We start from the raw sequence: 72,089 nt of genomic DNA, 5'->3' as shown, positions 1-72,089 counted from the left end.
CTTCTCCGGTGGAGCCTTGATGCTTACAACAATGGATGGTGAAGATTTTCCGTCCCCTGTTAACTCAGATGTAGTCAAAAAATACTTCGCATAAATTGACCCGCTGGACAAAAAGAATAAAAGAGTCCAGGCAAAAAAGGGCATCCCGGCGAACCAAAAAACAGAAAGAAAAGGTTCGGGCAAAAATTAGGGATAAAATGAAAAAGGTTGTACACCCGGTAAGTCGAAAACCCACAAGGGCGGCTTAGGCAAAAATGGGTATCCCGGTGGATTGAAAACCCGAAAGGGCGATCCAGCCAAAAGAGGGATTAAAGAGAAGACTTCAGTCTGAGTTATCTGTACTTCATTGCGCTTCGTCGTCTGCCATCTCGAAAGATGTGATCGGTCCAGTCATTCTTCTTAGAAAGCAAGGAGTTGGGAGGAAAACTGATGATCTGTGAGTTATAACAGGATTGGGAAATAGTGGATGCCGTATTCACATTGCCATTAGGATAGATTTTCCCTTTTGTGCGCAATTTCCTCTTTCTAGGAATTGCTTCCCAATGTACTCGCCTTTTCAGGCACATTTTCAATCAATAAAAGTCGTTATTCAGATAAATAGCTCTCTTGTTTTTATTTTTTTGTTTTTTTACTGTTTTTGTTTGCAAAAATGTCCGAATTTTTGATAAACACTGCATATAAAAACATGAAGGCTTAACAATAACGTGCCGAAAGATAAAACATTTGAAAATCATTTTGAATGTTGAGGACACTTGAGCATATCTTGTCCATGGATCCCTGGGGCATGTTGTTGTGTTGTTTTGCAGATCGTCTGTGAGCATTTCCCAACAGATACTATTCCTGAGCAAGTTTGAGAGCTGCCAGAGCTATGTTCCCCTGCAGAGGTGTTTGTGGATAGTATCTTCTTTCCTCAGCAGAACTAAGGATTGCATATCCCCAACAGGCCTGTGTTTGCAGATTCCTCGGTGGATGTTTTCCCCCAGGAGAGTCCCCCAGCGGAGTTTATCGATGGAATGTTGTTCCCCGACAGAGTTGTACTCTTCCTCAGCAGAGAGGTGGGTTATCCCCAGCAGGTTGGCTTTCCCTAACAGATCTCCCGAGCAGAGATTGGTGTTGACAGATTTTCCTCAGCAAGTTCCCCGAGTGGAGCGGGTTTCAATGAAATATTTCTCCAGCAGAGTTCATCCTACCAGCGGATTGGACGAGTTTTCATAGCAGATTGATGTTTGCATCCCCAGCCGAGTTTATTCTACCTGTAGATTGCGTGGGTCGTCCCTAGTGGAGTAGTAGTTATTCCCCTGAGCTATCCTACCTGTGGATTGGTTGGCTTTCCCCAGTGAAGTCGCCTGGTTATCCCTATCAAAGCTCTATGACTCCCCAGCAAGTAGTTTCCCAGAGAGTCGCCTGGTTTACTTTCCCCAGTGGAACAGTATTGATTAATCCCCGAAGAGTTGCCTGGTTTGTCCCCCAGCGGAGTATCTGTTTGCTTCCCGAGCGGAGTGGGCCCTGTGAAGGATGTTCCCCAGCGGAGTCTATCCTTTCCCCGACAGTAGTTTTGTTTTTCCAGCATGAGTGAGAAGTCGGTGCTTCCTCGGCAAAGCAGTCCACGATAAGGCTCTCCCCGCAGAGTATTCTCTAAGCAGAGTCTCCCCGCTGAGTCGGAGTATCTGATCATTTGGCTCCCCAGCCGGAGTTCATTGTGCATTTTGCATGTAGTGATCATTGCATCATCTAAATCGCGTAGCATTTCCATTCAAGATGGAGCATTACGCCATAGAAAAATTCAAACATATGCATTCATGTGTTAGAAACCCCATCAGAATGTACCCCCGGCAGAAGCGGATATTTGTTCAACCTGTACGGCACATTTGCTACAGTGGCTCCAGTCAACTGTTGATGTTGACAATCCCCACAGGGGTTTGTTTCCTCATCCGTTAGTGAAAGGAAAGCCTGTTTCTCCCGAGTGAGACCCCCTGCAAGTGTCCAACCTTGCCCCGTCATCTTGTAGATGTCAGTATCCCGTTAGCACCCGCGTGTGTTATTTCCTTGGTGTCGGTAAACACCATCTTTCGGTGATTTCCCAGTCATGCGTGAGTGTCTGGCCTTCTTTGGTGTCGGTAAACATCATCTTTCGATGTTCGTAACGTCGTCCTCCTTCCCTAGTGAAAAGTTCCTCCTCTCCGTTGGTGTCGATAAACGTCGAGTTTTTCCCAATTATCCGTTGATGATTTGGATGTGTTCTCTCTCCCCAGAAGAGTTTCCTCCTCTCCGTTGGTGTCGATAAACGTCGAGTTTTTCCTATGCGTCCGTTGGCGTATAGTTGATATCTTTCCCCACAGGGTCGTCCCCAGTTGAATCTCCTCTCCGTTGGTGTCGATAAACGTCGAGTTTTTCCTATGCGTCCGATGACGTATAGTTGCTTATCCCTCACAGATCATTCATTCATGACTGTTGATTCCCCTCAGAGTAGTTCCTCCTCTCCGTTGGTGTCGATAAACGTCGAGTTTTTCCTATTCGTCCTATGACGTCTAGTTGTACCCTTCCCCATGCGGATTTACCTCTCCGTTGGTTTCGATAAACATTGAGTTTTTCTCATTCGTCCGTTGGCGTCTGATTGTATACCCTGTTCCCAGTCATTCATTAATGTCTGGTTGATTCCCATCCAGAATCCCCAGTAGACGTCCTATTCGGTTTCTGATTGTGGTGTCTTTCCCTCGTGAAGTGGCTTTCTCCTTCTCCGTTGGTGTCGATAAACGTCGAGCTTCTCCCTTTCGTCCGATGACGTCTGGTCGAGTCTTCCCAGTTCACCCGTCGTCCGTTGATGTCTGGTCTCCATCTCCGTTGGTGTCGATAAACGTCGAGCTTCTCCCTTTCGTCCGATGACGTCTGGTCGAGTCTTCCCAGTTCATCCATCGTCCGTTGATGTCTGGTCTCCTTCTCCGTTGGTCTTGGTGAACGTCGAGTTTTTTTTGGTTGTCCGTTGGCATCTAGTTGTGATTCCGATTCCCATTCATCGTGTTGAGATGTCTGGATGTGACTGTACCTTTGAGAAGAAGAAGAAACAGAAAAATCAAAATCCTCAGTAATAAGTATCAGATCCTAGTGGACGTTTCCGTTGGTGGATCCCAGCAGTGTGCAAATTCTACGGTTCTTGGTATTCAATCCCTGTTTACCCTGAAAGTCTAACAGTCGTTGCTCTCAGCCATTCGGGTTCCCAGTTGATTGAATAGGGGCAGCTGTAGCACCTCAAATTTGCACCCTCCTTGTGTACATACATTTTCATGATTAGGTCATTAACATAACATAGTTCATTGCATAGCCATTTGCCCAAGTGCAGGCTCAGCTGAAGAATTAGGTCAAACTGGTCAGGAGATCAGGTCAAACAAGCAAGCATGTGCCATTTCCATTGAGACAAGGCCCTGAGGTTGGTTTATCAAGTTCATGTGATTATGTGATCATTGTGAAGTGATTTGGCCAAAGGTTGGATGATCAAAGTTCAACAGTCAAGCTGAATTTCTTTAGAAACCCTAGAAAGTCAACTGAGGTCAACTGGGCCTGATTTTATGGATTGGAAGGTGTGAGATGGTTTGAAAGGCTTCATTCATGTCCATATAAGTCTCATTTGACATATCAAAGACCAAGGTTGAAGATTTGGGGCTCAGACAAGAAGTTTCCAAAATAGCAAGTGACCTGTAATTTCAACTGCCCAAAATGGAAAGTTTTTCTCCTCAAAATTACTTCATCATAAAAGCTTCAAATGGAATTTTGTCCAACATGAAAGTTGAAGATCTTGATCTCACCATTCCAAAAAGTCCAAGAACTTGAATTTCCCATGTGTGGTTGGCAAGATATGGTCCAATCATTTTCAGAAAATGCCCAAATTCAAAGTGCCATAACTTTCACATGGAAAGGCCAATTTGGTTGATTTTTCTTTGAGCAAACCACATTTCATATGATCTTTCATGGTGCATAATCACATTTCATCAAAAACTCTCATAGCAAAATGGCATTTTTTGAGTGAATTCATTTGCATTTTTGGCATGACATAGTGATTTTGAGCAATACATGGCCTATGCACATGGGACTTTTTCCAACACCTCACAAATGACATTTTAGACTTGCTTGAACTCAATTTGGAATGATATATTGGCTGGTTTAAAAAAGGGCATTTTGGCCACTTTGATTGAAAATGCATATTACACTAACCATTTCAATTTGCCTAAGCATGATTAATTTTGGATTAGTGTGAGGTATAAAGAGATAATTGTAACTGTTTTTCATAAGGAATAATCATTTTTTTCAGATCCAATCACAAAAACTCACAAATTCTCTCAAATTTTCACATTTTTTTACATTCACTTTTTCTTCAATTCATCAAGATTTCACCAATTTTTTTTGCAAATTCTTTGTAGATTCTTCATGTGCAGGTGATTCTAAAGTTCTGTTTGGAGCATTTGAAGCAAGAATCGTGACCAATTCCAACTGTTGCAAAGCTCACTCTCACATGGCAGTTGGTGAATCTCATTGATCCAAGCCTCGTTGAGCTGAATTTTCATCATCAATCATCTTCTTGAGCATCATACCACATCTGTTTTCATAAATTGGAGCAAGAAACGCACAGATTCACGAGCTGCACGTCAATAAGGTTGGAAATCAAACTCGTTAATTCATGCAATTGTTATATGGATTCGATAGTGCCTTGAACGTAGAGTAATTTGGCGTTTGAATCATGCGTTTTCATCCACTAATCACCAAGATATTTGGAATCAAAGATTGTATGTCCAAACTATTTCTGTTCGATTCTCTTTGTACGTTCACTTATAGACAAAACCATGGCCATATTCGTGATCCTGAGTGAGAGACGGAGAGAATGGTATACGGTTTGTACGATTTGGTGCAAAAATGTTCATAACAGAATCTGGAATGAAGAACAAATGAGGAACGCGATGAACTTCTGCAATTTTCTGGAAAAATACCATGTTTGATCCGTTGCCATGGCCTTCGCGTTCAAATACCTGTTTCCCGCCGGAGCCGTCCATTCACATGAAGCCACCGCATTAATGAAGCTACGTCGTTTTGGGCCAGGGACTTGGATATTACAGTTTTGCCACGCTGAGTTAATTCATCCATTTAAAAACTTAAATAAATATTTCAATTTCTAACCAAACTTCAAAAAATCATAATAAATCCAATTCTAATCCAAATTGCATGGGAATTTTTGTGTTGGATCCCAAATTTTGTCTAGTTTTTTTAGGCATGGAAGTCCAAGTTGTGTCTGGTGATTTTGTTGACTTTGCCTATTGCCTTTGACTTGTATGCATTTTGTGTATGTTTCACCATTTAATTCATAAAATGATCATACCTGATCCAAAATAAATGAAATTTCACATGCTTGTTCTTGACTTTCTTCTGGTGATTTTGATGTATAGTCTTTGAATTTTGGATTTATGGTTTGCAAGATATGATGTGTTCAAGTTGAGTGTGACAATGTGTGTCACACTATGTTATGATGTGTTCATGAATTTTGTCGCCATGCCTATGCTTTGCCAAATGCTCCCAATTTTTGCATGTGATATCCTCTGTATGTCTAGTTTTGCCATGATTTTTTTTTAGGAATTGTTGATTCATTTCCTATTTGATTGGGATTTTTGCTTGCTGTTTAGGAATTTTAGGGTTTTGCTTGAGTGATTGCCTTATATGCTATGTGAAGTGCTCATACCTTATCATATGAAGATGAAATTTGATGGAGTGATTCCTAACATGTTTGAGTTCACTTTGGCTTTGGTCCCATTCATTTATTAATTGTTCTCACTGTTTTACATTTGATTGAAGTCGATGCTTATTTTGCTACCATGTGTTGGCTTGCTTGGATTTCTGTTGATTTTATGATTTTCATTGACCTACTTCCTCTTGTCCAAATGGCATGAAAATTGACATGTAGCTCATTGAATGTGTCCTGTTTAGGCTGGAACTTTTGTGGAATTTATTGAGCTGTTTAGGTATTTGTTTGAGTGTGACCATTCTGTTTGCTCATATGTGGTTCATAATTGCCTAGTTTGATTTAAATTGTGCATGAAATGAATTTGATGCATAGTTTTGATGTGAGACCAATTGGATTCTCTTTTTAAGTGATTAATCTTGGTTTTGATCATGTTTCACTTGCTGTTTTGACTTTTTCACTTCCTTTTGACCCTAGGCTTGTCCTAGTGGTCTTGTATCTCATGTTTGAATGTGATTTTCAGGTTAAGAAGCAAAATACCTTAAGGAGGTGGATTCACATTTGATTGAGTTGTCTCACTTGATATTGTATACTAACTTGTTTTGTTTTGTAGGATGCTTGGCTCCTTTGAGTTGGTTTGCACTTTGGTGCATTGGCTTGTGTTTGTCTGTGTATAGTTAATTGTGAACCATTTGCTGTTTGATTCTGTGATTGGTATACTGATGATATTTGATTGATTTCAGGTACATTAGTTGCTAATATTGCTTTGCTTTGCTTGATAAGCAATTTGCATTGAGGTAGACTCTCTTGTCTCCATGTAGTCTGGAAGACCTGGCCTGTTACTTGGCCAGGCACCTGTCTGAAGTCCTCCTTAAGAGGCAATGATTGTGATTGTTTACTTTTGTCCCCAAGCAGGTAAAGACCTCTATGAGGCAATTGGCGGATATAAGAGATATGCAATCTATATCCCGCTATTCTGTTGAGTCATCCCTCTGCTCACACCACTGTGTTGACGCATTGAGGACTGTAACCCAAGATCTTGTACAGTTGTACAGTTGAGTCAGAGTCTTGAGTGTAGAAGGGTTCCCACATTCTGAACCCACGCTCCTTTGTCTGAAGCTCTCCCTGACCAGGGATAAGAGCTGTGAAGTCTAATCTTCACTCACCTTTCATCTGGCTTCACCTTGACTCTCAATGTCAAGGTTAAGAGCTAACACCACCCCTGTACAGATGACTTGCTCTTGCAGTCTTACCCTTTGATTGAGCCCCATTTGTGTGCATATAGTGTGTGCTACTTGTGAATGCTTGATTTGCTGTTTACTTGTGTTGAATAGGATAGGCTTGCTTCCCGTGCAGATTAGCTAGAAACCTTGACTTAGGGACAATCTTGCATGATAACATCTAGGCTCGAGTTAGTCTCCCTAGTTGTGTCTCCCTCTGTTGTCTGGTTAGGCTAGTCTTGTGTCCCTCCGTAGGGGAACTACGTCGCCCTGATCCTCATACCAGATGAGGTACGTAGGCAGGAGATGAGCTGATCTCTCCGGGCGCCTGTGTCTTTGTTTTGTCTTGTCGTGTGCTTGGAAGCTGATGTAAGTCCATCGAGTGGCATTCGGGTTCCAGTGTGCGTGTGTTTTGGTTCGGATGCTGATGTAAGTCCAGTGATTGGCATTCAGGCTCCACGTTTGCCTTTGCCTGTGTTTGTTTGTGTGCGTGTTAGCCGAGCTACGGATGCTCTGATTCTCCTTCGTCCAAAGGAGATACGTATGCATAGGATGCGACATCCTAGCGAGCATGTGTCGTTTCCCCAGTCCGAACTACTTTGACTCTGATGTCTATGCCTGATAGACTAAGTAGGCCCAGGATGTGATATCCTGCCGAGTCAGTCATGTTTGTTTTCTTGTGTCTCTTTCAGCCAGTGTGTGTGTTTATGAGCAGTGTTTTAGCAACCATTTTCCTTCCTTTTGTGCGTGGATCCCGTCGAGTACGACGGATGCATAAGGGTGCTAATACCTTCCCTTCGCATAACCGACTCCCGATCCCATTCTCTTTGGTCGCGAGACCATGTCTTTTCCAGGTTTACTTCGAGCGTTTCCTTTCCCTCTTTTGGGATAAATAACGCACGGTGGCGGCTCTGTTGTTCTTGTTTTCCCGCCGGTTTTTCGCGTAATGCGACATGTACAACTTAGCAAGTCTCTCCATCTAATAATCCATCCTCATCGGGATAAAATGAGCACATTTCGTCAACCTGTCCACAACGACCCAAATCGCCTCACAATTACTCAATGTTCTCGGCAAGCCCGAAACAAAATCGATAGAGATACTATCCCACTTCCACTCGGGAATAGATAACGATTGCATCAAACCAGACGGCTTTTAATGTTCAATCCTTGACTTTTGACAAGTCAAACTCGAATACACAAATTCCGCTACATCCTTCTTCATACCTTGCCACCAAAACATCTTCCTTAAGTCTTGATACATTTTAGTAGCACCAAGATGAATACTCAGACCACTTCTATGCCCTTCCTCAAGAATCCTCTTTCTCAAATCCGCAACATCCAGAACATAAACTCGATCACGACACCTCATGATACCATTCCCATCAATCTGAAAGTCACCACCTTTGTCTTGATTAATCAATGTCATAACATCGACTAATTTCAAATCTGACTTCTGACCTTCTCTAATCTCGTCAATAATGCCACACGTAAGTTTCAACATACCAAGCTTAACACACGAAGGTGTCGCTTCACAAACCAAACTCAAATCTCTAAATTGCTCCAACAATTCAAACTCTCGAATCATCAACATAGACATGTGCAATGACTTCCTACTCAATGCATCGGCTAAAACATTCGCCTTTCCAGGATGATAATTCAAACCAAAATCATAATCTTTCAAGAATTCCAACCATCTCCTTTGCCTCATATTCAATTCTTTCTGATTGAACAAGTACTTCAAACTTTTGTGATCACTAAACACATCAAATCGCGATCCAAACAAGTAATGTCTCCAAAGCTTCAACACAAACACAACGGCGGCCAACTCTAAATCATGCGTCGGATAATTCCTCTCATGAACTTTAAGTTGCCTTGAAGCATAAGCTACCACTTGCCCTTTTTGCATCAGAACACCTCCCAAACCCAACAAAGAAGCATCACAATACACAACGAAAGTTTCTAACGGATCCGGTAAAATCAAAATAGGAGCCGTAGTCAATCTTCTCTTAAGCTCTTGAAAATTCGCTTCACACTGCGAAGTCCAAATGAAAGCTTGACCTTTCCTAGTCAACTGCGTCAATGGTAACGGCAACTTAGAAAATCCTTCAATGAACTTCCTATAATAACCAGCCAAACCAAGGAAACTTCTAATCTCAGCAACAGACTTAGGAGCTTCCCACTGAGATACAGCTTCAATCTTCGTAGGATCCACAGAAATACCACCACTCAAAATCACATGTCCAAGAAAACTTACTTCACTCAACCAAAACTCACATTTAGAGAGTTTAGCAAACAACTTCCTCTCTTTCAACACCGATAACACAACCTTCAAATGCTCGGCATGATCCTCTTTACTCTTGGAATAAATCAATATATCATTGATGAACACAACAACAAACTTATCCAGATAATCATGAAAAATTATGTTCATATACTCCATAAATACACCAGGTGCATTAGTCACACCAAAAGGCATCACGGAGTACTCGTAGTGATCGTACCTTGTCCGAAAAGCAGTCTTTTGAATATCCTCAGCCTTTACACGAATCTGATGATACCCATACCTCAAATCAATTTTGCTAAACACACAAGCTCCAACCAGCTGATCCATCAGATTGTCAATCCTCGGAAGTGGATACTTGTTCTTAATCGTCACTTTGTTCAGTTGTCTATAATCAACACATAATCTCATAGAACCTTCTTTCTTCTTGACCAACAGAACAGGTGCACCCCACGGAGACACACTAGGACGAATAAACCTCTTCTCGAGCAAGTCTTCAAGTTGATTCTTTAACTCTTTCAACTCAGAAGCAGACATTCTATAGGGAGCCATCGATACAGGACTAGTTCCAGGAACTAAATCAATCGAAAACTCAACCTCACGTTCCGGCGATAAATCAGTTATATCTTCCGGAAATACCTCCGTAAACTCACAAACTATTGGCAATTCTTCAACCGTCCTCTTCTCACGAATATCCAAAGTTGCCAGCAACATAAACAACTCGGCACCATCTTGCACCGATTCATCAACTTGCTTAGCAGACACAAGCCAATCTTCCTTAGCACCGACCTCAGGAAAAATAACCGTCTTCTCAAAATAGTTGATATACACCCGATTAAATTCTAACTAATTTATACCCAAAATCACCTCAAGTTGCTCTAAAGGAAGGCAAACTAAATCAATTCCAAAATCCCTACCAAAGATACTCAACGGACAATTCAGACACACATAGGAAGTAGAAACAGAACCCATAGCAGGTGTATCAATAACCATACTTCTACGCATCTCAGATAATATAAGATTCAATCTCTTAGCACAATCCAAAGAAATTAAAGAATGTGTTGCACCGGTATCAATAATGGCAGTCAAAGGGGTACCATTAATAAAGCACGTACCTTGGATTAGCCTATCATCGGTAGTGGCCTCCGCACCAGACAATGCAAACACCTTTCCCTTCGCTTGCTCCTTCTTCGGCTTATCACATTTGGTACTAATGTGAACTTTCTCACCACAATTGTAACAAGTCACACTCGAACCAACCCCACACTGGTTTGCTCTGTGACCACTCTTGCCACACTTGAAACACGTCACAGAATCCTTACTATAATCAACAGCACGATGACCTTCAACGCCACATTTGAAATACTTAAGTGGAGTAGAAGATCCTCCCCCACTTGGCTTCTTGCCAAAACCAGATTGTCTCCTCTTGTCATCATACGGTTTCGCACGATCCTGGTTTTTCCCCTTCAAACTCTTGTAGAAAGAAGCATTTCCCTACTATCCTCATCATAAATATGACTCTTGTTAACCAACTCCGCAAAACGAGTAATCTGTTGGTAACCAATGGCCTTCTTGATATCATGTCTCAAGCCATTCACAAACTTCAAACATTTAGATCTCTCAGCATTAGCACTATTGTAATGAGGACAATACTTGATAAGCTCCTGAAATCTAGCAGCATATTCAACAACAGTACCATTTCCTTGCTTCAATTCAAGGAACTCCACCTCTTTCTTCCCACGACAATCTTCTGGAAAATAGTTCTCCAAGAAGACATCACGGAAAAGAGCCCAAGTAACCTCAATGATGTCTCCTTCAAACCTCTGAAGAGTGTTACTCCACCAATCTTCAGCTTCCTTCTCAAGCATATGAGTACCAAACTACACTTTCTGAGCATCAGTACAGTTCATGACTCTGAAGATCTTCTCAATTGCCTTTATCAGGTTCATGCTCACCCTCAAAGACAGGAGGATTGTTCCGCTGGAATCTCCCTAAAGCACGGAACTCATCATCATCTCCATTTCGGTTACCAGCATTCGCTTGAGGGATCTGACCAATGGAGTCAGCCAACATCCTCAGCGCCTCAGCAATGGCATCATCATTCCTGCCTGCAACCATCATCCTGAACATCCCGAACAACTAAACAAACAGTATTGGTCGTGTCAGATACACAAATCAAATACAACAGGATTGGAAAACATTAACGACTATTGACCAACTGGTCGACCACGCTCTGATACCACTAATGTAACACCCCTTTTTCTACCCCAAAATACTTAACATATAATCAGAGTAAATAAGCACGCATATAAACAAAAGGGCGTCACATCGACATTTTTAAAAACTAAAAGCTCTCAAAAACCAAACATCATCCATCATCCATATACAATACACCTGGTTATTTAAAATAACACATTTCAATTATCATGAATATTCAAGAATATGCGTTCGTAGCGGAAAATAATGAATATCCATGCATTTCATAAAATGATTCATGTCCCATACCATGATCATCTCTCAATAATCTCTTCAAGATAAACTAAAACCATATCCATGATATTTGGCACTGTGGCCTCTCAAACAGCGAATTTCAAATAAACATGTTCACAAGTAATAACATAATACGTATCCAAATCAGATATGAGTTCAATACTACTAATCTACCCCGTGTTACATGACCAGAGCATTGACTCACTACTTAGTCTCTAAAACAAAGCACCGAAGCTCTCCAGCTAATCTCGAGTGAGCTACCGTCCACTTACTTCAGCAATACTACTCTGGAGTATCTGCACGATGCCATGTAAAGCAACATTCAAACATAAGGGTGAGAATTCAAATCATTATGAAGAAGTATAATAAGGCACAATGCTTAAATCAACAATTAACGGAATTCATCACACCTTGCATAACCATGTAAATAACACTAACCAATATTTATTTCACAGGTTTCAAGCATACATCAAAACTCAAGGAGTATAATATTCAAATCCAATATTATATTCCCAAATATACACACAACTACAACTATCACATAAGCACATATTTTGCCAAATTATGTATCCAAACATCACCAAATTCAATTACCATATCTCATACACACCTCACAATCACGTCAATGCATACATTCAATTATCACATAACTCTAATGTGACTCAATGCAAGACATGCGACTCTATGCATGTGGTACCGCAATGTGAACCCAACGTTTCACCGCTCTCCGATTCAATATCTAGAATCCAAGCCACGCTTCCGATCCGGACAAGATCAAAGCCACTACGTCTATTTCCAATTAAGGATCAACGTCTGCTACGCCTATTTCCATTCAAGGATCAACGTCTAATACCATGTGAACCCACAGTTTCACCGCTTCCGCCATGAAGCCGACCATGCCATGAATGTATGTACAAATACCAACACATATGCAATTAAGATCATCTCTACCATCTTAACATTCCACGTATCACCATAATTCAACTCTATGAATTATCCACCAATGGTACACATACACATTCATAAAAATATATCATTCACAAATATAGGCTAATTATCAACTACGCACACTTAGATTGCATTTCAAAATGAATACAACTTTTAAAATCTCAATTTTTTTCATTTTTCAACAGTGTTAACCGGTTAACACTCTTAGGGTAACCAGTTAACATAAAATAGAATCAACTTCTGGGCAGGTTTTCATCGTTGGAGGCCTTTCGGACCTCCGATTTCGATTCCGTAAAAAGTCAAACATTCAGAAAATTATAACTCATACAATACTCTAAGTATATAACGTTAATTTGCAGTTTTAACACAATCAAATCACCACAAATCAAGAATACTCATCAAAACCTAACAATTCCAAAACCATGAAATTTATGGATTTCAACGTAAACATATTTCTACCCATTGACCCAATCATGCTAACCCATAATAATAATGATTCTCCCCCTTACCTCTTCAATTTTCTGGAAACCTTAGTTTCTCTCTTGTTCTTCCCCTCTTCTCCTTACCTTTCCTCTTTTGTTTCTCTGTTGTCGTCAAATGATCAAAATAATCCTACTCCTCACTCTCCTCACCTCTTATATCCTAGTATTATATTTGGGCTTAAAGAATGATACCTCTAATTTAATTATTAGGCCCAATAATACCTAGTATTATAATATCTCTATTTAATTCAAATATATTAAACCAACACAATATACACACCAAGTTAATTAATATAATCAAGTATTCAATTATATCTCATATCAACTAAATAATTAATTAACACACCAAATCAATTAATATAATCAATGATTATACTACCTAACAACCAATTAATTACTTAACACTCCAAATAAATAAAATAAAATATAATAATAAAAATATAAGAAATAATTACTAAAATTGGGTTGTTACAGTCGCCGCGCTTTTATTGTTTCCAAGGGAAAAGGGAAAAGTACGAACAAAACCCAAAGATAAGAAGTTTTCAAATCAAAAGTAATAAAATTCCAGAGATTACAGGTAAGGGGGTTGGTTACACAGAGGGAAGTTATTAGCACCCAAAGTGTCCTAGGTACTCCTAGGGAACCCTTTTTATGTGTGTATGTGTTTTGGTATCAAATGATGTTTGCAATAAATAGAGTGAGGGGATGAGAAAATACTTCATTAATTATATATTTTGTGTTTGACAAAACCTTCGAACTTGTGCCTACATACCAACATAAAAATGAGGGATCAAAACCTCGTAGTTAGTGGTATCAATTTCAAAGTGAGCGAATTACTTTTAACAAAAATTTAAGTTTAAAGGAGTCACAAAGGGCCTAAAAGAGTTTGAATGAGTGTTAGTTCTTTTTTTCTTTTGAAACTTTAAGTCAATATGATTAGATTTATTTACAAGCTTTATTTAAGAAAAGAGTTTAAAAATGCAATGGCATAAGGCCAAAGTTTCTAATTTGCAATAAAGTCTAAGTTTAGAAATCACAAGCAAAGAAGGTTTTTGAAAAGAGAGAGAGATTTGAAATTTAAGAAGTGGAAGGAGATGAAGAGACTACTATTAAGCAAAAATGTAAAAGTTATGAGTTGAAAAGATCTGACCAATGGGATGCAATCCAATAGACAAGAATGTCATATAGAAACTCATTTTTCCCTTGGACTTTAGGATCAAGCAATATCAATACACAAATAGCAAGATGAAGAGAAAGGCAACAAATAAAGATAGCCACATCCAAGCTAGCGAATTCATAATCTTATTTATAATCTTCCCCATGTATCAGATGACATACTCCTTGAATGGCTCAGAATAAGGCATTAGACACAGGTTCAAAGTAACATTTGCATTAAGACCATGTAGAAGATGAACTCAAGTGGATCCCAATACTTGCATCAAATGAAAGCTCACTTCATAATGACTTGGTTTCAAAAATGTTGGCATTGGTCAAGTCCTTTTGCATAGGGAATATTGTCTAATTCTAAGTCCAAGTCTCAGATCAAACCCAACAGTCCACCAAAATATTTTTTAGGGTTTTTGTTGTTTATTATGTACTTTAAGGTCCTAAGACCACAAACACAAACAAAATACAAAACAAGTATATACAATCACAATATAATCACAATATATGGCTCAAGTGAGCAAAGTGAAAATGACATTAAAAAAAACAAGTTAAATGATATGTATAATGACAAATGATAAATGGCTTGAATTTAAAGTGCATAAAAGTAAATGACTTGAAATTACAAGTTAGTCAAATAGTTAGTGGATTAGAAGTTAGTGGAACTTTGATTTTCAATTGTTTAAGTCATTCTTCGGAGAATACTCAACCCTCTACTCACAAGCATGAATCCTTGAACCATGACATCTCCCAAAGGGATGAAAAAAGGCCAAGTTTCCACACAATACCATGAAAGGGGGGAGACTTACAATCTCACTTATTAGAATGTTATGCCTTTTGTGTCAAAATGCAGTGCTATGTTAAGCAATCGTAATTGGACTTATGTAGAAGCCACAACTATCTGAGGTCGGACAATAAAAAATTTGGTGTTAATGCATGTTAGAGATATGGTATAATGAACCATACTCCTATAACATACCACACACAAAAAGAAAATATCAAATGGTGGACCTAATCTCATCCATACTTGTATTGGTTTATGAACCAATTAGCCTTAGGATATTGAGATGTCATTGGCTAATGAGAGGAATGGGATAGAAAGGGATTGAAGATAACGAGGGAGGGGAGATAAGACAAACACAAATTGATCATGGGAGGAATTTTATCAAATTAAAATCATTCATTCATTTTGGGAGATGAAATATACATTTCATCAATCCCCTAAATCCAATGATTTTAATCCAACAAAAGTCAAATCAACCTTGATCAAGGCCCAAACACAATAGTCAAACTCCACAAGTCAATAAAAATGACTCAACACAAATTATTTAAATTAAACAAATTAAAAAATCAATTAAAATGCATTAAATTAAATTATGTTTTATCAAAAAACTTAAAACCTCTTTAAAATACCAAATAAACGACCAAGAGATTTATCATAGGTCAAACAAGGTCAAAGGACCTTGGAGAAAAAATTTCACTATTTTTAAAAAGTCAGAGGTATTTTTAAACAATTTAAAATATGCACAAAAACAATTAAATCATGAAAAATATCAATATTGATCCAAAAAATAATTTTAATTCAGAAAATGAAAGAGAAAAGCATTTGAAAAATTTTGGTGAAAGTCCCATATTTTTTGGATCAATAATGAAATTGATATGAATTAATGAAAATTCAAAAATTCAAAAATGTGTGGACCATCTGATCTCCGTCATTAATTGAGGTGGCAGATCAGATGGTCCAAAGCGCGCGTTCCATGTGGTCTTTAGTCAACTGAGCAACACGCATGGTAATTAGAAACAACACTCAGGATCAAAATAATTTAAATAGATCCTATGGTTGAAAAGCTTGCCAACACATCGCCGGAGCTAGAGGTCCGGTCTTCTTCTCAGGTGGACCTCACCGGACATGTCCACCTTCAACCATCACCAAAATGAAAAGGCAAGACATGGATTTAAAGAAAAAAATGCTCAGGAGCTCGAATCTGGCCTCAATTTTGTCGAACTCCAAGTATATAAGAAAATATAGGGAGTTGAATTTTGAGGATCATGAACTGAGTTGCTTCGATTTAACCTCAAAGAAACTCAATCTTGTTGCCTACATTGGTAGGGCTTCAGACAACCAAAAATCAACAAGAATAGTGGAGAAATAAGAGAGAATCGAAGAGTGGAAGTTTCTGAAAATTCACCTTCAAGTTGATCCAATTTGACTTGATCTTGATCTGGATTTGATTGATTTCTCCTCCTCTTGCTTACAGAAACCAAATGAACTGGAAATGGAAGTGAATTTCTGGAGTTTGAACTTCCAAATAAAAGGTGAAGTTCAAGCTCGATTTCAAGAGAAATCTCAGAAAATTTTATGGCAGAGAGGGTTTGCAGAGGTCTAGCAAAGCTTGGGCAAGGTGTTGATGATGAATCTGAAGCCTTAAGCTTGTTTAAATAGGCAATGTGTTTGATACTTGTACCACTTGAAAATTGGACAAAAATAGTAACTCACTTGCATGGGTGCATGGGCAATCATTTGGGCCTCAAGAGTGATGTAATCCAACTCCAAATCGTGTACAAAGTCTGTTGAAACCATCATGTGCAAGCATGCAAATGGAAATGATCATGTGAAGTTCAATCTTGCCAAAACACTTCCTATAATGAAGCCATGCGCAAATCCTTCAATTTTTGTCCAAATGATATGATCTTGGATGTTTTGGAAAGGTCAAATCAAGGGGAACAACTTTCTTGTTGAGCACTTTTTCATTTGAAGCTTGGATCATGATGAACTTTGAGGTGGAAGTTTGGGAAATCAAACATATTTGAAAATTTTCTAAGTCCCAAGTCAAATGTTCACTTCTTCCATTTTGAATAACTTTTTCTATGGACTTCAAATGAGAAAAGTTCCTTCATCAAAGTTGTATCTCTTTCAAACCTCTTCACTTTGGTCACAAATTTGACCTCATTTGGATTTGGCATGAAGGCGTTATGCATTTTAGAAGTTGAGGAAAATCATTTGTTCAATGGTATTTGTCCAAAATGACCTATAATGTTTCCTCTTGGAATATGCATTTGCAAGTTGAATTTGCACTTCCTCCAAACATAAAAGTTGAACTAGACATCTTGAATTTGATCATGCAATTTTAATGGCTTTAATCTCATAAAAAATGAGGAAGTTATGACCTTGGGAAGTTGACCTCCAAACTAGGGTTTAGACAAAATGACATATAATCTTTCACCATAAAAAATGACTTTCCAAGCAAACTTATCTCTAGACCTCAACACGAAAGTTGTTTGGAATGTCATTTAGAGGAACTTTTGTCTTGTAATAATTTTCATATGACAAAATTTGTAGGAGATGGGGTCTAGGGAACCCCAGTTTTGGCTAGTTGACTTTCTCTGGTCAACCACCTTGAACCAACTTGCAAACTTGAAGTTCTCTTGATCTTTAGGAATCATGGAGGATCATATATGTATAAGATGATGTAATGTGAAGTATCCCTTGAAATATTTGATCAATTTTTGAAGAAACTTGTTAAAGAAGCCACATAAGATACCCAGATGAATTAGGGTTTCCAAGGCAAATCAACTCCCAACTCTTGATGATCTCTTAATCAAAATAACATGTGAAGATCATGGGGATCCATATATTATACTTAGAGCCATTGTAAATCATTTCTTGATTGAGCTCCTTGCATTGAGGGTCTCAAACCCTAGATATGAGCTTGATAGAGCATAGGTGGGCATGTGCACTATCTACAAAAGAGTTAAATTATACAATGACATATTTTTGGTATTTTGGTTAGTAAATAAAGATAAATGGAGTATGATACAATCAAATGTGTTTGGCGATCTCTCCCAATGCAAACCCAATGAAAGAGGGGTAAGGAGGATGCCAAGGTGTGATCCCAATGCTAATGCATATGATGAGATAGCATGAATGATCTTAGGATCAAAATTGGGGTCTTACAGACATCTTTCAAACCTTTTCAGAAAGGGCGTGTTACTTTCATTCTACTTTCAACGAAGCCTAAGCCTCCATGCGTGAGCAAGTAATGTTTAACTGCTAGAATGTGATCCAATCGCATTCATTCTATCGCAAACAAACAAATACTTAACGCTCTCATGCTCGAGCATATAAGCAACTTGACAGTAGAATGTGAACGTCAACATTGTTCATTAAAAACAATCAAACAAATACTCCATTTTGTGAGCGGAACTACAGAACTCTGACTTTCTTACTGCACGAATGAGGATACGTAGGCAAAAGGGTTCGAAACCTTGACGAGCACACTAATTTAAAACTTATTTTCCTTTCCCATCTTATTCTTTCTCATCTCATTTCACCGATAGCAAGTAACATTAAGATAAACAACATTCATACGCATTGATACAAGTCAGTGGTTCCCATCGAGTACGATGGATGTGATGAGTGTTAATACCTTCCCCTTGCATATCGACTTTCGAATCCGCTTTTGGTTGCAAAGACCATTGTCTTTGGAATTTTATTGTTATTTTCTCTTTCCTTTGAAATAAATAAAATCCAATAACAACTCTATATTTTTCGCGGCGCAACAGTCATATTCGACCACTTGGATGTTTATGATTCGGCCAACAAAGTTGAATACACATGTTCAGCTTCTTTAAGATACACGGTTGGCAAAGAAATCGTTAATGTAAATAACTTTACTATAGGGTTGTATTGTACATTTTCTCGCCAACCTAGTGGAGGCTATAAAGTGGAAATTGTCTTTTAAAGTATTGATAGTCGAATGTCTCGAGGAAATAGGACTAGAATATATATCATCATCATCATTATCTAATAATTGAGTTAATAATGAAGACATAACGAATCACTTCAATGACCGATAAACTGAAGTACCTAGTTTATGAGTTGAACCTGAACTACAGTTTGTTATACTATTTAAGCTATATAATGGTGTTTGTCTACAAAAAAGCTGTCAAATGATGTTTTTTGCAGCCTGCACAAGCTTATAATTGTTTAGCTCGCATATCATTGGTTACACTATTACAATTTTTGTCATGGTATATGCATGTTTGATGTTATAGATTCCACCTCTGCTGTAAAAGGCTTGATTCCATGTGTTTCTCAAAAAGTATATCACGTTATGAGTGAATAGAAACTGAAAATATAAAACTCGGTATATTCTCTTTTAAGGGTTTTTTCGATCTGACATAGTAAAGTGAGCCTCGAGCATTGAGTGTGAATACAAATTAGATTAGAATAATGAAGACCCAAAGCATCATTTATTGGATTACAAGAGACAAGTTTTGCTAACTGTATAGGAGACCAAAAAGGGGACAACCTCAGAGGGCCTAACTTAATTATGTTAACAACAATCTACAAAGTGAGATTCGACCATTAATTTGTCCTAAGCTCAATTGTCCTAATTAAGGATATGGACTATGGAGGATTTCATGTGAAGGACACTTATAAAAAGTACACGTGAAGGGTCAATATTTCTTCAACTAAGAATCTTTGGTGCATGAATTATTAGTCTAACATTATTAAATTTGTAGAAATATTTTGTTTCTTTCTTTTGCTAACATCTAGCTTTTCCGATTGATGAAAGGAAAAGAAGAATATAAAGACATGCATGCTACTTATATATTTATTATCATCACTAAACCTACATGTGACTTCAAAGAAAGATGAACATTCAGCACTCTAAGTTTATTTAGTTTTGTCACCTTTTACTCAAATGGTACAATATTCAAAATCGTATTTATTAAATAATATCACTAATGAATTCCAGTCACATTAGTCAAAGTTATCGGCAAATTATGTCATTACCGATTTGTCAAGCATTAGTTATGTCTAAATGTTTTCTTTTTGAGAATTTATTAAAGACAAAAGTGATTGGGCTTAGTTTAACCATGTGTCTTATGTGTGGTGTTTTCGTTGAATTGACTTCTCACTTATTTGTCATTTGTGACTTATCTAATAGTGTCTGGTATTAGATTTTTCAGATGATTGGGTGACAAATAGTTTTTTTTAGAGATCCTAGTCTTCTCTTTGTGAGTTTTCTTTCTTTAAATGGTCCGGCGGAGTCTAAGAAGTTTTTTTCATGTTCTGATATGCCCTGGTCTAGACCATTTGGAGAACACGAAATAAGATTGTATTTTTTGTTTCTTCAACAAACGTGAAAGATGTGGAGGAGAAGATTTGTTTTTTTTACTTGGAAATAGGTTTTGGGTAGATCAGTGTGTTAGTGCGTGAGACACTTTTAGTGAGGAGGGAAAAAGATAGATAACGGAAAAATAAGGATTGTTATTATTGAATGTTTATCTAATTGAACTACAAAGTATCTATTTATATACAAATAAGTGACTTGACTACCAAGTAACAAACTCTAACCCTAACTAACTTGGATTATATCACAACACCGCCGCCCCTTATAATCCAAGTTGTCGAATACAAACTAATCATAGTCGATCTGACATATTCCTAATTGTGTTTCACTCGAGCAATACATCACTTCAAGTTCACCATGGTGTTTACCTTCTCCCTTAGGACACGAAACCTAACCCCAATGTGTTTACTCCTTCCATGCAGAACTGGATTCTTTACAAGATTAATGGCTGACTTGTTATCGATCTATAGCAATAGAGGTTTCTTCACTTCGACCTCCATCTCTTCCAGCACAAATCTGATTCAAATTGTTTGACACACAACATAGAATCCTGTTATATATTCAGTCTCATATGATGATAATGCCACCACATGTTGCTTTCTCGAGCACCATGAGATTGGGGCACCAAATACTTGAAAAAGGTAATCAGTTGTACTTCTTCGATCTTCCTTATATCCACACCAATCAGCATCTGAATAGTAAGTAATCTCAGCTTCTTTACTTTCAGAATCTCGTGAAAATAGAATTTCATAGTTTGTCGACCCTTTTAAGTATCTTAGGATTCTTCTTGCAGCCTTCATGTGTGAGGATGCTCATGTATCTGCTCATTAATCTGAATTAGAAACCTATATCAAGTCGGTTATTGCATACATATCTCAGAGATCCGACAATTTGTTTGAACAAAGTAAGATCGACTTTGTCTTCCTCTCCATGCTTATCTAACTTCAAATTTGTTTCGACGGGTGAGAATGTAGGATTTGATTCTTCTATCTTGAATCTCTTGAGTATCTCTTTGACATACTTTCTTTCATGTAGCATCATACCTTGCTTAAATATTTGAAATTACACGTCTAGGAAGTACATAAACTTTCCCAAATCCGACATTTCAAGTTCCTTATTCATCAACTCTTTGAACTTCAATAAGTTCTCCAAGCTATTTCTAGTTACTAACAAGTCATCGACATATAAGAAAATGATTGTTATATCTTGTGCCACAACCTGAACATAGACACCTTACTCAGATTTGCATTTGATAAAACCCAATTCGACCAAGTATTAGTCGATCTTCTTGTTCCATGCCTTAGGTTCCTGCTGAAGGCCATAGAGCGCTTTGTGCAGCCTGTATAATTTACTTGCTTCCTTATCCATGACAAACTCAAAAGGTTGTGTGACATATACATCTTCATCTAGATGACCGTTCAAAAATATTGATTTCACATCTAAGTGAAATGTCGACCAACCTTGGTTGCATGCCAAGGCTATAATCAATCGAATAGTCTCCAATCTCGTTACTGGTGCATATACTTTAGAGTAGTCGAGTCCTGCTCTATAAAGAAATACTTGATCTACTAATCTTTCCTTATGTCTTGCAATCGACCCATCAGGATTGTGCTTCAGTTTGAACACCCACTTACTTTGATAGCTTTTGTGTGTGTTAGCAATTCGACTATCTCCCATGTATTATTTATTTTGATTGCTTGTAACTCCTTGACCATAGTTTACTTCAATTTTTTATTATTTAAAGCCTCGCTATAGTTGATTGGTTCAGCACCTGCAAGTAAAGCAAAATGAATCAAATCTCCATCTAGTGTGGCTTCATTATCACCAACCACTTCATGGTCTTAAAGCCTTGCTGGGAGTACTCTGGTTCTTTAAGGTCTTTGGCTTGTGCTAGTCACACCCTCTTCCGTTTCGACTTCAAGAATGACTAGAACATTATCGACTGGAATTTCCTCATGCTCGCTACTTTCTTCATCAACTTCATAAACCATCAATGGCTTATTAGTCGCATCAACTGAATTCCAATCCCGGACAGAATTCTCAGCAATCACAATGTCTCGACTCAACACGATCTTATTGTTAATTGGATTGAATAACCTGTATGCTCTAGTCTTATGATATCCTACTAGAATCATAGATTCACTCTTATCATCAAGCTTCCTTCTCGTAGCACCAAGAATATGCTTGTAGCAAATAGAGTAAAACACCTTCAAATAACTCACTGATGGTCGTTTGCGACTCCACACTTCTTCTAGAACCTTTTTTCAGCTTCTTGGTAGGGAAATTATTCAGAATATAAACAGTAGTGGTGACAGATTTACCCTATAAGGATTTTGGAAAATTCTTCTGCTTCAGCATGCATCTCGCAATATCCAATATGGTCATGTTTCTTTTTTCTGCTATTCCATTATGTTTAGGCATGTAAGGAGAAGTTACCTTGTGATCTATATCATGTTGTTCATAAAACTCCTCAAATATCTTGGTTGTGTATTCACCACCTACATCTGTTCGTAGAACCCTGATCTTCTTTTCACTCTGGTTTTCGACAAGCATCTTGAATCTTATAAATATTTAAAATACTTCATCTTTTCACTTTATCACAAAGATCCAAAGCTTTCGACTATACTCATCAATAAAATATATGTTTTTACCAATGGTATGATCCTTGAATGGGTCATATACATCTCAATGCACTACTTCTAGTATGCAAGATGATCTCATTGGCATAGTCAAAAATAAAGACTTTCTGGATTGCTTCCCTACTAAGAAACCTTCACAGAGTTTGTCGGGCATCTCAATACTTGGTATACTAGTTACCATATCTTGAGTAATCAGTCAATTGAGTAACCTAAAATTTAGATGACCAAATCTTAAATTCCACAGCCAACTGGTCTTGTGGTTGACAACTGTTTGTAGGCATTATACCTCAGTCAAATTGATCATGGTCTTAAATGTCATATTCTTCAACATGGGAGATTTTAAGATCAGATTATTATGAGTGTCAAATTATTTCAAGGCTCCATCTTTCATAACCACTGAGAAACCTTTTTTGACTAGTTATCCAACACTTAGCAGATTGCACTTCATTTTAGGTATATAGAGTACATCTTTAATCATATCTTTTTCTCCATTGCTCCTTTGAATAACTATGTCACTAGTACCTTGTACTTGCAACGAGTTATTATCAGCAACTTTGACCTTGCTCTTCTTTGACTCGTCGAAATCTGCTAACCACACTTTTTGACCAGTCGTGCGATTCGAAAAACTTGTGTCGAGAAACCATATCTTAGTATCGACATGCTTGTCTGCAATTGCAGCCATAAACACCATGTCTTCAGAATCATCTGAATCTTGGCGTGCAAGGTTTTCTCCTTCATTCTTACTTTTCTTGTACCAACAATTCTTGGTCAAGTGACACCATTTTTCACAGTTATAGCATTGCACGCCTTTTTTCTCTTCTTTGTCTTCTTAATAAAAGTTTTCTTCTCCTTTTTTGGAGGATTCAGAAGCCATATCATCGGCCTTATGCTTTTGAGGGTTCGAACAAGACTTTTTGCTCTAAGTCTTGTCTCCTTTGCCCTTGAACTTGTTGGAACCACCATGTTTCTTACATGTATGAGCCTGTAGAGCTTGTATCGAACCTTGAACACTTTTCCTTTCGACAATCCTCATCTCATGTGCCTCCAACAAACCAACCAAATATTCCAATTTCAATGTTTCAAGATTGTTGGATTCTTGAATAACAATGATAACATGATCAAAGTGAGAGCTCAATGTACGCATTAGCTTCTCCACTATCATCTTATCAGTTAGGGTTTCACCATAATATTTCATGACATGAACAAGCTTCTACACCTGAGAGACATAGCCTACAATCTTTTCTTCTTCTCCCATCTGCGGTAATTCATATTGTCTTCGCAGCGTCTTCAATTTGACGAATTTAACATTCTCACCTCCTTCTTAATACTTAACAAGAATTTCCCATGCATCCTACGTCGATTCAGCAAGAGAAATTCAGTCAAAATTTGCTGCATCTACCGCCGATTGGATGTAAAATACAATCTTGCAGTCTTTCTTCTTGGTCTCCTTGTTCGCGAATCTCTGAGCATTAGTTACGTTCTCACAAGCTCAGGGACGCCATTAGTAACCAGTTTTAGGGTTTCATGAAATTCAAACAGAGATTGCATATGTTTTCTCCATCAGATTTAATTCATGTCGTCAAGAATTGGAAGAGAATTCGGAATGTCATTGTTACCATTCATCTTTGCAGCAAACGCGATTAACAACCCACAATCCTGGAAACATGTTCACTGGCGTGTGATTCTTGAAAACACGATCAAGAAACTAACTAGAGCTCTAGATACCAATTTGTTAGTGCATGAGACCTTTTTAGTAAGGAGAGAGAGAGAGAGAGAGAGAGAGAGAGAGAGAGAGAATGAAGAAATAAGGATTGTTATTATTGAATGTTTATAAAACTGAATTACAAAGTATCTATTTATTTACGTCTAAATTACTTGACTATTAAGTAACAAACCTTAATCCTAACTAACTTGGATTTGGGCCACAACAGGATAACTTTTGCACCTTTATAAAATGACTTCAGAATCCTATACTTTGGATTGACCAATAGAGGTTCGAGATTATGACCAGGTTAAGAGTGTGTGTTCCTTCTTTTCTCGATGGTCTTTTATTCAGTGTTGATGGTCAAGCTGACTTGAGCTCTGATTTGATCCTTCATTGGGGTGTATTTCTTAGAATGCGAGTTTTTTTGTAGTTGACTTGTGACGACTTGTTTGTTTTTTTCCATATAGCTTTTTATTCTTTTATTTGTATTTATTTAGTTTCTTTATTGTAGATTTTGGTACATCTTGTAGCAATGATTTGTGTATAATAACTTTGTTTAGGCTCTTTATCCTTTATTATTAATATATTATTTTATCTTTAAAAAAAGTTATGTCTACATAACAACAACGAAAACAACCAAGTATTATCCCATTAAGTGGGGTGGATTACTTTAGGACTTTGTTTTTATCTAAATCTTCGATCTCAATAATTTTTTTAATAACTTCTCTTATAGTTTTTCGAGACCTTCTTCTAACTCTAGTTATTTGACTTTTCTCTAACTGGTCTATTCTCCTTAACACATTAATTCTACGATGCCCAAACCATTAATTCTATTTTTGATAATTTTTTCTACTATAAGTATTATTCCAACAATCTCTCTAATACTTTACTTTTTAAGCTTATCATATCTAGTCTTATCACATATCAAATACAACACCCTCATTTTTGTTACATTTACTTTATTCTCATCTAATATATTTGGGTAACAAAATATAGGGTCAATTAAAGTCAAAGTAAATTAGAGACTTGAACTAGAGACCTTAAGAAACGCACAGTTTTAAGAAAAACACTTAGAGATGTTTGAGATTTTAAGAAGAGGTCACTTCTCAAGCATTTACCAAAAGGTGAAATCTATATCAATAGGTAATATTAAAGGAAAATGTGAAGACCTATACTCCAAGCATAAAAGGACAAATCTAAGTAACATGTTATTATGTCCACTTATTAAATAATTAAGCACACATAATACAAACGCAAACATCTGCATGTGGAATCTAACCCTTGTGAACAAATATATATTCAACAATAAGCATCAAGTTCTCTAGTGTGCATGAGCTAATTTAACCATGGATCCAAGAATCTCCTTCTCCAATGATTTTGTTGTTAGCCAACAACAAGCAACCAAACATGAAAACATATACAGAGAAGCTCCTATCTCCTCGGATTTCGAATTCTCAGTCAAAAACTATTCCATGATATCAGCAGATCAAGTCTTTTTTAAGGGCATGTTGTTGCCTATGGGTAATGAATGCTCCAAGAAGGTGACTTTAAGAGATGAGCTACTTAATGATGATGATTCACCGAAATGGTCAAAGAGTTTAAGCCGGTGGAAGGAACGATTAGGCCTAAAGAGAGGCTCGTCTAAGAAAGATAAGAATAAGAATGATCATGATCATGGTTTTCTGCAAAGATCTGTAGTTAACCAAAAAGTGTCTGGTTTTGGACAAGGGGAAACAACTGTTAACAAAGACAATATGGTAAGGTTTTCATCTAAGTCTTTTTCATTCCTTGCTAAGTTAGTTACATAAGTTTAAATACGTCAATTGAAGCAGATCTTAATTATTTAAAGTAGCATTTCTCTTTACAGTTTCATATGTTGAGGGATTCATTTCTTGTGAATTATGACAGGAATTGTTGTATGAAGGAGGTGTAAGTTTCAAAGGTAAGTGAAATCAAGAAGAACAACATCGTTTGTCTACTAGAATTTTAGCTGACTTACTATTGAGCAAGTTAAATTTAACCAATGTATTAGAAAGAAGTATTATTATCTTTGTACAAAAAATTGTAGTTGATTATGTGATGCATCAAGTAGTGGTGGCTTTTGTTTAGAGATAGAGTGACTATAGCTAGTTGTTAATTGTTTCTGCAGGTTGTGAAAGTATCTCCATCTTGTTCTTCTAATTAAGAAAGTTGATTATCATTATATTCGTTGCTTTCATGTTATCTTAAGCAAGTTTTCTTCTTGTTTTGCTTTAGTTTTTGGGAAGAGGAAACAAAAATGATGGGCTTATGAGAAAAATGCAACATGAAGATTAAATCTGAATAATTTATAACTAGAATAGAAAACCAAGTTTGTTGTTCAAATATGAACAAAAATGTAATATGTAGATTAGAATTACTTCGCCCTAGCTATGTCCCCTTATCCACTCGACTAGTTTGAGTGTAATTAAAGGTAGCAATTATTTTTAAAATAAAGAGTGCAAACATTTTGAAATTAACAAGTTGAAAAGTTATATGTATATTTACTCTCTTCAAAATTGGAAAAGTAGAACGCATAAATAGTGATAATGTAGGTGATAGAAATTCTTACTTTTTCTTTTTTGGTAAAATGATCTTTTTTTAAATGATATACGTGATAGATAAATTTGATATAGAACCAATTGATATTAATAAAATTTATCGCTTACACAAAGAAACCTAATGGTGATGACCGGGATCACCTAACCGACCTTCGGTCCCACATCCTCTAGCTACCCTTACCCGTGGCCCTAACCCACGTTGATGATTCGGTACCGGTGTTTGAGCATCTAATGGGCCAGGAGCGTCACTTCCAACTACAGGAGAAGGCCTGTTGAGGTAGTCAGACAAGTCGGCATAGTCTTCAGTATGCATCGATGGTGTACCGCCGTAGCTGAGCTCATGACCCATGCCAGAGAAGTTGGGTTGTGGTTGACTCATTGATGGGAGACCGGGACGGTTGAAGGGAGACATGGGTGTGAACGATGCGTCGAGGAAAGGTTGGAAAGGTTGTTAGGGTGTTTGGTAGAGATAGGGTTGTTGGATGTTTTGGTTTTGTGAGGTTTGGGCTTCTTGGCTATGGTAGGAGGAGGGGCGGTTGGTGTTGAATGACCGTTGGATGTTCTGGCTTAGGCGGCTTTGGTAGGGTGATGGGGTGGGTGTGAAGCAATGTTGAGTCTCAGGTTGATGATCAATTTGTTGGTGGTGGTATGGGGTATGCTCTTGGTATTGGGATTGGGTGTATGGTATGTTTTGGTTGTATGTTTGTGTGTTGGTTGAACGGAACGTTTGACGGACAGGGGGTTGTGTGTATCCGATCTGACACTGTTGTTGGGGGTTTGATGTTGAGGTGTCAGGTGTGTAAGTCATCTGGCGTGGGTCGTACAAGGACATATCATCGGCGATGAACTGAAAACCAACTGATCTGTACCAAGCCATATAAGTACGACTTGGTTTTTATCCAGTTGGCATGATTGCATCAGTTAACACATGGTCATGACGATGCTTCCATTTGCGACACTCCAATATTGCGAAGCTTTGCCATGGATTGAAGTTCCATTGGTCCTTAACTTTGCGAAATCTGCCGATAACCGTCTTGGTAAAATCGACCTATTATAGGTTGGCTTCTACGTTCGCAACCAGAGGTGAAAGACGGAGTGCGGTGTTAATGTCCGGGCAAGTACTCAGTGAGTGTTGCATGAAGGTCATGAAAGAGGAGAGCATCAAAGCTAGAACACATGCTGTAACAGTCTTTGACCGTCATAGGCAAAATTTCAGCGTCCAGGAAACAATGGATCACAACGAGGGGAGACCAAATTTAGCTTATGTTGTTAGACTAAACAGAAGTTGGTGCGATTGTGGAAAATTCCAGGCCTTCCGCATTCCTTGCTCCCATGTCATTGCAGCATGCGCTTATACTCGTCAAGACGCTTACAACCATTTATTTGATGTGTACAAGACCGTCACCGTCATGAATGTATATAATCATAACTTCTCGGTACTACCAATGGAGGAATACTGGCCTCCATATGAAGGTGATATAGTTTGGCACAACGACGAGATGCGTAGATAGAAAAAAGGAAGGCCAAACAGCACACGTATCAAGACAGAGATGGATTCCACATATAAAATAATAAGATTATATAGTATCTATCGTCAACCAGGATATAACAAGAACAACTGTCCCAATCGAGGAGCATCATCTGGGTCTTAAGCTTTTTGTAACATTGTATTTCTGTAACCTTCAATCATTATATATCATTAAGTTTCTGTTACAACGAGGTTCACAACAAACATCAGTACAAAATAAGCTATCTGAAAACAGAAATATTTCTAACTGATTACAACAATCAAATTGATGTCATCTCGACCAAACATCATTTCCCTAGCATCCTTATCAATCTTCATTCGCACCCAACCAAAGATATTGTCGAGTCTCTTAATACTTCTAATTTTTTTCCCTTCTGGTATTTTCCCATCTAACCAACGAACCAGCTCCCTCTTCAGTTGATCGAATGTAGTGATGTTCCAGAACAGCATCAGCATATGAGGTTTGTCTCTCGCATAAATCACATTTCCGTATCGGCGACGAACACTAAACATGATTTCCAAATGATTAATTGAGATGTGGAACAATGACTCACACAATGCATCTATTTATAACACAAAAATTTCATTTTACACTGAGGCTCCAATTGAATTGGCGCCTCCTCTAAAGGTATACACAGGGGCGCCAATCCAATTGGCTAGGGCACCTGTCCTAACCAATCCAATTGGCGACTGCATTCAATTTTTAAGAGGAGACGCCAATTTAATTGGCGACTCCTCCTAAAAGTGGGGTAGTTTGAGAATATTTTTGAAACCATTTTGTAAAAATTTCTCAATTTGATGGTTAAGACTAATTCATTTACATTGACCATCTCTCCTTGAAATATTATTATATTCCAAATAGTGGCCCACCAAATGAGTTTTTCATCCCCATGTTTCACCTTCTTGGTCAACTCCTTCTTGAATTTATTCAAGCACATCCAACTAGGTTGATTCACCTCAATAGGAATCCCAATCTCAATCCAATTTTCCACCCCTTTCCAAATATTTCTAGACACTTGATAATGGAATAAAAGATGATGAATATTTTCATCCTCCCAAGAAACAAAAAACACAAGGTAAATCATGGGAATTGACTAAGATTCCTCTTCTATTTAATTGATCTCTACTAGGTAATATATTGAGGAACAACCTCCGACCAAAAAGTTTTATTTTTGGTGCAATTTCGTTCCTCCAAACTTCAGACACAGAATCCACTAAAGATGTCTCTAAAACTGCAAAACAATCAGACATCATGAGGAGCTGATCATAGCAGCTCGGAATAGAGAAGATTTTTGTTGGATTAATCTCCCAGCTAAATTTGTCCGCTGTCACCAAACTTGGACAAAAATCTGACAGCATGGCCTTCAGCTCTGCTACACTGCTAGAAATAACAGAGTAATCATCAGGCATAACCTTCTCAAGATTCCACTCCCAATTGTTCTCATTCTAGTCACCCACTTCTTTAATAACACATTACTTCATGATAGCAGCTTGAAAAACATTAGGGAATCTGTTTAGTAAACACTGATCTCCAAGCCAATTAGCCAGCCAAAATGGAATTTTTATCCCATAGCCAACTGGACACTGAATGTTACCTGCAAAACAAGAAACATTCTTAACATTATCATGATCCACCTTCCTCAAATCCCTACACTAAATAAATCCCTTAATTCTCCTACTAGGATCTATAACACCCGGGAAATCAGATGTAAACTTCCCATACTTGAAGTTGATAAGCTCAGACCATATATTGTTATCTTCAACCAAGAACCTCCATTTTCACTTACAAAGCAGAGCTTTATTAAATAAATCAATATCTTTAACCCCTAGAGCTCCTTTGTCTTTATGATTACAAATCAATCTCCAATTCACACAATGGACCTTCCTCTTGAGCTCAATCCCACACCATAGAAAGTTTTGATATATAGATTATAATTCCTTTCTAGTACCAACAGGGATCCTGTAGAAAGAAAGGCAAAAAATAGGAATAGAGTTTAAAGTTGAATTAATTAGAGTTACTCTTCCCCTTAATGATAATTGTTTGCTACTCCAAGAATTTAGCCTTATCTTGACCTCTCCACAAGAAAACTCCAATTTTCAAGCCTCATAGGATTACTTCCCACTTTGATTCCAAGGATTGAAGGGAAGCTCGGCCACCTTGCAGGATTAAAAATTAGATGCAACTTCAAAGAAATTCCTATTGATATTGATATAATGTAAATTACTCTTTCAAAGATTCACCCCAAGACTAGACACAAGTTCAAAACCTCTAAGAATAGACTTCACACTCCAAAGATTTTTCCATTTTCATTCACAAATAAGTTGTGTATCATCTATAAACTCAAGAATATCATAAGACAAACCACTAGAAACCCTGAAGCCAGAATACATTCCTAAATACACAGCTTTCTTGACAATATCAGTAACAGCTTCAGTCACCATAGCAAAAAGAAAAGGAGAGAGACGGTCACTCTTCCTCAAGCCTCTTTCAACTTTAAACTCCATAGTAGAACTTCCATTCACTAAAATATACATATAACTTGAAAAGATACAGGCCTCCATCCAACTGCACCATTTGACACTAAAGCCCATCTTCTTCAACAAAAATCTGAAGAAATTCCAACTGACCTTGTCATAGGCTTTCTCAAAGTCCACTTTAAGAAACAAATAACTCTTCTTATTCCTAACAGCTACATCAATTAACTCATTAGCAACCAAAACCCCATCTAACATTTGTCTTCCAGGAATAAAAGTTGACTGGTTGAGGGAAATAATACAGCTGAGAACTTTTTTCAATCTAGAAACCAAAAGTTTGGATAAAATCTTGTATAAACAACCAACCAAGCATATAGGCCTATATTCATCTAGACTTACATGATTCTTATTCTTAAGAATCAAAGTAAGAAAAGATGAAGTGAATGACTTAGGGAGAATGGCATTAGAATGAATTTCCTGGAAAAAAACCCTAACACGTCACTCTTTATAGTATCCCAGCACCTCTTAATGAACTTCGTGTTAAAACCATTTGAGCCATGGCTCTTATTCGCATCACAATCTCACACATCAGCCTTAATTTCAACTTCTAAAAAAGGTTCCTCAATTAGCAGAGATTGAGTAGCGGTTAAAGATTTAAAGGCAATCCCATCCAATAAAGGTCTAGAACAATCAGGTTCCTTAAACAACTTTTCTAAATGACTGAACACCTCCCCTTTAATGCCCTCTACTGACTCCACAAGCCTACGTAGGTAGTGACTCAAGTGAAACCATGGGTTGGGTGAAGCCATGGGTTGGTCTCCCTAAACTTCTCTTTCCCATGTGAAACCATGGGTTGGGTGAAGCCTTATTTAATGGAACACGTTATCCAGAGGCCTGAAACCCTAGTCCTTTGGTGGACATGGCGTTATGCTCGTCAGGTTCTTGTCGAAAGTCCCCCTCCTAACATGGTTCACTTCTGCCATGTAGTAGCTTTGGTATGCCTCCAAGTTCTCTATGATGGAGGCTTCCCTCCATATTGATATCCTTTAATGGAGAGATGAAGGGAGAGCATCAACACCATGTATCCACTCCCTTCCTAGCAGGAGATTATAATTAGCTTTATATGGGACGACCATGAACATGGTTGGCCAAATTATGGTTTCGACAGCCAAGTGAACTTGGATTGCCCCGAGGGAGTGGCCAATCTTACCTTCATAGTTAGAAAGTACCATATTATGAGGCCTTAGGTAGGTGTCAAATTTCTCTATCTTTCTCAATAGGGAAGGTGGCTGTTGACTGCTACACAACTATCAACAAAGACTTGGTTGACACCGAAATTATCAATGTTTTCTTTGATGAAGAGTGGTTCCAAATGGCTCCTCATCCCTCGAAACGGGTTTCTCAAAAACTAAATTCTACTCTTTGACACAACCATTGTTCATTACATAATAACATACTGGCTTATGATCACCCATTTCCTCTACAGAAAATTCTTCTTCTGCATTCGTCACTTCAATTACCACGTCATACTCGACTGGAAACACCGTACCACGATGCAAAGGACATCAAAGTCACCCTCTAAATATGATAAGTTATCTTCTATAATCTCTCAATCATCGTCCTTATCTCTTCCTTATTACTATACAAAGGTGGATCTAGTCTCTCCCTCTCTAGCCTCTTTGCTAGTCTAACCTTAGGTTCAAAAAATGAAGGTGAGTTATCCTTCTCCTTCACTGGCTTTCTCGCCACTTCGACCTTAAATTTGACAGGTGAAGGTGGGGGAAGACTATTTCTTTTGTTGGCCTTTTGGCCATTCTTTTGCTAGAATCTAGGTTTTGGTTGTTTCTAGAATCTTACATCTCTCTGAACACTTTCTTTTGGCGTTGATTTATGTCTCACTGTGTTCGAGTCATTGGATTTTTTTCCCTTATAATTTGGATTGTATGGATGATTCTTGGTGGCCTGAGGATTGTCCAGATATTTCTAAGTTGTGTTTAATGTCAGCACCTCTCCATTGTTTTGGTTGGTGTCTATTTTGTTATGGGGGTGCATCCATTTCTCCAATGTGCCTTCGACTGAGGCGCATAGGTCTTGGGTAGACCTTATTTGTGGCATGTGGCCATATTTTATGTCCTGTAGGGGACACCTCTTTTGTTGAAATCATGGTTTGGCTTCTACTTGGGCCATTTGCACCCTTTAGAAGGTTGGGGCTTAGTTTTCTCAAGGCCTTCAGTACCCTTTTTAGCGAACACAACAATGCACCTGGAGCACAACATCACTTTCGAGCCTTTCGGTTTGCATCTATTGAGGAAATCGACAAGCTCTTCCTTCGCAGTAGGGTAAACCTCATTGACCTTCTCAATGTAGTTTGACTCATAGATTTCCATCTCCACATCGGGGCTCTCAACAACCTCGACCATTAAGCACTTGAGTGGTTGAGCATTATTTTCATCCTTAATTTGTATGGGGTCAAAATCCACCTACATTGGGGTCTTAGCTTTGTCAGCAAACTTTATCCTTCCCTCGTTCAATGCTCCTTGCACCAAATCCCTGAAAAGGACACAATGAGAGGTTTTATGACCCAAAAAGTTATAAAACTTACAAAACCTTCTTTTCTTAAGTTTCTCTACAGGTGGCATTTTTAGTCTCTTAGGGACTATGATTTAGCCATCAGCAACCAAGAGGTCAAAAATCTCATCGCACCTAGTTACGTTGAAGGTGTACGTTTTGGCAACAAACTTATCAATTTTTGGTTCGATCGGATTCTTTCCGTCGGACGGTTTCAATAGTTTACAGACGGGGGGGAGGTCCTGGCTTAAGTCCAACCACGTTTATGTCATTTTCTTCGACCCCGTCGTATCCTATATTATAATCATGGTCCCTCTCATCTGCCTCTATGTAGGTAACCTTCTCTTTATTATGGAATTTGTTTGTTCTTCCTTTCTCAGCCTCCAGACGTTCGACCTATCGAACTATGTCAACCAACTGGGTCATATCTCTTAGATATTTGGTATCTAGTTTCTTTCAAATAAAATAATCCAGAGCCCCATCGATCATTTCAACCAATTCAAGTTCAAGCACTTGGGTAAAGTACCTGGCCTTTAACATCTTAAACCTATTTAGGTAATCATCAATTGACTCATGCGTCTTGCGTCTTACGCTAGCCAATTCTGTGTGACTAACTTTCGGCTGTCACATATAAAATTGTTCATGGAACACTCTCTCTAACTGATTCCAATTATGTATGGAATGAGGAGGGAGTGTCATGAACCACGTAAAAGCAGTTTTTGTTAGAGAATTTGGAAAAAAATCTCATTTTTAAATTCTCATTATTTTCTATATCGTCCGCTTCTGTTTGGTGTCGAGTGATATGTTTGATTGTCGACTCGCTTGTGTCTCCTGCAAACTTGGTGAATTTGGGGACTTTCCCTCCCTTGGGAAGTTTTGTCTGGATAACATATTCAGTCAAAGGAGACACAAAATTTGGCCTTTGTAACCCTACATTAAGGCCATTTTGAGCAAGGATATTTTCGAATATGTGGGTTAGATTATTTTGTCCCCTTAGGTTATCTTGTCAAACATTCCTGGCCACTTTTTCAGCATCTTGGTTCCTACCCACCATAACTATCCATGGGGTAGTTGTTGATTATGTTTTTAAGTGTCGGGTTTTTGTTATTATCTCCACAGGGATTGTGAGATATCGCCGTCGTTCGATAGTTGTTTCAATTCTTAACTCGTAGTAACAAGGGGGTTTTGGTTTTAGTCACGGTATCTTGCATAAAAGTGTGAGAAAATGCGGTAAAAGATTTGGTTTTAATATTTGAGAAATATTGCCAAAGTTAGGGTTCGACGATCACTTTGCATGTATATGTTCGATCAACAAAACTTATAAACTCCTTTAGATGATAAACTATTTCACAAAGTCCTCCCAATGTGTTTATCTCTAACACACATTGTGAGTTTTCCCATTTTGATCCATTGTTTATCTCTAACACAATCTATCAAAATGACAACTTTTTGGTTCAACCTTATGGTGAACAAAATCATTCATTACTATCTCTAGCTAACAAACAAGATTGGATGAAAACCTAGGTAAAGAGTTGGTAAACATCTCTCGATCATAAACCAACACAAAGAGTTTTCAATAAAACAAAGTTTTCACCATATATTCATCATTAAAGAGTTTACAAATGAAGATCATCTCATATACACACAAAGCTTATGACCATCTACATCTAACCTTGACAAAATGAAGAACTTAGCTACTCATTTTCATGGTAGCTTGGTCAACAAGTTTCGGAAGAAGGTTGATCAACATCCGAGTCGAATAATCGAGATTGGATGGGAATCCACCTTCTTTTTGTGAAAGATTGTTAAGAGATGAAGAGAAATGATTTCTAGGTCACAAAGTATCTCTAGAGCAATGCTGGAAAAATATCTCAAAAGTACAAAAGTATGGAAGTGTAAGGTCTGGCTCCAAAAAGTAGCCCCTGCTACTTATAGTGTTGCTACTGAGCTGTCATGCTCGCTAGGCGAGCAGAATGGCTCGCCTAGCGAGCCCCAAAATGAGGCACCTGCGCCCAAAGAAATATCCTTTGCCAGATTTGCATGTTCGCTAGGCGAACAAAACCTTCGCTAGGCGAAGCCCGCGCTTCAACCTTCGCTCCAGCGAGCTTAGGAGGTTTTGCTACTGGAATTGCTCGCTGGGAGCTCGCTAATGGCTCGCCTAGCGAGTGAGTGCTGGCTGCGCTTTTGACCAAGTCTGGACGTATTCGCTACCACCTTCGTTGGCTACTCGCCTAGCGAGTTTGTTGATGTTTGCTACTGTAAAATACTGGAGCTGTTCGCTGGGTGCTCGCCTAGTGAGCTCTTCGCCACAGCCCTCGCCTAGCGAGCAAGCTGATGAATGCATCCTTTTTTTTGGTCTCTTTGCCAACTTTCTTGTGCCTTCATTTTCTATTATTTCATGCCTAATTCCTGCACAATAACACATAAATCAAAGGTACCAAGATCGTTTATCATTGTATTGCAATTCATCTAAAACAAAGGTGGTTTCGAACACTTTAGAAAGGAAATGGAGTGAAAGATGCCCATATTTGATAGCTCAAATAAGCACTTTTGGGTATCTAACATTAGTCTGACCTATTTATTCTTCTCCTCCCATTATTAGATGGGGTCTAACAGGTCGAGGTACCTCTTGTTGTTTTTTCCCTTGATTAAAATGAATAACTCTTTTATCAGGCCTCCCTATTAGCCTAACTGGCATAATCTGAGAAATTGGTTGTCCTTGGGCCTAAGGGTCAAAAAAATAGGTTATTCGACCTATCTTATTGGCCAATAATTGGTAATTGTGTTTAATATTATGAATTAAGGGGTTGAACATCGTACAAATTGGCTAAGTAAGCATATTAACCATCTTGATGTTACTTTCATCTATTTGTTGTCTTATGGACAACGTGGAGCTTTTCGTAAGAGCATGCGCGTTTGAGGGAGCAAACGCAATCCCCCATGTTATGTTTCTTGACGAGGGTGGCTAATGGCAAACCCAGACGTCACATATGGATTTAAAGGGGACTTTATCGTTGCATTATTATTTGCATACGTCAAAGCATTTCTCTGTAATCTTGTCGTCATTTCTCTATAATCTTCTCATCATTAAATACGAGAGTGTATATTGAAATTTACAATATTTTTTGCCACCCCTTGATCCTACCACTAGAAATCCTATTTATAATGCTATGAACTAACGTTCTCCCAACGTTCAATTGAATTCTCGTCTGACACATCATCCTTACATGTGTGACTGGCCTTCGATTGATCTCTGCGTGTCTTTAGCATTTTGGATAAGGCCAAAAGATAGTTACTTCAGTTTGAAATTTGAATTTGCCTCCTATCGAGCTCCTTCGACCTGTCGAACTTTTTGAGTGACCAAACTTCTTGAAAGTTTACTAAGTTCCAGACCAAACTCTTAAACATTTAAATGTTTTTGTTCTCTTTTCTCAGGTCATTGGTAGAAAGGCATTTTAACTTTACCTTATGTTTGTAAAAATTCCAACTGCCTTCTCCGTCGAATTTCTTATTTTAGAATTTCTTGACTAACAGGATGAGAAATCATTGAAGGTATGGGTCGAGGTAAGAATAGATGAATCACGAGATTAGGTTGGTGTGGTATGTTGAAGGTTGTTTTAAGGTGAGGAGAAAGGCTTAATTATTGATAAAGATCTCGTCTTAGAGGTAGGTTCAGTGTTCAGTTAGAAACTTGAGATGATAGAGTTTCAATATTGGTAAATAATGTTATGAGTTTGAGATGAGATAGTGTTATAAGTGGGTTCAATGTGTGGTGAGACTGGTGATATATTAGAGTTTAAAGACTAGTAAGAAGAGTTGGGGGTTTGTGAAAAGTTTGAAATAAGAGAGTTGGTAGGTGTTTCCTGAAGGAGAGCAACCAAGAAACACACCCTTTTAAATGCATATCATATTTATGGGTGTTATAAAGTCTTAGGAAAGGGAAAGAAGTGCATCCAAATGATTTTGATAAATTTATGATCATGGAATTGCAAGTGGTGAGTGAAAAAGAGAGAGAGGGATTATTTAATTAGGAGAATAGTAGTCTATTGATGAGTTATTTTACTGTTAAAAAGACACGGTCCTAAAAATATAGTGGAAGTTTGGTTTAAGCTAGAAGTCTTAGGCCGGTTTTAACTATGTGTTTTGCCTAAGCAGCAAGCATTATAGAAATCAAACATATTCTCCTTAGTATTTTAATATATGACTGAGAAAAAGGGAGGGAATTGAGTCAGAACCTAATTCTCAATACAAGGGAATCCATTCGTTATATTTTTTACCAAAAAACAACTATTTTATTATTATTATTTCTTAATATTTTTAACAAAAAAAAATATTTTTATTATTATTTAAATACATACTTTGTTTTCAAAATAAATATTATTATTTAATAGCGATGGTCGAAGACAAACAACTCTTAAGTTTAGACGTCGAGCTCGGACCATTAACCACCGAGGTTACCGAAGTTCCAAACTATAATTCCGCACCTTCTACCACCGTCATTATATAAAATATAATAAATGTATGATAATATTTAAATCATTTTATTTTAAACATAAATATTTAAAATTTTAAAAAAAAAACAGTTTCTAAAAATAACTAGAAATTTGTTTTGATAAATTGTTTAAAAAATATAAATACAGAAATAAATAAAATAAATTTTTTTAAATAATATAATCGGAACAACAAGCCATATAGATTTTTGGACGACAACAAGTACATGAGAGATCTGGAGATAGACACTTTAAGATATGGTAAGATTTTTAGTTGTCATCCTCACACTTAAACATGACACCCCCTTAATTTTTATATTGATCAGAATTTCCTTCTCATTATTTACCTATCTTAAAATTATAGTTGGCCAAGAAAATTTACACCGAAAAGGTTGTAATAAATTTAAATTTCGGTTGTAAAAAATTTAAAAATCAGATAGTTAAAACGCAAAATCTGATATGGAAATTTCAGAATATGGAAAAAAAAAATATGCAATTTTACCGAATTTTTAATAAATCCCTGAGTTTTTACCAGAATTTTTTTATAAAAAGAAATATTATATTATGGGAAAAGTTGCATTTTTATCAAACTTTTAAAATATTTGGTGTAATTATACTGCATTTTTTCAAAAAAAAATGGTATTTTGGGGGATTTTTACCGAACTTTTTAAACATTCGGTGTAATTTTTCCATATTTTTTCAAAAATAATGGTATTTTGGGGGGAAACAATATTGCTTACCTGATTTTGTGAAAAATCTGGGACACATCAAAAATTCCAGAGTTTTTAAAAATTCGTGTATATTGAATACTTAGCCTAGTATAAAAAAAAAGCTGGTAGTTCAGAATGTTTTATTTGTGCGGTTTAGATCCGGATGGTTCCTCTAGATTTTACGCAATTTTTCACCACCAATGTTGTACGTTTTACTTGAATAATTTGTTTTTTATAGTCTTTTGGTATCTCTATCATTGATAATTAATTCTTTATATGGTGTAAGTGACAGATATTTTCTTCCCAAGCTGACGTGTTAGCATGGACATAGTCCATTGGTAAACAGCATGGTATAATTGTTGTTATTGTTTGTTCTAATACGACAAATGGGATCAAAGGGAGAAGAGATAAATTGATTATGTGTTATAAGAGAGGAGGAAACTACAAAAAAAAAAGAATAATTCCTTTGAAGACTTTTCTAGTATAAAAGTTAAATGTCTATTTTTGTTGAGATGTGTGTCAAGTGGTAGAAGGTGATCGTTAGGTGTGGATTTCACAATCATAAACTAGCTACATATTTAGATGGTCATAACATATTAGGCCATTTAAAACACTATGAAAGACGGTTTGTGAATGACATGACAAAATACAATATGGCTCCCAGATTAATAGTTGATGCTTTGAAAGATAGAGATCATAAAAACCTCACGAGCATTACACAGGTGTACAAGGCAAGATCTACATATAAAACGAGCAAGAGAAGTCCATTGGCTGAAATGCAACATCTTCTAAGTCTAATTCATGAAGATAACTACATGTATTGGTTCAGAAATAGGGGTTGAAACATATGTTGTTGCTGATATCTTTTGGACACGTCCTGATTCAGTAAAGTTAGTTAACATGTTTCATTTAATGTTGATTTTCTATTGTACATACAAAACAAACAGGTATTGTCTTCCCCCAAAAATATATTTTTTTCTTTAGTTGATTATGGGAAGCTGTTTATTAAATTTCATATTGTATTGATTATTGACTGTACATACAAAATAACTAGGTATCGGCTTCCACTACTTAAGATTGTTGGTGTTACATCAACGAAGTTGACGTTTTCAGTTGGATTTGCCTATTTGGAACTTGAAAGGGAGGAAAAATTCACATGGACACTAGAGAAGCTGAAAGAGTTGTTTGTATTCGAGAAGTTGCTACCGAAGGTTCTAGTAACTGATCGGAAACTTACTTAGATGAATTCCATGGAAGTTGTGTTCCCATCCTTAACTCATATGTTGTGTTTGTTTCATATTTCAAAATATGTTAGTTTAAAGTGTAAAGAGTATGTCAAATATAATAAGTAAGAGCATGTTATATATCTATGGAACAAAATCATGTATTCGAATAGGGAGTCTGAGTTTGTGGAACACTTGAGGCATTTTGAGTTAGTATGTGTTGATATTCCTTTATTTGTTTAGTATGTTCATGAAACATGGTTGACACCTTATAAAGAAAAGTTTGTTGTTACATGGACTAATAGAGTCATTCATTTTGGAAACACGATAACGAATAGGTACATCATTGTGACTTTGATTGTATTTCAGTACTAAGTCTCAATTTATAACTTCTTTTTCTATTTGTGTTTTATATGGTTGGGTTTTCTCATTGGATATTAAAAAATATGTTGACTACTAGTCAGGGAGATTTATGCATAAGTTGGGATGTTGTGAGATCCATGTTGAAGTTGCAAATAGGTCCAATCAGAGTATCATTTTAAAAAGTATTGTCAATATTCAACATCAGTATAACACTCCATTTTACTCCATATTGGACGACTTTGTTTCAAGAAATTATATACAACATGTTGGAAAGGAGCTGGAAAGGGTAAAATTTGTTGGTTATGACAAAGATTCATGTGGTTGCTTCAGTAGAACAACACATGGGTTGTCTTGTGTGTGTCAACTTGCAGGTCTTCAAATACAAGGTAAGCATGTTTCGTTAGAATGATTCATGTTTTAGAAGAAATTAAACATTTAAGAGAATTAAGTCACTCAAGAATATAGTGGGACAACGTTGCATTTAGAAGAAGTGTGTGAAGATTTGAAGAGGTATTTCAATAAATTGGATATAATTGGCCAAAGGGTAATGAAGAAAAAGTTTGGGAACTAACACATACATTCGCAACTTTCACGTGTCCATCACATGTGAAGTACAAGCCAAAAAGAGGAAATAAGAAGACTAAAACGGGTAAACAGACTGATGTGCATCGTGATCCTTCGTAATAGGAGTATGTTGAGGGCTCACAAGGAAGTCAGACTTCGAGTGATCAGGTACAAAGCCAATTGGAAGTCAAATGTCTAGCAAGTCTTCTAGAGAGATTTACTTGTCTCAATTTCCTATTTTCTTACATGGCTACATTGAAGACATTGTTGATGTGAAGCTTGATGGAAGTTGTGGTTTTCGTGTTATTGCAGCTTTACTTAGATAGGGTGAAGAGTCATGGTCTTTGGTTTGGATGCAGTTAGATGGTGAATCTTATCAACACTATCAATTATATTCTAATGTGTTGATAAGAAGTAGATGATGATTCTTGATATGGATTACCTTATTTCTTCTAGATACAGTGTGATATTGATCTCGTTGTCCAGGAACCTTAACATCACTTTCTTTCCACTAGTGCTATCTACAACTTTATCTGCGAGTAGACATGAGCTTTTTGCAATTGGTTTTGTTAACAACGATTATTGGGTTCAGGTGAAGTTGAAATCTAATTATCCATTGCCTCTCGTCGCTTATCCCCTAGAGACAGGATTGTAGAGAAGATGCGAGAGCATTGAAAACAACATATCCATAACGTATAAGGCATTGAACACGAGTTGGGAAGTCTACATAATTTATTGTGTATTCATATTGTTAATATTGTAGTACAATATCCATATATCTATTATATGTATATATTTTATCGGGTTACTTGCGACTGTTTTCAAATACTTTTGATACAATATGTTAATATTGTCATGTTGATTTATTAAAAATGTCAAAAACATAGTTTAAAACACCCCACTGCCTCCCTTTTTTTTTTAAATTCGAAAAAATTGATATATATCAAATTTTTTCAATACATCTGGTACCTAGTATAGGTTAGCAGTTACACAAATAACTTTACAAAAATTAATAGTCATACACCGAATATTTTGAAAAAACTAGTATAAATGCACCGGATATTTGAAAACTCCGATATACGTTTCCCAAAAAACAATATATTTTTAACGGATATTTTAGAAAATTTTGGCATTTCTTCAAATAAACTAAAAAAAGCAATATTTTTTTGCAATATCTGGTATTTCTTCAAAAAAAACTCAAAAAATTCAGTATTATATTAAAAAAAATTGGTAATATACAGTACTTTTTAAAAAAAATCAGAAATATTAAACAAGTAAATAATAGGAAAAGCATAGTTTTTGTGGCAGGTAAAAATCTCATAGGTCGGGGGTGCTATTGATTTGTCTCAATAACAAAGTCAGGTGTTATAATAGAAACAGTGAAATATTCTTTCGACCATCGGGCGGGACGGGACAGTTTTTACCTCCCCAAAACCAAAACTCGAATCCCCTATGGGGTGCACCCCACGCCTCTTGTAACCCAAAAATGATCTTCGTGTGTCTGGAGATACATCTTAGAACGCACCTAAAATCACACAAGCCTTTGTAATTTTTTAAAGTCATCCCATTTTGAACAAAATATAGTCCGGGCATGCATCTCTGAATATTATTTGGAGTGTATACAGAGATACATCTCCATAAAACCCTTTGTAATCATTATGGTGAAATTTTGTTCTTAAGGGATAAATTTTGGACCAGATGCCTAAGCCAATGTGTTCAACATTTTATACTAGAATTGATAAATAATAGAAAACAGAATGATAAATCATAAAGCAAATAAATAACACAAGAGAATTGTTAACCCAGTTCAGTGTAACAACACCTACATCTGGGGGGCTTCCAACCCAAGAAAGGAGATTCACTCTCAATAGTATTAGTACAAAGTGTCTTAGATGAACAACTCTTGTTCAATGCCCCTCTTCTTAATACTACTTGTGCCTTTCTATTTATGATTCCCCTTAAATATGAGAATCTTTATCACTTTCTCTCAACCACTAACCTTAATGATCAATATAATAAATTTTTTAAGGATTATGAATTACAACTTAACTACTAATCAACCTATATGCCTTGAGTATTCAGTTTAGGCTTCTTATAGAGGTGTACAAAAACAACAAATTACAAAGACTCAAAAATTGAACCCTATCACACTAGATCTTCAATATATGCGTTTCTCCAAATGTTAGGTTTGAGTCTCCTTAAATAGCAATACAACTTATGGATTTTTCTTCAATGGGCACAAGATTTGATTACGTCTAAATTTGTAGAGGATTCTGATTTGATTTGTTTTTCAAAAGCCTCCAACAAAAATATTTGATTTATTTTGATTCAAATTTAAATATCTAAATAATTAGATTTGATCTTATACACTCTGCCAAACAAATCTGATTAATACATTTCTAAAACATAGCAACAAATCTGATTGAAACGCAACCAGAATTTTCGCTCAGAATAACAACAATCATGGCCTGCTAAGAAAGGCAATATGTTGCACATATGTTGGAATATTTATCCCACGTGTTGCATATTCACCAAAATACATCTTGTACTATCCATGTTATTTTACCAAATACAACCAATCAAAAGGAACAACAATCTCCTCATTTGGAAAAATTTGGCTAAAACAACTTATATAATTTCTACAAGATGTGCAGGGTAAATTTTCACCAACACAACACACATCGGGACATACAGCAGATCTTCAAAAGTTGTGTTCATAGATCACAGGTGGTTATTACACAAAAAGATATCATATCAATACAACACATAGAACATCATCCCAGAACATCTTGTCCCACATAATCATTACTCCCCCTTTTTGCCACAATTTGGAAAAGGTATGGACAGAGCCAAAAACCAAGTCCATAATTGAATTCTCTATCTAGAGTAACATGATATTCATGTTCCATAAACACATCAAGCTAACAACACACACCGTTATAGATCCATTACAGAACCAAGAACATAAAAAGCCTAACATAAACCAATAATCCAACAGAGTAGCAGCAGCAAATCTTGCTAAGAGGACAGATGTTATGCACAATGTTCTAGACATTAGATGATATCACCCCATAACTTCTTATGAACCCAAGATAGAAGCAGCAGCATCATATCCTCATCTCCCCCACAAAGATGCAGTGGTAGTAACAGCAAGTTAGGGTGAAAAAGATTCAACATTTCTCCATCAAAAACTAGATCAACTTCATATATGTGTATAGAGAACAGATGTTAAACACAATGCCAACCACGTCTTTCCCAACATTCAGTGTGTAACTCAAAGTCAAAACACTTGGGGCAGCATCAATCTCATCATCACAAATAACAATCTATTTATTTTTAACACTCAAAATATCAAAGATTAGAGAGGAAACACTAATAAGTGATTGGATTCCATGGGACTCAACATGTTTAACTAATTGACAAAGACAGCATTCTCCACATTCCAAGGTAGCATGAGTTCCTACCTAGTACAGAAAACAAGTGATGCAACCATAAATTGCTTCTGATTGTAGACTTAGCATATTACCAAAAACAGATTCATCAACAACAGGAACATTGGGAGGCCTAATGTCTAGGACATTTTTCCCAACAAATATCTCAACCTTGAATTTCACCAACCCGTGAGGAATACCATCATTCTTAATCATAAATTCCTTCATCAACTTAGGATAACCATCTTCATCAATCAGCATTATCTTCAAGTCATCACTATGAAGCTCCACAATTTTATTATACTTCAGTGCTTCAACATAATGTTCTTTTTATCCTCTATTGCACTTTCCTCTTCTTCCTCGCTGTTAATTTCTTCTTCTTCCTCATCTTCCTTTACCTTGGTCATAATCTTGTCAATAGAGGGAACCTTATCAAGCCCTGCAGACTTGCTTCTGCCCAAATAATTATTAATGTTTGAGAGGAAAAACTTCACACACTTTTCTCTATCATACACCTTTTTATACTCCTTATTTATTTCAAAATTACACTCAGTAGTAATGTTCATAATGAATTCCTTGATCAACTTTTCATAAAAAGGATCAACATCTATTATAGTTTTCAGCAACTCCATAATCTTTTTACAATCAAGAGCTTTTGTACCTAGCTCTTTTTCACCAACAATCCTTCTTTCGAAAACATGCTTCCACCTTTGAACATTTGTTTCAAAATGAAATGAAACATTATCCATGTGAGAAAAGGAGATATTAACAGGAATTCTCTTCCCACCAACCTTTCTCATTATAGTGTACACAATGTCATGGACATCTTCTTCAGCATCTATCTCAGAGTCACTTGAGTGTACAATCTTCCTCTTTAGAGACTTCTTCTCAACAACTTCACTTTCGACTGAATTTATTTTTGGAGTTTAGTCCTTCTTAATATAAATATCCTTAGCTCTTTCCTTTGGAACATTAATGGGTATAATCATCTAAAGAGGTACAACATTGAGTACCACATCTTGTTCATCAAACTCGATAACTTGCTCATTCTTCCTCTGAGTTAGGAACTCAGTCAGTAATATGTCATACAGTTTTTCTGGCACATTTGGGTTGAAATCTTCATTACTGTATTGAGAATCCTTATGCTTCACATGAGAAGAAACACAGTCGGACTTACCATTGTCGTTTCCTCTAATTGTTATGACTTTCATACAAACTCCACGAGCTTTCATAACTACAACATATTTTCATGCTTTTTCTTTGAATTTCTTCTTTGGAATGCCATAACTATGCAAAAAAATACTTGTTCCTAACATCCTTTCACATTGACTTTAGACCTTTGCAAAAATGTTGTTCACATCAGTAGTAGCATCCTGATAGACATCTACATAATCATCCTTCTCAATGACACCATCCATGTTAGTGGCATCATTACTAACATCCTAATTGACTTCCATATTCAAGTACCTATTGAGGAAGACACTTTTCATATCCATATGATAAAGTGTGAACATAATACTACAAGACAAACATGGCAACATTCTGATGGCTCCAAGATGATCAATGGGGATAGAAGTTTCATCAAAGTTAACCCCTTTGATTTGAGCATAGTCTTGTGCTATAAGTTATGTATTATTTCTAGTAACAATCTCATTACTTTTCTTGTTTAAAGGAACCTCTTTGTCATTCAAATTATCATTAACATCTTCCATATCTTCTAGTCATGAGCCTTCTTTCTTTTGTATACAGATTCTCTTTTCTCATTATTTTTATTAACACCATAAACATTGGCTACAATAATATCAACCTCGACATCATAATCACCATCACTCACGGAATTATTTTCAGGGGTCATATCATCATCCTTCTTATGAATTTGAGACTATGTCTCTGACATGTCGGACAGGATGTCTGGCACATCTTTATCAATGACATTTTCACCATCAGTCATATCAAACTTGTCAAAATATGGAATATTATGGGGAACAATGTTTGGGACATGTTTCCTAACTGAAATTCAACACATTAAGAGGGACCCTAATAGGAAGGATTATGTCATGATGACTAATCTTCTTTAGCTTCTTCTTATGAACCACAGTTGGTTGTTCAATGTTGGGAGGACCTTCGTCCTGACCATCAGCCTTCCTTTTAATAACAACTTCTTGCATGAGTCTCATAAATCCTATAAGTGGTAATTCATAATCACGAGTAAGATGTTGAAGCATCTTATATGACATATTGGTTTGCTTCCCAACTTGACACATGTCATAAATTTTACCTTCTTCAATTTTGAGATCAGACATACATATGATAGATTTCTCTTCAATAAAGTTCCTTGTACTCCTAAGCTTTATGTGTCATAGTTTAGTTTTTGTATCTAAAATGTCATCCATAATGTCAGAAACATGTTCTTCAACATTCTTGTGGGGGGTACAAACACTATGAACAAGAATAATAGGTTTGTCATGTAACACCCCAAATTCGATTAATTAATCTAATTGAATTAGTTGAAATTTTATTTGATTAATTAGTGTTTTAATTTTGTTATGTGATTTTGGGGGTAAGTATCCTTGGAACAGAGGTATAGAGAGAGTAAGAGTTTGGTATAGTTACTTATAATTAATTAGAATTTTAATTAATTACTAGAATAAATAGTATTTAATTTGAATTAATTATTTAATTAGTAAATATAATAGGATTATGCCATTTGTGAAGATTGAAGGAAATAGGTGAAGAGAATAGAGAAGTTAGTAATAAGTTGGGCAAATTTCATAATAAAACAGAGTGATGGGGGACAATATATTCTAAAAATATGGAGAAAGCTAGGTTTTAGAGAAAACATCTGATATACGTAGAAAAGAGGCAAAAGGAAAGAAGGAGAAAAGGCTAGGAAATTGGATAGAGAACTCATAGAAGTTGTCCAATTCATAATCAATTGTTGGAAATCAAAGGTAGGGGATAAAGGGCTACCAATCTAGGTGTATTGCATAAAGGGTAGATATGAGAGATCCTTACTCTCTTTAGGGCAATTGAGATGTGAGTGATTCTGATTTCCTGTGGAGTTTTGATGTTATTGGTTATTTTAATGGTGAATTTTGTATACCTATTTGTGTACTATTTTATGTTTTGAAATATTGATGTTCTCCACCATGTTTGAGAGTTTGGAAGGTTTAGGGTAAACATGAATTGATGAGACTGAATGGTTTTGTTGATGTTAATATGTGATATAATGTGAGTTTGTTGTCTTAATCATTGAATAATTATAGTATGTCGAATTCTAAGATTGGGGTTTTTACGGAATCGAAATCGGAGATCCGAAAGGCCTCCAACAATGAAATTCATAATTCTTCATTTTGCAAGTCTGGACGAGTTCGCTTAGCGAGGGTGACTTTGCTTAGCGAACAAGGCTTTGCTCAGCGAAGGGAAATAGTGTCGAAATGCTAATTTTTGTTTCCAATTGTTTTCACTATAACTTGAGTTCCATAACTCGGAACGAGGCACAGTTTGAAGCGTTATAAATATAACTAGAAATAGTATCCAATGATAATGTTTTCATAGGCTGGTTGTGAGAGGACAACCTGAATAATTGAAGAAAATTTCATGTGTAATTACCCAATGGTTTACGCCATAGCTTTTGATTCGTATGTCCAAATGACGCGTCTTTTGAAGCGTTAGAAAGCTAGCGCTCAGAGTTGCGTCATAGTAGTACTTTGTGAGATAGTTGAGAGGTAGTAATGTTCCTACTATAGGGATTTTGTGCTGAACTGTTTGATCGGTTAGTGAATCGTTATGGTATATGATGATGTTTTATTTTTTTTGGTGAAGTAACATGAATAAATGCTTATGAAGTTACAATTATTGAGTTGTTATTGTTTTTTGTTGCTTTATTGATATTGTAATATTGATTGATTGTTGTGTGTGATGAATGATGTGGTTCATAAATGGTGATATATGCACGGTGATCCTTTTGGTGAATGTTTTGGTGATAATGGATGTTGTTGAGAGTCATGCATCATGGTGTACGGACTTTGGTCCAGTTTTGGTGTGCTCTGATCTGGTGGTATGTATCGGGAGCGAGTATTCGGTTCTATGTATGAATCGGTTAAGTGTTACCTATGGTGATGGTAACTAACTTTGATGTGCTTTGGTCCTATATTGGGGATCGGGAGCGAGTAGTCGGTTCTATGTGTGAATCGGTTAAGTGTTACCTATGATGATGGTAACTAACTTTGATGTGCTCTGGTCCTATAGTGGGGATCGGGAGCGAGATGAACCTAAGTATTCATGAATGGTACCGCATGCATAATGAGTCAATTGTGTAGTACTTTGCATACATGATTGCATATGTAGTTGATTAGATATGAATATGTAAATGTTGTCATGATTTGAGTGTGAGAACATGTTGTTGATTGGATGTGAATATGTAAATGTTGTCATGATTAGGATGTGAGAACATGTTTTGATGGATGTGTAATGAATATGTATTTGTTATGTATTCTCTACCTTAGCATTCTTTACATTGTTTATATTGGTTTTTTATTTTTCACTCCATTTGCTTTGATGTTATCCACCATGGACATCTGACAGATACTCAGGAGTGGAGTTTGTTGTAGTAAGTGGAAGTTAGCTCTTTGACTTACATTGTTTAGTTCATTGTTATTTAGGAGTCTTGCTCTGATCCTATAACATCAGTGTCGGGAACGTTTTATTATTTTATTCGGTTTATGTTTTGTTAATCGAGGTCATATGTTATACTCTTGACCTTTTGAACTATTGTCAATAGTGAAGACTTTTGCCACATTTCTTTTAATTCAAATAAAGTATTTTGATGAGACTTTAATGTTTGAGAAGCATTCTTATTTGATTATTTTTCGTTGCGATGATACCCTAAGTGAAGGTGAGCATGTAATGACATGTATATTAGAATGTTTTACTTTAATCGATAAACATGGTATAACAGGTGTTATTTTATGATGGGTGACATCTTAAATGTGTGATTTATATCAATGCTTGGATTTTTCTAAGATTTATCTGTTTTAGGGTTTATGGTGTTACATGTCACACCAAACTTGTTGATGATGCCTATGAGACTTCTCATTCCACTGGGAATACATATGTTGATGATGTGGTTGTCTACCATACATTTTACAACAGTACGACGGAATGGAATAGAATAAATTAATGCACTGGTAATGATGTTTGACACGATGTTGTGACATGTTACCTGACATTATTCGTTATGTTTTCTGAAAAGGAGTAACACACATATTCTTTGAATTTGATAGCTCATTGGTATATATAACACCGTTCATGTCTCTGGTGTGTGTAGTGAAAGTTACAACACTGTTTTCTTGATTAGATTCACCTTCCTCATCATAGTGATATTGTAGATTTTTCTTTGATTCCTTGAAAAACTTGAGCATTCGGTTTGAATATGTCCAAAAAAAATTGCATTTAAGACATTGGATCTAGTTCATATTTACACCACCCATTACTTTACGTTGAAATTTACGCCTCTTAAAAAAAATTGTTGATTATCTTGAACATTTGTAGAGACATTATTCTCATATCTCATGTCTAGTTTTTTCATGACTTTACTAAAGATCTTAGCAGGCCTAATATTTTCTTCAGTATCATAATCTACTTAGTCTTCACAATCTTCATAATTTTCTTCAACTTTATTCTTTGGAAGATTCTTAATATCATTAAGAATTTATGGTTAATGAATTGTTCCTCCTTTGAAATTTTTCATCTTAAACTAAATAAGAACCCTAGAACACACACCCAAACAGAACAGGGTGTCTCCTCAAATATCAATTGAAATTATATTCTTAAGGGATAGATGTTGGACCAGGTGCCTAAGTTAATATGATCAACATCTTATACCAAAATTGATAGATAATAGAAAACAGAATGACAAATCATAAAGCAAATAAAGAACACAAGAGAATTGTTAACCCATTTCACTACAAAAACGCCAACATCTAGGGGATTTCCAACCTAAGAAAGGAAATACACTCTCAATAGTAGTAGTACAAAGTGTCTTAGATGAACAACCCTTGTTCAATGTCCATCTTTGAAATACTTCACGTGTCTTTCTATCTGCCAAACAATCTGATTAACACATTGCTAAAAGATTGCAACAAATCTGATTGAAACACAACTAAAATTTTTGCTCAGGACAACAAAAACCATGACCTGATGATAAAGGTCATATGTTGCACACATGTTGGAACATTTGTCCCGCATGTTGCATCTTCACCAAACTACATATTCTACTATCCATGTTGTTTTACCAAATGCGGTCAATCAAAAAGAACAACATATAGTATTTTCATTCACTTAGCTAATTTATTTAACGACTCAATGATGTTTCGGAAGATGCATATCCAAAAATGCCAAGCAGGAAATTGAATAAAACACCAGCTTCCATGTTCTTCCTCCTTATGCACAAACTCAACTCTTCTCTCAAAACCTTTAAAAAAAGTCTTCCTTTCTCAATCAACTTTTCAACACCAAAACATCATTCTTGTATTTTATTATATCAAATGGAGCAAAAGAAGCTGAAATTTAAGGTAAAGTTTTTTCATTTCATCTCTCATTCCTTGCATTAATTGTTTGAGCTGAAAAAAGAACGTTCAGTTCGGATATTCATCTTCTTACAAAGTTTGGTTGTTCTAGAGATGCATCTTTGAATTTGTCTGATACTTAGATTTTGAATATATTTTTCTGTTATGATTAATGTTAAATATGGTGCACCTGAATATATTTCTCAAAGCTACTTTGAGAATTGATGTTAAACCGGATGAAGTGAAGGATGATGTTAAACCGAATAATATTAAACGGTTGTTGTCGAGGTAGATGTGCACGAATAATTTATAGATAAACAAGAGTTTATTGTTCGTCAACATATGCTACAACGGATCGACATGGAGGCCAGAAAATTAGAGTTTAGTGTTGTAATCAGAAGATTTGACAATGGTTCTAATAGAAGAAGAATATTTGTATAAATAGGATCTCTCTTTTTATTTTTTTTACAAAAATAAATACATATTTCCATCTTGAATTTGTGTATTTCAATGGCACAAATATCCCATTTAAATTTAGGATCTCTTAGGACATGCTTCTCATCGATCTGAAATTCAAACTGAATACTCTTCTAAAAAATCGGAGAGTTATCAAACTCGAGTATCATTCGTCTTTGTTAACGACGAAGGAAAGATATGGTCCATCGTACTTGAACCGAAGACAGATAGAGATTTAAGGGTTATGTAGAATACATATTACCATTACTCGACAAGGGATCTGATTGAAGTGGATGCTGTAATTACAGGATCAAGGAAGATATTATAAAAATGTTACAATGTCTTGAACCACCGATTGTATAAACGATTGTCTATATAATATTAAGTATTTGAATGTTAATTTGTGTTGTTTTTCTAACATTTTTGCAATTGTTTCTGGTTATTTCTAATTTGACCTAAGAGAATATATTAGAGATGTATCTCTGAAAAATTCACTGAATATTACAACATTACGTTAAGGGTGATTACAGAGAGAATATATTAGAGATGCATCTCTAAACACACATCAATGTTTATACGAAAATGCATCTCTAAATTAAATTTTAACAATAAAAATGTCTTAGCAATTTGGACTAGAGAGTGTCCAAAAATAATGCATTCAAATATTCATTTCAAGACACTAGAGACATTTTCGAATTTTCACGAACCCATGGGATTTAGAAATAGAAAGCAACCCTCTTAGAAACATTGGATATTCAGTGGTGCTTTTTTTATATGAACTTCATTTTCCTGGTGCATTTTATAAGTTGACATGAGACTTCAAGCTACAATTTGGTTTAGGATGGATTTAACAAGGGCTGTTTTCTAGATACATTGGCAAAAGAATCATGAAATGACGTGCACGTCTTCAATTATTTGCATTAAATGGTTGCCCACTATTGTCTAGGGGTGGCAAAATGGATGGATTGGATGGATATGGATTGGATCGTTAATGGATGGATCAAAACAATCCATTATCCATTAACAATCCACTAAATTTTTTTTAAAAATATCCAATCCAATCCATCCATTAAGAATAAAAATCCATCCAATCCATCCATTATCATATTTTTAGTGGATGGATATCCATCCATCCATTTCTTTTTCCTTCAAAAATTTTCTTTTTTTGAAAAAAATCACTTATTTTTTTAATAAAACAATATCAACTTTTTTCGAGAAAAATCATTTTTTTAAAAAAAAAATATATATTTTTGTATTTTCTAAAAAAATAATTTAAAAATTGTTTTTTTTTTGAAAAAAAATATATTTTTTATATTTTTAAAAAAATAAATTTTTCGAAAATAAAATCAAAATTTGGTATTTTTCAAAATTATTTTTAAATTTTTGGAAAAAAAAACGATTTTTTGTATTTTCAAAAAAAAATATTTTTTATTTTTAAAAAAAAAAAATTAATATTTGAAAAAAATTATTTTTTTAAAATTAGATAAAAAAATCCATTGGATCATTAAAATGTGTTGGATGGATTGGATCAATCCATGCTTATAAATGGATGGATTGGATCAATCCATTAACTTAATTTTTTATGTAGTGGATGGATTGGATGGATTTTTTGATGGATGGATTGGATGGATTTTCTCTAAATGGATCCAATTGCCACCCCTACTATTGTCCACACAACAATATTTACAGACAAAAAAAAAGTAAAGGTAACATACACAAATAGAAAGGCTTTCAAAGAGTGATATTATTTAATTATGTACACATCTAGCTAAACCAATGGGGTCATACAATGACACCCGTTTAATAAATGAATAAGAATCAAAAAGCACAACCATATTGACAGCATATACAATTACTCTGTTGGAAAAGAATCAGCCAACTGGTTCAATCAATTAATCTACATCTGCAAACAATGCACATATTCAGAAATGGAAAATGGATAGTGAGTGATCCTAAAGAAATATTAGCTTGTTAGCAACTATCGTATCATCTAGCAATGACATTCAAAATTAACCAGCCAAAGTTTTGATCTCATCCGCTTGACTTCAATTGATAAAGGAAGCCCAACTTCCACGATGCACGGAGAGACTGCCCGGCCGACTAATAAAAGCTCCCCCTGGTCTCCTGGGCCGATGAAGTAAGAGTATAAACTACTCAACTCTCATCATAACCTGCATATAGAATTATATAGAAACTATTTAGCACTAGAATAGTAATGACATTAAGAACAAAGTCAAACTAAGATGTCTCTAATGGCACCATTTAATCAGTCTTCTTCCCAGGGTTGTGTTGGACAATATTTCTCCATGGACTCCTTTTTGCGTTCAGGATCAAGGCTGTGAAGGGGGTGGAAAAGAAAAGACGTTGGTTACATCCAGTTTAAGAGAATTCAAGAATTACTAAATAGGAAATTGTCTCCTGATAAAATATCATTTCAAATCAATTTTGTAACAGACCTATTTCTAAATCCAAGAAGAGCATAGTGTACAGCACTTGCACAGGCCGAAGCGGGAGCTATGGCAGCTGCAGGAACTGCTCGAACAGCAGAAGCCAAGGCAGGTCCTGCACCTGAACCGCGCTGGAACTTTTTCAAGGGGTTCTGAACTAACACCGAAGCAGATTTACCCAGGCCATCACTGAGACTCTCACAAGCCTGTTAAATCAAGAAAAACAAACTTAATATTGTGATGAATAAGAAAACATGATGCAAACACACTGAATTTCACTATCGTAAAGGACGCCTACCACTAATAACTACTAATATTATTCAGGCCATGTCACTGTCAAATGCAGAACTTTTAATACCCTCCAAATTTATGATAGACTTCGATATCACCTTAAAATTTGAATTAGACTTAACTTAACCCAATAAAACCTACTTATAAGGTGAGAGATGTTCACCACTTATAAAATACTATTCAGGTCATATCATCATCCAATATGTGACTCTCAACAGTTTTAATAAGTCTAGTGATATTGTTGATACATGTTCATTAAATCTGAAATTTACTGAGAGCAGCTCCAAATTACTAATCTAGTGTTCATTTTACTTGAGGCATTTTTTCTATTTGCCTTTCATTTAACACAAGAATAAATGATGACAACATAAAAGCAAAGCATCATTCTCAATGTTGACATTTTACCTGTTGAATTCCTTGTTGGGCGTCCTTAGGTTGATTAGATCGAATGCCAGTCTTTGATTTATCTTTTACAGGCAAAGCAACTGAAGAAGGTATGCTTGAAAGACTATATTCTGCTTGGACAAGAAAGTCGTGTGCTCCAGCAGCTAGATGAACTCCAAGTGCAACAGCTTCAAGTGAAATGCTTCTAAGAAATGCAATTGTACCTGCATAGATTTTTTAACATTTAATATAAAAAACTGATCCAGTGTATAAAATTAATATCAGCACTTAGAGATCCAGAATACAAATCATATAATCTCCTTATAATATAACAAATGGTGGTGTCAATAAAATTTAGTTAAGGAAATTTCAAAAGTCCCATGAGAATGAACATCAAAACTGACTTTGCAGCAGTTGTGTGACTAGACAGAATACTAAATCACAAGTGAAAAGACTTCTTGCCTACCACTAAAGGACATAATATCACACACAACGCTATAGCACACTTTTAGAAACAAACTAAAAGATATGATAAAATTTAGGGATATAAATAGGAAAAAGAAAACTTCCAGTAAATATTTACCACTTAATAATAAATAACTAAAATCCAAGGAATACATATAATAAAAAGAAAATATTATAATTTAGTTAAAATAACTCATGCAATGCCGAGGTAACCAATAAGTGTTTTGATACACTTCTATTACTATTTGCTGCTTACTTTTTTCTTTATAGAGCCAAATTATACAGGTAATCAAACTAGGGAAGAAATATCTACCAATAAAACCTACCTCTCTGCAAACCTTTGATCACTCTCCGCTCCTTCTTGTAGTTCTCTACTGGTGACGAAATCAGCTTAGCAGCACCAGTCCCAACTGCAATTAATGATCGTACAGTGGGAAGCCCCCGCAGTATTTTATGAATCTACATAATGAAAATCATAAATTAAGAGAGATAAAAATAATCGTCACATTCACAAGGAATAATATCACAGTTAGCATACCTGATTCTGAGATATATCTTCCAGCCACTCCCCTAAAGCTGTTTCGCCAACACTGTTCCAACCATAGATGCCAGAAGCATGAACGTGTTTCAGGTTAAGCTCGACACCCTGGGACAATTTACAAACATATATCAGTTCAGGTAAACATGTCCTAAGAAAAAAAAAATTATGCAAGCTTCACTCTTAAGAAAAAAATCACAGCAAAAACTATTTTACAGTAATTACCAGAAATAGAAAAAGTCAACAATCCTTGTAATATAATTTTCAGAGTACAACAGGTGTATTTCGAAGACAGCATAAAAAATCCATTATTTGAATAGACATGCAAATCCAGCATAGATTAAAAAAGAATGGCTTATTTAAACGTGATTTGATGCCAGCAAATAAAAAGAAACCAAGGTGTTCTGGTAGTCCTTTAGGCACTTCTTGTGCATTGGGATTATTGTATTTTGGTGGTTATCACCTATTAATTAATATATTTTTGCCATTAAAAAAAAGGTGTTCTGTATTTTTAGTTTTTTGTAACTTAATCAACACAAAAATATCAGGCCACATGCACTCACCTTACCAAGTAATGCAATAAACAACTTCGCTAATAAACAAAAAATTGATACTATACCATTACAACACTGAGCAAATCAAGGGATTATGCAGGTACAAAGAAAAGTAAAATAAAATAAAATTTCTTAAAGCAACAATTGAAGAGTAAATTGTACCTTCCAAGGGATAAGATTTACAAGTTCTACATATTTCCCACACCTTAATGCTGCTAGATCTACATGATTAGGACTGTAATCCACACGAACAATAATAGACCGTATATCTAGTTTCTGAAACCAAAATTAATATACACATATATTAATATGATCAGCTAGAAGAAAAGTTTATCAAAGAAACATGCCTTAAAACCAAGTCTAAGATGTACTCTCAATTGCATGAGTTTCTTGAAATCAATACTTACCTGGAAGTAAGGAAGCAATGCCTCTTGTGTGATTGAATGGCATGCATGATCTTTACTTTTCTCAGTAAATGATTTTGAACCCTCCGAATCATGACAATTATTAGGAAAGTGGTCATTTAATGGGTTTTTCCTTCCAAAGAAATCAACAAGAAAATTGAGCTGGCACTGATGTAGATGTAATAGCATAGGTAGAAAAGCAACATTTAACCTGTAGAGGAGGAAAAAATAACATGGTTTATGTATAAGGAAAATTCCTTGCTACTCATTTACTCCAATATATTATTTAAAAATTTATAGGAAATTCCATCAAGTTGGCTAAAGTTGCAATGAGAAGCCAGGCTTTCTAATATTTTATAAATCTATAATCAATATGTAACCAAAAAAAATGTTTATTTTCTAAACAAGTGGGTAACCCATACCCAGCCCAAACTGAAATTAGACGGTTTTACCAAAACAGAACCATAGCTAAGTGGTTAATCTAGCAAACCCAACCCAAGGTTCAGGTCTTGGTTTGGGTCGAGGGCTAGGCTAAACACTCAAACAATGATGTTGTTATGTTTTAGCTAAAAAGACCTCGCTACAAGTCAACAAATACTTATAAAAACAGTTTAGATTTGTATTGTAACAATGTTACCTGTACTCCTCAAGGGGAGTTAGAGGATCTGGTCTAACTGCCTCCAAGTCCAACTTAAATGCTTTTGAATAAGATTCCCTAGGATGGCCCTTTGAGTAATAATATCCTAGCACCTTCCATTTCAAAAATAGAATTATGAAAACAAAGAATTTGAAAGTTAGGAGATGTTCAAGTAAACCAGAATATAATTTAATATAACTAAACTAAACCGTTAATATTACCAGTATCCAAGGTGCATTTTGGCTTCTGTCATAAAGAAAAAAATCTTGAACTGACAGAGACATCTTAGATACATGTAGTCCACCAACTGGAAATGCATCATACTGAAATTTCATCCCAGACAATGCAAGTTCCAAGCAAACAGACGTGTTCCGCCCAGAATGTTGTCCATTTTTCCCCGAATCAACCAAGTCAGAACCGCCATACATTTTCCATCTTATATCAAGGTTTTTTAAAATTACACGTCCACAAGTCTCGCTGTGGGGTGGGAAGTCATTAAAATGAAGTAGGCCATGATGTGCGGCCTTCACTGGTCCAGTTTTTCCATTTTCGTCTGAAATGTGATTTTCTAATACTTTAGAAGAGTTGCCTTCATACCATCCACCACTTCCTCTTTCAATCTCTCGATGTGACACATTCCTCAGCTTGATTTTAGAAAGCTCTTTAGAATGTATATCTATGGATAGCTCTGAGAGAGGTCGTAAGTCAGACAAACAATAGCTTTCTATAATCTTTGGAAAGCATCCGTCTTGCAGAAATGAAGTGTGACTACCTTCTGGTCCTAATACAGGCACTGACTCAGGCAACTTTAGTTCAGGAGAGAGAACTTCAGGTTCATCCAAATTCATCTTACCAACCTCAACTAAGCTGCTTCTATCATGTGGAATGTAAAATCCTGATTCAAAAGAATATGATTGCCATGCATTATTGTCATTTACTTGAAATGCATCTTCACATATTTCATCCATCAAACCAGCTATACTAGCTCCATCCTTTGAATATGTTTTTGGAGAGCACTGCTCAGAAGTTGAAGTCGCCGTATCATGTCTGAGAGGCTTGCTTTCATTATTAAATGCATCGCTCTGCTGTGCCTGTTGAACATTATCCCATCTATTCTGCAAATGCACAATGGACTCCTCAACATCAGGGGCAAACAATAGCTGAAGTTGAGCAGCCAGACGAATCAGAGCAGCAGTTGTATCATAGCAAGTTTCCACATTAAGGTGAGATTTAGATAATTTTAGTTCCCAAAGAAGACCACTAGCACAGTTGGTTTTCAAAATTGCCTCCAGAAAAGCCTCCTGAGCAACTTTAACATACCCGGACTTTTGAAGTTGCTCTACACTGTAAGTGTCTGGGAGAGAATCAAGCTTTGAAATTAAATGAAGCAAAAGCCCGAGGTCTTGCACTCTAATATGAAAAACACTTTCAACTGAGTCTGCCATAGATGAACTTGAAAGAGTCAAGCTGGATGCAGCCAACAGACAAGAAACACACTGTTCCCCCATATCTTCTTTGATGCAAGAAAAGCCAGACACGGAATTATGGACCTCACTCTGACCAAAAAGATTTTTCATAAAGGGCTCATAACTCAAAGCAATGTCAATCAAGCTGAGAACAAAACAAGTCGTGTAAGAGATATCTTGTTCCCTCTTTGAAATACTAGTATCATCTGCATCTTTAGTAATAGAAGCAGGCAAACTGAAAAAGGATGATATTACAACAAACCAATCCACACGACCGCCTACAGCAATAATTGTGCAACAGCTGACAGCAATAGATGTAATTTTATGAGAAATCTCTGGGTCAGATAGATATATGATCTCAGAACCAGCACATCTAGAGGATAATGCATTAGAACCTCCCCCATTACCTCGCTTCACAGAGGAGTTGTTGCAAGCAATCAGAAGAAACTCATGATCAGGCACTCCAGTAACAGACCCATACAACTTGCCTTTGCCATGGGTTAGTCGGAAGAAACTCGCAGCCTTAACACCACCTGTATTAGTGACAGATAGCAACTCAAACCCTTGAACCTTCAGCTTGAATTGATGCCATTGTCCAGGAAGCTCACTCTTGATTGAGCTTTCGATACTCTCAGATGTATCCCTACTAATAAGAATTTCAACAGAATCACATTCTAAAAATACCGATGATTGTGAGACTGGAGAATGTTTATCCACATTGGCTTCCTGAGAAGTCTCACATGCTGTTGCATTTAGCATCTGAAGTAAAAGCTCGTATATGCCTTTATATAGAGAATCATTCATATTAATCACAACTTGAGATAGATGGACATGCATGAGTAATGACGAGCTTAGAATCATCTCTTGTTGAGTTTGAGACTTCCAATCTTCCAAATCTTTCACCGTTGATGCAGACGCATATTCATACCCTCTTCCGGCAATATCATCTTTTCCCTTTGATTGCTCTGAATTAACAAATAATCTAGCTTTCTTAGCAATCCAAGGACCGGTCACTTGACCCTCCTGCCAAACCACACGAAAAACAGAGAAACTGCCCCTTCTACGAGCAATGGAAAGAAAACAGCTGCCATAAAATTTCTCATTCTTCACATCATTGGAGCTTATTCTACCACTGTCGCTACTTGTTGATGTGATCAAGTATACATCTAGATCACAAAAATTCAACTGAAGAGATTGTGCTGCTACAGACGGAAATCTTTTCTTTGAACTTGCACTTGAAGTTTGGCTACCATCTGAGGTGCAACCCTTGTTCAAAGGGGACGATGAACTAAAATCAAGAGCAATTAACTTTTCCCAGGAAAATGAAGCAGCACGATCTCCAGCCTTATCAAAAGGAAAACACAGTATTACTCTTGCACTAGAAATTGATATATCACCATGCAAGCATTCTGTTGTGGAGAAGGATGTCGCACAGGGACTGAAACTTTGCTTCGTGTCATTTTGAGATGATCCACACTTTTCATCTGAGGCTTCAGAAAAAATCTCTTCGGCTTTATTATGCACTTCAAGTGATTTTCCAATTTCCTTTAGCAGGTTAGTGAGCACATTTATCACAGAAAATATTACCCAGAAAGTAAAAGGGGGCAGGTTCAGTGAGAATGATGTCATCCCAGTCACACAACCATCTGAAGAACTTGATTGCACTGTAAATTTGCAATTGGTGACACCAGAAGTTTTAAACAATGTAACTTTCAGTAAGAAATCCTTATTTCCAAATGGAAAGTCTGTTGCAACTGGCCCAATTAATGAATCTGAATATAGATTGTAAGAGGTAGACAAAGGGAGAGCATCAAGGACCTTAGTTTGTAAGTGTCCAACCAAAGCACTCTGATTTTCAGCATTACTTCCAATGTTCAAAAAATTAGCAACTTCTACACGCTTCACGGTGCCATCAAAAGTCATTACTTGAGGACATACCTATTGACATTACAATGCATTAGGATAGAGTTCATTCAAAATTATATAGCAGAGTAAAAAAAAGAAGACACTGCAGATCTCATAAAGCAAACATTAAACTATGGGTAAGGACTAATGAGAATGCAAAAGGGTTCAGGGAGAAATTATAAAAGAAAAAATGCACCTTCAAGGCAACAACAATTTCATTGCACTCTGCACCAAGATAATCAATCTGTGACCCAACTGTGTTACCAATTTTAGACTTATAAAAACAGCTCTGTTCATCATCACAGAAGGATAAAACAATAGATACTCCTGAAAAAGTAGCCCTGAGATTGGTTTCCATGTGATGCTGTTCTGTTGACCGATATAGTAAAAAAAACTAGTTAGCACAAACAAATTATCAAAAGAAAACATTATATATATATATATATATATATATATATATATATATATATATATATATATATATATATATATATATATATATATATATATATATATATATATATTGAGACATGAATAAGGTAATATGCAAAAACGAATAGTATACAAAAAGTTCTGAGCTAGACTGAATAATGAAAAAACGCAGTGCATATAAAAATGAAGATACAAGTTTCCATGACATCAACTGAAAATAATCATAAGAAGTCAAGTACCAGAGGGAAGATGCAAAGATCCAGAAGCAAGGCTGGATGCAGCCGTAATAGCACTGAAAACCGAACATGTCCAGTTCCACATTCCACTACTCCCTAAAGCAGATTGAGAATTTCTCATTCCATCAAAACATTCAAAAAACTGGTCCACGCTGCATGAATTCCCATAATACCAGAATTATCAACAGCATCTAAACATCTGATCCATGACTAATGACTCAAAATATTGGCAAAACCAATAAAATACTAAAACTACAGACTTGATTTAGCTTTCATGTAGATAACTGTAATCCTGAGGAAGTGATTTTGCAGGGATATTGTGAACATGGTTATCAAATTGAGATTCAAATCGTGAATTGAATCTTATTATGAATCGTAAGATACATAGCAAATAAAAATATGACAATTTTAAGTAAAAACAAGTGAGATAACAAAATTATAAGAGACCAATTTTTGTACATTTGTCAGAGCAAAAAGTTTCACACTGCAAGCAAATCACAAACAATCATATGTGTGACTTTAGAAGTGGTTATCGTTTTTATGATATGACACTTATGACTAATTCAGTGTAAAAATCTTTACACTGATAGTGTAGATAAATTAAATCCAAATTATAAACTGATATGTCATACATAAACCTCAAAATAATTAAAGGTTCAAGTCATAATTCAATTGACAAAAAGAAAATTGGCTTGCTAACGTTGACCAAAAAAGTGGTTAACTAAACCATGTTTAGGTAGTGATTCATTAGGATTTCATTAGAATGAACCACGAAACATCATATTGAATTGGAATTTACCATAATCAATCGAGATTCAAAATGATATTCATCTCCAAAATAGATAAGCACTAGAAATTCGTGTTAATTAGGTTTAGTTTTTCTATTAAAACGAGATATGACTCGCATGTATCGTGAGATCCTGACAACCATGATTGTGAAGATTAAGTAAAATTGCACAACATACACAAATTAGTGAAATTAGTTTAATGTAATAACAAAAGGAAGTTAAATTGTTAATTAATATAAATGAATTTGAATTACACTACCATGTTAAAGTTTTTAGACTCGTCTGCAACACATCCGACTAGTTGAGAATTGAGAATCTAGAGACATAACAATGCTAGATATACATTTTTTAAACAAAACAAAAAACAATCAATTGAACAGTTTTTTTCCTCTCATTGGGAGGGAAGGGAGGATCAGTTTACAGCATATGTTCAATTAAAAGCAGCAGAAAAATTCCACCATTCAAAGAGAGCGCATAAAAACTTTGAAGTATGGGTACTCCGAATTTCAAACCGTACCCGGTACTATACCCATATCGATACTCGTTGGGGGGTACGTGTAGGTAAAAGGTTAAACACCGAGTACGTGCCAAAAAAAGTTTTTAATACAAACTTCGGTACCACGTGTAGGTACTTTTTTTAGTACATACCAGTCCGGGCCTTTGATAAATAAATATATTTTCTTATTGAGAACAAAAGATTATAAATTTTGGTTCTACCATCTACTTTTTTAATTTTCTTTATTACATTGTGCACTCTTTCCCTATTTTTTAATACACAAATAATTTTTCCCTATTTCCTACTATGCAATATATTTTCTTTCTATCCTAATTTTCCCGTGTTTCCTATATTTATTTCCTAATATATTTAGATTTGTGATTTAGTAAATTATGAAAGAGATTTCCTTGTAATAAATTATTTATGATTTCTATCTTTTCTACAATCTAACTATACAACAACAACAACAACAATAACCAAGTTTTATCTCACTAAGTGGGATCGGCTTCGGCTACATTGATCAAATGACACGACAATGTTCTATGATATATCATGTCTCCGTCCAACTCATTAATCTCTAGATCTTTCCAAATAGTTTCTCTATTAGTTATTCGAGGTCTTCCTCTGCCTCTAGTGATTTGTCTGCCCTTCGTGTGATCTATTCTCCTAACTACACATAATGTACAGATGTTCTCTCTACATGTCCAAACCACCTGAGTCGGGTTTCCACCAACCTTTCTACAATAGGGGCTAGTGCTACCCCAACTCTCTCTCTCTAAAGTTGTCATACCTAATTTTGTCATGTCTAGTCTTACCACACATCCAACGCACCATTCTCACCTTTGACATGGTCACTTTATTCTTATATTGGTTCTTTACTGTCCAACACTCTACACTCTGTCCCGTACACAACATTGGCAGTCTTACCCTTGAGCTTAAACAATCCAATCATGTTGATTTAAAATTTATACTAACATACCTATACCTTAATTTTTTTTTGCAAAATTTCATATTCTGTACCTGGTACTATACCCATATACATGCAACATAGCATAAAGAAGGATATTTTAATTGAGATTGTAAGGAGAAGTGAATTGGTCAAACTAAAATTTTCCTAAATGCAAAATTCTCTAGAAGGACTGTTGGACACAATTTATTACTACCTTTGTCCATAATTATAAGACTCTCTTGAGTTTTTTCTTTGTCCCTTTTTATAACACACCTTTCAAATATCAAGGTGCATTAATTATTTTTTACCAAAATACCCCTAATTATGTTGCATCTTTTTCTACAATTTGTAATAAATATTCCTATACAAACATTAACCGATTCTCTCTCTTAAAAGACAATCTTGTAAAATTACCGTGTCAACCAATTTAGTACAGTAATCAACTTTCTTAATTCTCGTGTCTTTTTCAAGAGGGTCTTATAATTAGGGACGGAAGCATTACTAATTTACTATCACATTTTTCTTTAACAGACATTTAAAATTTAAAACATGTCAAACAAGGACTTACCTCGCCCCAAAATCAGGTTCTTGAAAACCATCTTTAAGATTCATGTGAGTAGAAAATGGCACCCAGTCTGAAATAAGATTAGCAGCAGGAAGCAGAGCTTCAGGGGATTCTGGATCTTCTGGTTGGGTCAAGGAGGCACAATCGGCGCGTAAACTACCATGGCCAGTTATCATTTCACCGGTGACATTGGCAATAGAAACTGAAGTTGTTGAAGGATTCAACAGTGCGGAATTTAAATGTGAAGGTCCTCTTAAGTTGTGATTCTTGCAGTTGGCATCCTTATTCAAATTTTTAAGAGTTCCCCATGATTTCAATAGCCACTCAATTGAGCCAGGCTGAAATCTTAACACTACGGGATCAACACAAACGTCTGCATCCACCTTGCAAATGTCCAAGGAACCATTCTTCCAAGGAATACTTAATTTTATATTTCCACCAAATCCACCTTGTTTCCCGGTCATGACCGGACAAGTGGATCTAGTTGAACCCAGACCAGGACCTGGTAACTGATTCTTTTCATTATCTATTTTGAGAATCTCAAGTACCGCCCCATCAAACTTCACAAAATTTGTTAACCGGCTTATTCCAAGGAGATCATCCTTAGACTCAGTATCTTCAGACAAACTGGTCCCACATTGTATTTCAGAAACCCGAAGAACTAAAGTACCATGACAATCTATTTCCCTTCCTTCATCATTTTCCAAAAATGGATCAAACGCAACAATCACATTTGTTATTTTCACATGAAAGCTAGTAAGCAACCACTTTATCATATTTGCAATAGTTTTCACACCCTCATGAACATCCATTGAAACTGACTTCATAGCATCATCTGCTGTTTCAAGATTGGTCTTACTTGAGCTATATTTAATTTCACAATCATCTTTATCAACATCAGAAGAACCACAAGCTTCATCTCCAGTGGTTGAGGTTTTATTTACGCAAGGAGAAACTACGAGTTCAAGCTCATTCACTTCAACCTCACAACCTTTACCACTCCAAGGCATTTTAACCAAAAGATATCCAATTGACCCTTCTTTTACCATTATAGATGATGTTCTACCAAGCTGTTAAAACAATAGCCGAAGAAAGCAATAAAATAACGGAAAATAATAATATATTGATGAAAATTTCAACAGATAAAACCTTCACGTTAGAATTTAATACCAAATAACAAAATTGAGGAATAGGAAAAAGAAAGAGAAAGCGAGAATTGTATTGATTACCTTGGCGTTGATGAAGTCGAGATTGAGAGCGAGATCGGTGAGCTGAATGGTACCTTGTGAAAGTTGAACATCGAGCTGGTCGAGGTCGATTTCGCCGAGGATAAACTGTCCTAATTTCTTCTTCAGGAAGAATTTGCAAACCCTCTTGAGAGCCCAGCGGGAGAACATGGCTTCCGCCGATTTTGCAATCTTCCAGGGGAACATGATGATGGAAAAGAGGAATTGAGGGAGAAATTAGGGTTTACGTTGAAACCGTGGAAGCGGAAGACGGCGTTGGTTGGTTGCGATATTTTGGGGTGGCGGCGTTGGTTGGTTGCGATATCTTGGGGGTGGCGGAGACCAAAAAAACATAAAGCTCCATACGCAAAGCAACCACGAGAAATTAAATTAAATTGATGAAGGAATGAAATAGATGTGCATGATTTTTAAAAATAAAATAAAAGAGTTCAACTTGAGTCTTCTACCGTCTTTTAATGCTTTATATTATTCTGCCTTTTTCATCTTTTCCATTTTCCTCTTTTTCCTTTTTCCTTATTCGCGTCTTCCAAGTTGTGAATTCTATTTTATCCTTTTAGAATATCGGTTTTTGACTTTTTATATATTCACTCTTTAGTCAAGAAGAATATATATATATATATATATATATATATATATATATATAGAGAGAGAGAGAGAGAGATATTTGTATTTTAGTATATCTTTTATTTAAAATCTCCAATAATTATTTTATCAAATTAAATAATATAATTTTATTCTATTCTATTTTTGTTATGATTAAATATATTTTTTCATCTAAATAATTAGATTTTTTTTAAATAATCATTTTTTAATTTAAATATTAAAATAACTAATTTTTTAAATTAATTATTAAAATAACTACTTTTCACTACTTACGCATCCAATTACCATTCAAAGAAGACGTCAATGCATCTGGGGCATGCTTGCAATACTAATGGACCTAGGCACTCATGCATCTGGCGCATGCATGCCTTGATGCCACATGCATTGGTGCATGCATACACTACACTACATCAGTGTATGCGTTAATGCATGTTGTACCATCTCGAAAAATACGATTCCTCGCGATGATCGCGGAAAAAATTATGTTCGAACAGAGTCGCCACCAAACTTTATTTATCCCAATGAAGGAATAGGAAAATATCGATAAAACCTTTGGGAAAAGGAATAATGGTCGTCGCAACCATATTCGAGTTCGGGAGTTGATTACGCAAGGGGAAGGTATTAGCACCCCTCACGTCCATTGTACTCAACAGGAACCTTTTAGTTTAATTTACGATTTGAGTGTTAACTTATGTTGTTTGTTTTCTTCGAGTGAATAAAGAATATTGAAAAGAGATGGATGGAAACCTCATAAGGGGGGAAAACGGAGGTTTTTTATTAGTGTGCTCGCGAAGATACAGCAATCTCCTACCTACGTATCCTTGTGGTGCAATAAGGAAGTCAGAGCATTCGTAGTTCAGAAGACTACGGTTTGTTGGTGTCTTTTATGAACAACTGTGTAGATCGTGTTCTAAAGGCTAAACACTGGTTTGTCTACTCTCTGCGGAGGCTTAAGCACTAGTTTGTTATGTGTGTTAGAAGGGATTAAACAGCGTTTTTGCTGGAAAAGAGTTTTGGTCACACTGGGGTGACAAGTTGACTTAATATGTTTGATGTTTAATTTGATTGGTTTTGATCACACGAGGGCGAGGACAGATAAATTTGATGTGTTGAGATATTTTTGGTTCGATGACGATTACTCGGATAGTCGAGTAAAACAACTCGTGTCCTAATAATCGGGAAAGGGAATAGAAGACTCTAGACCGCTTTCTGTTTCATCCTTAATTGTAAAAGGATTTGATGATAATTAAGGTGTTTTGAATGGATGACGAATACTCGGAAAACCGAGTAAGACAACTCGTATCCTATTAGTCGGGAAAGGGAATAGAAGACTCTAGACCGCTTTCTTTTTCATCTGAGTGATTATGAAAATGAGGTTGTATATGGTCGATGTATTTTAGAATAAACGACAAGTGCTCGAATGGCTAAGTAAGACAATTTATATCCAAGCATTTGAGGAGGGGAATTGAAGACTTAAGACCATCTCCCTTTTCGTACAGTTTGTTATGAAAATGAATTGATTAGGTTATATGTTTGTGGAAAATGGCAGTTGTTCGACTGACCGAGTAAGAGAACTCGTATTCAAACAAATTAGGAGAGAAGTTGAAAACTCAAAGTCATCTCCCTTTTCATTTAGCTTATTATGAAAGTGTTTTGATTTAATCGGGGTTTGGAAGTTTGTAGAAGAACGACAATCATTTGACTAACCAAGTAAGAGAACTTGTATTCAAATAATCGAGGAGAAAAATTGAAGACTCAAAGTCATCTCCCTTTTCGTTTCTTATTATAAAATGATTCGATTTGTTTGTGCTTAGGTGGATAGAAGTGACGACTATTTGACTAATCGAGTAAGAGAACTCGTATTCAAATAATCGAGGAGAGGAGTTGAAAACTCAAAACCATCCCCCTTTTTATTTCTAAGTGAAATGGTATTTGATTGTGATTGGGTATTTTGATTTGGTTTGAATAAAAATACTCGATGTTGGATCGAGGCTTTGAATTTGTGTTTATGAATGAAATGAATTTTTTTAGTGAATCGGTCATCTACTCGATTAATTAATAACCGAATAGGTCTCATTGTAACAAAGCCCAAGAGTAAGCTATGTGAGGTTGATGGCGATGCATAAAGCGATCGACTTACAAGGGGTGGGAAATAGGCTCGATTGAATCGAGAGTTGCTTGATTTTTAAGGTTTAGAGTGGTTCCAATTCAATGATGAGGTTGAATGCGTTTTTAGAATGATAATGGAAAGTGAGGGTGAAATTCAATACATTTGGATTTATATTATGAAATAATAATGAAACTGTGAATGTGGAATAAATCGGTCAATTTTAATGAACAAAATTAATTGATTAAAATTTAGTTAAGTTATCTAATTATGGTAATTAAAATTAATTATCAACATTATTTGATTTAAAAATTAACATAATAAAATAATTAAGTTAATTAAAATCAATTAACAAAAATTATCTAATTTAATCGAAACTTTAATTAATTAATTTTAAAAGAAAGTAAGCGACAATATTGAATATAAGATAATCAAATTGAATCGGCCACCATGTGCTCATAAATCGGTTCATACATAGCGACAATAGAGTTGTAGTGTCGTATGCGAGAGTCATAATGCGGTGAAAAAAACACAATCGATATATTGAAATTGTAGCGGCCTAACGGTATAACATTGTCGATTCCGCGGATTTCAATTTCAACAAACAAAGAAATCAATGAGTTTACTCAATGTAATATGATATTTACAACTAAAAAAATCAATTATCTGCAGTGTGTTATGTTATCCTGTTAAAAGAAAATATAGGCTACCACAATTATATCATGTATCGAACGATTACCGCAAGCAACCATAATAATCCAAAAGCCATGGCTTAATGAGATCCTGTAGCAATCATACCATTAATGTGTGCGGCAAAACCCAAGTCGAATACAATATTTCACCAGAAATTAAATACTACCATTACAATTGATTACCTAATAACATAGTCGCAATTTAATATTCAAAACTGACCAAATTTGTATAAACAGACAGGCAACGTTCATAACCAATGCTAATTAAAGAATTCAAAATGAAAGAAGAAGAAAGGGGACTTCGTTTAATACGCAGGTAAAAACATTTGTCGGTTACGCAACCAGCAGGAAGCAACAGCTTCCTACCCAAATCAAATACAAATTATCCCGTAAGAAAATAGAATTTTGGTTCAGAATTTACCGAATACGGAACTGCAAAGTTGAATTCAGTGATGCCCACAACTTGGTGTCCCCACAATGTCTACCGAACTGGTGCATTCGCAGTAACCTATTAAAACAATCCAAATCTTGGAAAAACAATGAAAACATAAGCAGCAATTTAAAATCAGAATTCCAACAAATTCTATGACAGAGCGCGTATGATCAAATCTATTTTTCTCCTTCTTAACCACAAAGTCTCTTGTACTCTTCCTGCTTATTCAAAATGGAAAAAAGGGGATGGCGTGATGTTGGTTTGCCTCATTTCCTAAATCAACTCAAAGACATTACAACAGCAACACAAACCACCTAAAAATTAATTTCTCGTCTTTCCGGTTGTTGACAGCTTTTCAAGAATTAGATCCGGTGGATTCTGTGTGTTCACGGAAAGTTTGAAGAAAACAAACAATTTGGTGAGAGGTTTTTAGTGGCACAGAGGCCGGAGAGTTGAGGAAGGCGGTTTGAAGTCGTAAGCTTGGACGAAGGGAAAATGTTGACGTCGTGTTCCGTCAGAGGTGGAAACGGAGGTGTGGATTCTCGCAACTATTATGGATGTAAATAGTGGAAGAAGAACAAGTTACGGCGAGGATGAGAGGATGACTGTGTGGTATGTGGTGGTACGGTTCGCGGTTTATGGACGGAGGTGGATTGTTCGGCGAAGGAGGTGAGTGGTGGTGAATGGAGGTTATTGAAGAGATTAGACTGAAATCGATGGATTTATTGGGTTAGTTTGTGGGTTTGTTAGATAGAGGTAAGGGATCATTAATGGTGGTTGAGATTTGGTGAGGATAATGGCGTGATAAAGGTGACGATGAGGGTTGGATGAGGGTGCGTCGTTGAGAGTGGATAGTGTACGCGATGGCGGATGGCTTATGGGTGTAGCGTGTTTGGAGAAGAAGAGGAAAAGTCCTCTTCTCGTTTTCTTTTCTTTTTTGTTTCTTTTTTAGCTGAGAGAGAGTCTGTATATTGGAGAGTGAGTGGAAGAGACAGAGTACTGTTAATCCCACTTTTTCTTTTTCGTTTCTTTCTCCTTTTTTATTTTCATCGAGAGAGTGAGTGGTAGGTAGTCGTGTCTGTTGTCAAGAGGAAAAAACCTCTTTATTTTTTATCCTCCCTTGCTTTTAATGAGTAGAGAGAGATATAGTGGAGAAAGAGAGCCATTCATTTACTATCCGTTGGAATCTATGTACTGGAGAGAGAGAGAGAGAGAGAGAGAGAGTTTTTTTATTTTCATTTCCCCATGCCAGTTGTCCGCGCGTGGCAGGCCTTATTGAAGGAAGAGAAATTTGTTTTGATCTTTTTTTTATTCCATCATTTTTAATCCTTTGTACTATTATTATTTGATTGGGTGAAACTAAGTGGACAAGGATTGCAACTAGGATCCATTGATTAATTTTGATTTAACGGTTGAGATCAGATGAAAGAAACACAAATTGTAACTAACTAAAATGCCATTTCTAAATAATTTAATTGGCTTAAATGGGATTAAATTAATTAATTCAAATAAAATTAACAACTTTTTAAATAATCATGATAAAATTAAAATAATAACATGGAAAATTCTATTTATTTAATCTGACTATTTTGACGAAAGAACGAAATTAAAACGACTAAAAATGAATAAAAGTCAGGCAAAAATTTGCTCGAAAAATTAAATCGGATGCATGAAAATGATCAGTGCGAAATATACTTATTTAAAAAATACATCATTTCTTTAAATTTTGAAATAAATTTTCACCGGTTAAAAGGCTCAAACAGATTAAAAATGCAGTTGAAAAAGTTGTCGAAAAATATAACGAACACACCAGGCTGAACCACGCGAACCGTAGATTAATAATACTGTCGTCTGCAAGTTTAATTTCGAAACCTTTTATCCGCTAATTTTGCACGTACTTGAGGAATGATTTAACCAAATTGTCTGTATTTTCAAGAATTTATTCCGAATGATATTTTAGATATTATTAATGATGAAATACATGTTATGATGTACAACTGATGCAAATTGAAATAAAAATCGAACTTATGAAACTTTTAAAATGCCCTGACAAAATTAGGGTATGACACATGTGCCGCATGCACCTTTCCATTTTTTATAAATTTTATAACTATAACTAATTAAATTAAATTAAATATTTAAATTAAAAATTATTTTATATTATAAAGTAAAAATACATAGAATTGACAAGAAAATCAATGATCCGCACAACTGAAACGCCCATCTGTTCCACATCCAGGTGCATTAGTCTGACTTCGAGGTCTCCCACGATTTTTCTGAGGTGTTTTGGGCCTTTGAGTGTTGACATGATGCAATGGTGGCTGGTGTGAAGGTCCGGTGGAAGGTCCAACGGTATTTGATAGGTTTGTCATCATTTGTCTCCAATAGTTAGGGGGTTGTCGTCAACGGTGCTTCCGTAATTAAGTTCAGTGCCCATGTTATCGTAGTTGGGTCGTTGTGGTTAGGTGGATTGTGGACGGTATGGTTGCCCGAATTGGGACATTGAATCGTTTTGGAAATGAAGCAATGGTTCATGTGGTGTGCTAAAGTCAAACAATGGTTAAGTGTTATGGTGATGGAATGTTTCGATGTTCATTGGTGGGGGGCTACAATGGCATGACGTTGAATCGTATGAATCATCTGAGCTATAGACTGTTGTGGTGGTTGTTGGTGGTTAGGGTTTGATTCCTGGTTTTGAGTTTGGGT

The 72,089-nt window shown here is 36.0% G+C and overlaps 2 protein-coding genes across 2 annotated transcripts; one reads left to right on the top strand and one right to left on the bottom strand.

Moving 5' to 3' along the window:
- The first annotated feature begins 26,111 nt into the window (after window positions 1-26,111).
- LOC127105836 (uncharacterized) lies at window positions 26,112-26,991 on the top strand. The gene is made up of 2 exons (XM_051043049.1): window positions 26,112-26,545; window positions 26,697-26,991. The coding sequence occupies exons 1-2, from the start codon at window positions 26,135-26,137 to the stop codon at window positions 26,736-26,738; spliced, it is 453 nt and encodes a 150-aa protein (XP_050899006.1). The 5' UTR covers window positions 26,112-26,134; the 3' UTR covers window positions 26,739-26,991.
- Window positions 26,992-53,456: 26,465 nt separating this feature from the next.
- Window positions 53,457-66,034, bottom strand: LOC127107669 (autophagy-related protein 2). Its single transcript, XM_051044975.1, has 14 exons — window positions 65,531-66,034; window positions 64,305-65,371; window positions 61,507-61,655; window positions 61,032-61,204; window positions 57,686-60,868; window positions 57,465-57,577; window positions 56,831-57,038; window positions 56,586-56,699; window positions 55,870-55,977; window positions 55,658-55,790; window positions 54,888-55,090; window positions 54,201-54,397; window positions 54,004-54,080; window positions 53,457-53,915 (listed from the first exon to the last, which is right to left on the bottom strand). Exons 1-13 carry the CDS (start codon window positions 65,732-65,734, stop codon window positions 54,011-54,013), a joined length of 5,922 nt encoding a protein of 1,973 aa, XP_050900932.1. The 5' UTR covers window positions 65,735-66,034; the 3' UTR covers window positions 53,457-53,915; window positions 54,004-54,010.
- Window positions 66,035-72,089: the final 6,055 nt, after the last annotated feature.

The sequence above is a fragment of the Lathyrus oleraceus genome, chromosome 7 (genome assembly GCF_024323335.1).
Source record: "Lathyrus oleraceus cultivar Zhongwan6 chromosome 7, CAAS_Psat_ZW6_1.0, whole genome shotgun sequence".
NCBI classification, from domain to species: domain Eukaryota; kingdom Viridiplantae; phylum Streptophyta; class Magnoliopsida; order Fabales; family Fabaceae; genus Lathyrus; species Lathyrus oleraceus.
This window is presented reverse-complemented; position numbering and strand designations above follow the sequence as displayed.

Coding starts and splice junctions, on each gene's coding strand:
- LOC127107669 (XM_051044975.1), bottom strand. CDS start 65,734: ATGTTCCCCTGGAAGATTGCAAAATCGGCGGAAGCCATGTTCTCCCGC. Junction 60,869..61,031: donor AAATTGTTGTTGCCTTGAAG/GTGCATTTTTTC, acceptor TAATGTCAATAG/GTATGTCCTCAAGTAATGAC. Junction 56,700..56,830: donor CATTGCTTCCTTACTTCCAG/GTAAGTATTGAT, acceptor TTTTGGTTTCAG/AAACTAGATATACGGTCTAT.
- LOC127105836 (XM_051043049.1), top strand. CDS start 26,135: ATGGATCCAAGAATCTCCTTCTCCAATGATTTTGTTGTTAGCCAACAA. Junction 26,546..26,696: donor CTGTTAACAAAGACAATATG/GTAAGGTTTTCA, acceptor GAATTATGACAG/GAATTGTTGTATGAAGGAGG.